The 72,089-nt window shown below is 44.3% G+C and overlaps 3 protein-coding genes across 3 annotated transcripts; 2 read left to right on the plus strand and 1 right to left on the minus strand.

The window, feature by feature from the left end:
* Positions 1-15,774: 15,774 nt before the first annotated feature.
* On the minus strand, positions 15,775-20,438 carry LOC125523384 (oxidoreductase, zinc-binding dehydrogenase family protein). Its single transcript, XM_048688425.2, has 11 exons — positions 20,243-20,438; positions 19,897-20,127; positions 19,495-19,593; positions 18,649-18,737; positions 18,270-18,386; positions 17,841-17,946; positions 17,628-17,712; positions 17,428-17,537; positions 16,726-16,856; positions 16,332-16,428; positions 15,775-16,235 (listed from the first exon to the last, which is right to left on the minus strand). Exons 1-11 carry the CDS (start codon positions 20,324-20,326, stop codon positions 15,939-15,941), a joined length of 1,446 nt encoding a protein of 481 aa, XP_048544382.2. The 5' UTR covers positions 20,327-20,438; the 3' UTR covers positions 15,775-15,938.
* Positions 20,439-20,535: 97 nt separating this feature from the next.
* LOC125523383 (choline transporter protein 1) lies at positions 20,536-24,858 on the plus strand. Its single transcript, XM_048688423.2, has 10 exons — positions 20,536-20,877; positions 21,590-21,948; positions 22,063-22,208; positions 22,569-22,752; positions 22,887-22,960; positions 23,045-23,164; positions 23,330-23,686; positions 23,804-24,064; positions 24,176-24,403; positions 24,527-24,858. The coding sequence occupies exons 1-10, from the start codon at positions 20,684-20,686 to the stop codon at positions 24,716-24,718; spliced, it is 2,115 nt and encodes a 704-aa protein (XP_048544380.2). The 5' UTR covers positions 20,536-20,683; the 3' UTR covers positions 24,719-24,858.
* Positions 24,859-25,008: 150 nt separating this feature from the next.
* On the plus strand, positions 25,009-27,173 carry LOC125523385 (cold-responsive protein kinase 1). Its single transcript, XM_048688426.2, has 2 exons — positions 25,009-25,899; positions 25,967-27,173. Exons 1-2 carry the CDS (start codon positions 25,818-25,820, stop codon positions 26,989-26,991), a joined length of 1,107 nt encoding a protein of 368 aa, XP_048544383.1. The 5' UTR covers positions 25,009-25,817; the 3' UTR covers positions 26,992-27,173.
* The last annotated feature ends 44,916 nt before the right edge of the window (positions 27,174-72,089 follow it).

Here is a 72,089-nt window from a genome sequence, read left to right on the forward strand (position 1 = left end):
CGCGAAGAGCTCGGGAATTGTCTTATCCATCCCTTGCATATTATAGTTCATAACGAAGCTTTTGTAGCTTGGTGGCACTGATTGAAGAACTCTGTCAATGACACTATCAACTGGAAGATTAACTCCCAGCTGAGTCAAGTGATTGTGGTACCCAGACATTCTGAGTATGTGCTCACTGACAAGACTATTCTCCTCCATTTTGCAACTATAGAACTTATTGGAGACTTCATATATCTCAATCCGGGCATTTGCTTGAAATATTAACTTCAACTCCTGGAACATCTCATATGCTCCATGACGTTCAATACGTCGTTGAAGTCCCGGTTCTAAGCCATAAATCATGGCACACTGAACTATCGAGTAGTCATCAGCTTTGCTCTGCCAGGTGTTCATAACATCTGGAGTTGCTCCTGCAGCGGGTTTAGCACCTAGCAGTGCTTCTAGGACGTAATTCTTCTGTGCAGCAATGAGGACAATCCTCAAGTTACGGACCGAGTCCGTGTAGTTTCTACCATCATCTTTCAACTTAGCCTTCTCTAGGAACGCATTAAAAATTTAACGGAACAACGGCACGGGCCATTAATCTACAACAACATACACATGCAAAATACTATCAGGTACTAAGTTCATGATAAATTAAAGTTCAATTAATCATATTACTTAAGAACTCCCACTTAGATAGACATCCCTCTAATCATCTAAATGATCACGTGATCCGTATCAACTAAACCATGTCCGATCATCACGTGAGATGGAGTAGTTTTCAATGGTGAACATCACTATGTTGATCATATCTACTATATGATTCACGCTCGACCTTTCAGTCTCAGTGTTCCGAGGCCATATCTGCATATGCTAGGCTCGTCAAGTTTAACCCGAGTATTCTGCTTGTGCAAAACTGGCTTGCACCCGTTGTATGTGGACGTAGAGCTTATCACACCCGATCATCACGTGGTGTCTCGGCGTGATGAACTGTAGCAACGGTGGATACTCAGGGAGAACACTTATACCTTGAAATCTAGTGAGAGATCATCTTATAATGATACTGCCGTACTAAGCGAAATAAGATGCATAAAGGATAAACATCACATGCAATCAATATAAGTGACATGATATGGTCATCATCATCTTGTGGCTTCGATCTCCATCTCCAAAGCACCGTCATGATCACCATCTTCACCGGATTGACACCTTGATCTCCATCGTAGCATCGTTGTCGTCTCGCCAACTATTGCTTCCACGACTATCACTGCCGCTTAGTGATAAAGTAAAGCAATTACATGGCGATTGCATTTCATACAATAAAGCGACAACCATATGGCTCCTGCCAGTTGCCGATAACCGTGTTACAAAACATGATCATCTCATACAAAATTTTATATAATCACGTCTTGACCATATCACATCACAACATGCCCTGCAAAAACAAGTTAGACGTGCTCTACTTTGTTGTTGCAAGTTTTACATGGCTGCTACGGGCTTAGCAAGAACCATTCTTACCTACGCATCAAAAACCACAATGCGTTATAGCGATTGCTTTTTGATCTTCAGAAAGAACCCTGTTCATTGAATCCGATTCAACCAAAGTTGGAGAAACTGACACCCGCCAGCCACCTGTGTGCAAAGCACGTCGGTAGAATCAGTCTCATGAACGCGGTCATGTAATGTCGGTCCGGGCCGCTTCATCCAACAATACTGCCAAATCAAGAAACAACTAGTGTCGACAAGCAATATGTATATACCCACGCCCACAACTCCTTTGTGTTCTACTCATGCATATAACATCTACGCATAGACATGGCTCGGAGGCCACTATTGGGGAACGCAGTATTTCAAAAAAATTCCTACGACCATGCAAGATCTATATAGGAGATGCATAGCAACAAGAGGGAAGAGTGTGTCTACGTACTCTCGTAGACCGAAAGCGGAAGCGTTTATCAACGCGGTTGATGTAGTCGTACACCTTCACGATCCATCCCGATCAAGTACCGAACGTACGACACCTCCGCGTTCAGCACACGTTCAGCTCGATGACGTCCTTGCCTTCTTGATCCAACAAGAGGGGCGAAGTAGTAGATGAGTTCCGGCAACACGACGACGTGATGACGGTGTTGGTGAAGAACAATCTCCGCAGGGCTTCGCCTAAGCACTATGAAAACTATGACGGAGGATAAACTAGAGGGGACGGGGTTGCCGGCATACGGCTTGATGTTTCTTGATGTGTCTTGGGTGCTAGCCCTACCCCTCTATTTATATGTTGAGCCTTGGGGTTGAAACTTGGAGTAAAAGCCTACACAAAGTCGGTTTCACCCGAAAGGCAAGAGTCCTTCTCGGATTCCAGGACCAGACGCCAGGGTTCCCGGCGTCTGGACCCAGATGCCAGGGACCCTGACGTCTGGCCCCTGGACTCCGCAAAACTTCCTTTTGCGCTTTCCAAAAACCTTGTGGGCTTTCCCCCTTTGGCCCAAATAAAGTGTTCTCGTACCCAAACATTTCAGGAAATATCCGGAACCCCTTCCAGTGAATTCCGGAACCCTTCCGGAGACCAAACACTATTCTCCCATATATCAATCTTTATATCCGGACAATTCCGGAGTTCCTCGTCATGTCCGTGATCTCATCCGGGACTCCGAACAACATTCAGTCACCAACATACATAAGTCATATAATAACTATATCGTCAACGAACGTTAAGCGTGCGGACCCTACGGGTTCGAGAACTATGTAGACATGACCGAGACATCTCTTTGGTCAATAACCAATATCGGAACCTGGATTCCCATATTGGCTCCTACATATTCTACGAAGATCTTTATCGGTCGAACCGCATAACAACATACGTTGTTCCCTTTGTCATCGGTATGTTACTTGCCCGACATTCGATCATCGGGATCATCATACATAGTTCAATCTTGTTACCAGCAAGTCTCTTTACTCGTTCCGTAACGCAACATCCCGCAACTAACTTATTAATCACATTGCTTGCAAGGCTTATAGTGATGTACATTACCGAGAGGGCCTAGAGATACCTCTCCGACAATCGGAGTGACAAATTGTAATCTCAATCTATGCCAACTCAACAAACACCATCGGATGATCGGAGACACCTGTAGAGCATCTTTATAATCACCCAGTTACGTTGTGAGTTTGATAGCACACTAAGTGTTCCTCCGGTATTCGGGAGTTGCATAATCTCATAGTCATAGGAACATGTATAAGTTATGAAGAAAGCAATAGCAATAAACTAAACGATCATAGTGCTAAGCTAACGGATGGGTCAAGTCAATCACATCATTCTCTAATGATGTGATCCCGTTCATCAAATGACAACTCATGTCTATGAAGGAAAGATGCCCTAGAGGCAATAATAAAGTTATTATTTATTTCCTTATATCATGATAAATGTTTATTATTCATGCTAGAATTGTATTAACCGGAAACATAATACTTGTGTGAATACATAGACAAACAAAGTGTCACTAGTATGCCTCTACTTGACTAGCTCGTTAATCAAAGATGGTTATGTTTCCTAACCATAAACAAAAGAGTTGTTATTTGATTAACGGGATCACATCATTAGGAGAATGATGTGATTGACATGACCCATTCCATTAGCTTAGCACCCGATCGTTTAGTATGTTGCTATTGCTTTCTTCATGACTTATACATGTTCCTATGACTATGAGATTATGCAACTCCCGTTTGCCGGAGGAACACTTTGTGTGCTACCAAACGTCACAACGTAAATGGGTGATTATAAAGGTGCTCTACAGGTGTCTCCAAAGGTACATGTTGGGTTGGCGTATTTCGAGATTAGGATTTGTCACTCCGATTGTCGGAGAGGTATCTCTGGGCCCTCTCGGTAATGCACATCACATAAGCCTTGCAAGCATTGCAACTAATGAGTTAGTTGCGAGATGATGTATTACGGAACGAGTAAAGAGACTTGCCGGTAACGAGATTGAACTAGGTATTGAGATAGCGACGATCGAATCTCGGGCAAGTAACATACCGATGACAAAGGGAACAACGTATGTTGTTATGCGGTCTGACCGATAAAGATCTTCGTAGAATATGTAGGAGCCAATATGAGCATCCAGGTTCCGCTATTGGTTATTGACCGGAGACGTGTCTCGGTCATGTCTACATTGTTCTCGAACCCGTAGGGTCCGCACGCTTAAGGTTTCGATGACAGTTATATTATGAGTTTATGAGTTTTGATGTACCGAAGTTAGTTCCGAGTCCCGGATGTGATCACGGACATGACGAGGAGTCTCTAAATGGTCGAGACATAAAGATTGATATATTGGACGGCTTTATTCGGACACCGGAAGTGTTCCGGGTGATTTCAGAGAAAACCGGAGAGCCGGAGGGTTACCGGAACCCCCCCGGGAGAAGTAATGGGCCATATGGGCCTTAGTGGAGAGAGAGAGGGGCAGCCAAAGGTGGGCCGCGCGCCTCCTCCCCCTCTGGTCTGAATTGGACTAGGAGAGGGGGTGCGGCGCCCCCCTTTCCCTCTCCCTCCCCACTTCTTTCCCCCTCCTAGTAGGAGTCCTACTCCTACTAGGAGGAGGACTCCTCCTTGGCGCGCCATAGAGGGCCGGCAGGCCTCCTCCCCTTGATCCTTTATATACGGGGGCAAGGGGGCACCCTAGAGACACAAGTTGATCCACGTGATCATATTCTTAGCCGTGTGCGGTGCCCCCTTCCACCATAGTCCTCGATAATATTGTAGCGGTGCTTAGGCGAAGCCCTGCGACGGTAGTGCATCAAGATCGTCACCACGCCGTCGTGCTGACGGAACTCTTCCCCGACACTTTGCTAGATCGGAGTTCAGGGATCGTCATCGAGCTGAACGTGTGCTAGAACTCGGAGGTGCCGTAGTTTCGGTGCTTGATCGGTCGGGCCGTGGAGACGTACGACTACATCAACCAAACGCTTCCGTTGTCGATCTACAATGGTACGTAGATCACACTCTCCCCTCTCGTTGCTATGCATCACCATGATCTTGCGTGTGCGTAGGAATTTTTTTGAAATTACTACGTTCCCCAACAGTGGCATCCGAGCCTAGGTTTTATATGTTGATGTTATATGCACGAGTAGAACACAAGTGAGTTGTGGGCGATATAAGTCATACTGCTTACCGGCATGTCATACTTTGGTTCGGCGGTATTGTTGGACGAAGCGGCCCGGACCGACATTACGCGTACACTTACGCGAGACCGGTTCTCCCAACGTGCTTTGCACAAAGGTGGCTAGCGGGTGACAGTTTCTCCAACTTTAGTTGAACCGAGTGTGGCTACGCCCGGTCCTTGCGAAGGTTAAAACAGCACCAACTTGACAAACTATCGTTGTGGTTTTGATGCGTAGGTAAGATTGGTTCTTGCTTAAGCCCGTAGCAGCCACGTAAAACTTGCAACAACAAAGTAGAGGACGTCTAACTTGTTTTTGCAGGGCATGTTGTGATGTGATATGGTCAAGACATGATGCTAAATTTTATTGTATGAGATGATCATGTTTTGTAACCGAGTTATCGGCAACTGGCAGGAGCCATATGGTTGTCGCTTTATTGTATGCAATGCAATCGCGCTGTAATGCTTTACTTTATCACTAAGCAGTAGCGATAGTCGTGGAAGCATAAGATTGGCGAGACGACAACGATGCTATGATGGAGATCAAGGTGTCGCGCCGGTGACGATGGTGATCATGACGGTGCTTCGAAGATGGAGATCACAAGCACAAGATGATGGTGGCCATATCATATCACTTATATTGATTGCATGTGATGTTTATCTTTTATTCATCTTATCTTGCTTTGATTGACGGTAGCATTATAAGATGATCTCTCACTAATTATCAAGAAGTGTTCTCCCTGAGTATGCACCGTTGCGAAAGTTCTTCGTGCTGAGACACCACGTGATGATCGGGTGTGATAGGCTCTACGTTCAAATACAACGGGTGCAAAACAGTTGCACACGCAGAATACTCAGGTTATACTTGACGAGCCAAGCATATACAGATATGGCCTCGGAACACGGAGACCGAAAGGTCGAGCGTGAATCATATAGCAGATATGATCAACATAGCGATGTTCACCAATGAAACTACTCCATCTCACGTGATGATCGGACATGGTTTAGTTGATCTGGATCACGTAATCACTTAGAGGATTAGAAGGATGTCTATCTAAGTGGGAGTTCTTAAGTAATATGATTAATTGAACTTAAATTTATCATGAACTTAGTCCTGGTAGTATTTTGCAAATTATGTTGTAGATCTATAGCTCACGTTGTTGCTTCCCTGTGTTTATTTTGATATGTTCCTAGAGAAAATTGTGTTGAAAGATGTTAGTAGCAATGATGCGGATTGGATCCGTGATCTGAGGTTTATCCTCATTGCTGCACAGAAGAATTATGTCCTTGATGCACCGCTAGGTGACGGACCTATTGCAGGAGCAGATGCAGACGTTATAAACGTTTGGCTAGCTCAATATGATGACTACTTGATAGTTTAGTGCACCATGCTTAATGGCTTAGAATCGGGACTTCAAAGACGTTTTGAACGTCATGGAGCATATGAGATGTTCCAGGAGTTGAAGTTAATATTTCAAGCAAATACCCGAGTTGAGAGATATGAAGTCTCCAACAAGTTCTATAGCTAAAAGATGGAGGAGAATCGCTCAACTAGTGAGCATGTGCTCAGATTGTCTGAGTACTACAATCGCTTGAATCAAGTGGGAGTTAATCTTCCAGATAAGATAGTGATTGACAGAATTCTCTAGTCACCATCACCAAGTTAGTAGAACTTCGTGATGAACTATGATATGCAAGGGATAACGGAAATGATTCCCAAGCTCTTCGTAATGCGGAAATTGACGAAGGTAGAAATCGAGAAAAACATCAAGTGTTGATGGTAGACAAGACCACTAGTTTCAAGAAAAGGGCAGAGGGAAGAAGGGGAACTTCAAGAAGAACAGCAAGCAAGTTGCTGCTCAAGTGAAGAAGCCCGAGTCTGGTCCTAAGCCTGAGACTAAGTGTTTCTACTGCAAAGGGACTGGTCACTGGAAGCGGAACTACCCCAAGTGATTGGCAGATAAGAAGGATGGCAAAGTGAACATAAGTATATTTGATATACATGTTGTTGATGTGTACTTTACTAGTGTTTATAGCAACCCCTCAGTATTTGATACTAGTTCAGTTGCTAAGATTAGTAACTCGAAACGGGAGTTGCAGAATAAACAGAGACTAGTTAAGGGTGAAGTGACGATGTGTGGTTCCAAGATTGATATGATCATCATCGCACACTCCCTATACTTTCGGGATTAGTGTTGAACCTGAATAAGTGTTATTTGGTGTTTGCGTTAAGCATGAATATGATTTGATCATGTTTATTGTAATACGGTTATTCATTTAAGTAAGAGAATAAATTGTTGTTCTGAATAAAACCTTATATGGTTACACACCCAATGAAAATAGTTCGTTGGATCTCGATCATAGTGATACACATAATCATAATATTGAAACCAAAAGATGCAAAGTTAATAATGATGGTGCAACTTATTTGTAGCACTGCCGTTTAGGTCATATTGGTGTAAAAGCGCATAAAGAAACTCCATGCTGATGGGATTTTGGAATCACTTGATTATGAATCACTTGATGCTTGCGAACCATGCCTCATGGGCAAGATGACTAAGACTCCGTTCTCCGGAGCGAGCAACTGACTTATTGGAAATAATACATACTGATGTATGCGGTCCGATGAGTGTTAAGGCTCACGGCAAGTATCGTTATTTTCTGAACTTCACAGATGATTTGAGCAGATATGGGTATATCTACTTGATGAAACATAAGTCTGAAACATTTGAAAAGTTCAAAGAATTTCAGAGTGAAGTGGAAAATCATCGTGACAAGAAAATAAAGTTTCTATGATCTGATCGCGGAGACAAATATTTGAGTTATGAGTTTGGTCTTCAATTAAAACAATGTGGAATAGTTTCACAAACTCATGCCACATGGAACACCACAGCATAATGGTGTGTCCGAACGTCATAACCGTACTTTATTGGATACAGTGCAATCTATGATGTCTCTTACCGATCTACCACTATCGTTTTGGGGTTATGCATTAGAGACAGCTGCATTCACGTTAAAAGGGCACCATCTAAATCTGTTGAGATGACACCGTATGAACTGTGGTTTGGCAAGAAACCAAAGTTGTCGTTTCTTAAAGTTTGGGGTTGCAATGCTTATATGAAAAAGTTTCATCTTGATAAGCTCAAACCCAAATCGGAGAAATATGTCTTCATAGGATACCCAAAGGAGACTGTTGGGTACACCTTCTATCACAAATCCGAAGGCAAGACTTTTGTTGCTAAATTCGGAGTTTTTCTAGAGAAGGAGTTTCTCTCGAAAGAAGTGAGTGGGAGGAAAGTAGAACTTGATGAGGTAACTGTACCTGCTCCCTTATTGGAAAGTAGTTCATCACAGAAATCTATTCCTGTGACTACTACACCAATTAGTGAGGAAGCTAATGATGATGATCATGTAACTTCAGATCAAGTTACTACCGAATCTCGTAGGTAAACCAGAGTGAGATCCGCACCAGAGTGGTACAGTAATCATGTTCTGGAAGTCATGTTACTAGACCATGACAAACTTGCGAACTATGAGGAAGCGATGATGAGCCCAGATTCCGTGAAATGGTTTGAGGCCATAAAATCTGAGATATGATCCATGTATGAGAACAAAGTATGGACTTTGATGGATTTGCCCGATGATCGGCAAGCCATAGAAAATAAATGGATCTTCAAGAGGAAGACGGACGCTGATAGTAGTGTTACTATCTACAAAGCTATAATTGTCGCAAAAGGTTTTTGACAAGTTCAAGGTGTTGACTACGATGAGATTTTCTCACTCGTATATATGCTTAAGTTTGTCCGAATCATGTTAGCAATTGCCGCATTTTATGAAATCTGGCAAATGGATAAACAAAACTGCATTCCTTAATGGATTTCTTAAAGAAGAGTTGTATATGATGCAACCAGAAGGTTTTGTCAATCCTAAAGGTGTTAACAAAATATGCAAGCTCCAACGATCCATCTATGGACTGGTGCAAGCATCTCGGAGTTGGAATATACACTTTGATAAGTTGATCAAAGCATATAGTTTTATACAGACTTACGGTGAAGCCTGTATTTACAAGAAAGTGAGTGGGAGCACTACAACATTTCTGATAAGTATATGTGAACAACATATTGTTGATCAGAAATAATGTATAATTTTCTGGAAAGCATAAAGGAATATTTGAAAGGAGTTTTTCAAAGAAAGACCTCGGTAAAGCTGCTTACATATTGAGCATCAAGATCTATAGAGATAGATCAAGACGCTTGATAAGTTTTTTCAATGAGTACATACCTTGACAAGATTTTGAAGTAGTTCAAAATGGAACAGTCAAAGAAAGAGTTCTTGCCTGTGTTGCAAGGTGTGAAATTGAGTAAGACTCAAAGCCCGACCACGACAGAAGATAGAAATAGAATGAAAGTCATTCCCTATGCCCCAGCCATAGGTTCTATAAAGTATGCCATGCTGTGTACCAGATCTATTGTATACCCTACACTGTGTTAAGCAAGGGAGTACAATAGTGATCTAAGAGTAGATCACTGGACAGCGGTCAAAATTATCCTTAGTGGAATAAGGAAATATTTCTCAATTATGGAGGTGACAAAAAGGTTCATCGTAAAAAGTTACGTCGATGCAAGTTTTGACACAGATCTGGATGACTCTAAGTCTCGATCTAGATACATATTGAAAGTGGGAGCAATAAGCTAGAGTAGCTCCGTGCAGAGCATTGTTGACATAGAAATTCGCAAAATACTTACGGATCTAAATGTGATAGACCCGTTGACTAAAATTATCTCACAAGCAAAACATGATCACACCTTAGTACTCTTTGGGTGTTAATCACATAGCGATGTGAACTAGATTACTGACTCTAGTAAACCCTTTGGGTGTTGATCACATATCGATGTGAACTATGGGTGTTAATCACATGGTGATGTGAACTATTGCTGTTAAATCACATGGCGATGTGAACTAGATTATTGACTCTAGTGCAAGTGGGAGACTGAAGGAAATATGCCCTAGAGGCAATAATAAAGTTATTATTTATTTCCTTATATCATGATAAATGTTTATTATTCATGCTAGAATTGTATTAACCGGAAACATAATACTTGTGTGAATACATAGACAAACAAAGTGTCACTAGTATGCCTCTACTTGACTAGCTCGTTAATCAAAGATGGTTATGTTTCCTAACCATAAACAAAAGAGTTGTTATTTGATTAACGGGATCACATCATTAGGAGAATGATGTGATTGACATGACCCATTCCATTAGCTTAGCACCCGATCATTTAGTATGTTGCTATTGCTTTCTTCATGACTTATACATGTTCCTATGACTATGAGATTATGCAACTCCCGTTTGCCGGAGGAACACTTTGTGTGCTACCAAACGTCACAACGTAAATGGGTGATTATAAAGGTGCTCTACAGGTGTCTCCAAAGGTACATGTTGGGTTGGCGTATTTCGAGATTAGGATTTGTCACTCCGATTGTCGGAGAGGTATCTCTGGGCCCTCTCGGTAATGCACATCACATAAGCCTTGCAAGCATTGCAACTAATGAGTTAGTTGCGAGATGATGTATTACAGAATGAGTAAAGAGACTTGCCGGTAACGAGATTGAACTAGGTATTCAGATACCGACGATCGAATCTCGGGCAAGTAACATACCGATGACAAAGGGAACAACGTATGTTGTTATGCGGTCTGACCGATAAAGATCTTCGTAGAATATGTAGGAGCCAATATGAGCATCCAGGTTCCGCTATTGGTTATTGACCGGAGATGTGTCTCGGTCATGTCTACATTGTTCTCGAACCCGTAGGGTCCGCACGCTTAAGGTTTCGATGACAGTTATATTATGAGTTTATGAGTTTTGATGTACCTAAGTTAGTTCGGAGTCCCGAATGTGATCACGGACATGACGAGGAGTCTCGAAATGGTCGAGATAGAAAGATTGATATATTGGACGGCTTTATTCAGACACCGGAAGTGTTCCGGGTGATTTCGGAGAAAACCGGAGAGCCAGAGGGTTACCGGAACCCCCCGGGAGAAGTAATGGGCCATATGGGCCTTAGTGGAGAGAGAGAGGGGCAGCCAAAGGTGGGCCGCGCGCCTCCTCCCCCTGGTCCGAATTGGACTAGGAGAGGGGGGGGGGCGGCGCCCCCCTTTCCCTCTCCCTCCCCACTTCTTTCCCCCTCCTAGTAGGAGTCCTACTCCTACTAGGAGGAGGACTCCTCCTTGGCGCGCCATAGAGGGCCGGCCGGCCTCCTCCCCTTGATCCTTTATATACGGGGGCAAGGGGGCACCCTAGAGACACAAGTTGATCCACGTGATCATATTCTTAGCCGTGTGCGGTGCCCCCTTCCACCATATTCCTCGATAATATTGTAGCGGTGCTTAGGCGAAGCCCTACGACGGTAGTGCATCAAGATCGTCACCACGTCATCGTGCTGACGGAACTCTTCCCCGACACTTTGCTGGATCGGAGTCCGGGGATCGTCATCGAGCTGAACGTGTGCTAGAACTCGGAGGTGCCGTAGTTTCGGTGCTTGATCGGTCGGGCCGTGGAGACGTATGACTACATCAACCAAACGCTTCCGTTGTCGATCTACAAGGGTACGTAGATCACACTCTCCCCTCTCGTTGCTATGCATCACCATGATCTTGCGTGTGCGTAGGAATTTTTTTGAAATTACTACGTTCCCCAACAGTCTATGGCTAGGAAACTTAACCATCTTTGATTAATGAGCTAGTCAAGTAGAGGCATACTAGTGACACTTTGTTTGTCTATGTATTCACACATGCACTAAGTTTCCGGTTAATACAATTCTAGCATGTAATAAACATTTATCATGATATAAGGAAATATAAATAAAAACTTTATTATTGCCTCTAGGGCATATTTCCTTCATTATGTATGAGTCATGTTTCTAAACTATGTCAGTGATGCCCCAAGAGATGAGGGGCAAGTTATGTATGTTTCGAAACAATTATTATTTTGGTTTGCAATGCTATCTGTTAGAGTACTCTTTCTGTTATTAGTCATGCTTCTAAACTATGTCAGTTATGCCCAAGAGATGAGGGGGTTATGTGTGTACTCTTTCTGTTATTTTGGTCTTTAGGGGTTGTCGATATCGACGGAAGCCAATATAGCCAAAGTGTAGTCTTCATGGGTTGTCGACATCGACGGAACCCAATATAGCCAAACTCGTAGTCTTTAGGGGTTGTCGACGTCGACAGAAGCCAATATAGCCGAAGTTTTAGTCTTTAGGGTTGTCGATGTTGATGGAACCCAAGGTAGCCAAAGTTCTAGTCTTTTAGGGGTTGTCGATGTCGACGGAACCCAACATAACCAAAATTTTAGTCCTTAGGGGTTGTCGACGTAGACGGAACCCAACATAGCCAAAGTTTTAGTATTTTAGGGGTTGTCGACGTCGACGGAACCCAACATAGCCAAAGTACTAGTCTTCAGGGGTTGTCGACATCGACGGAACCCAACATAGCCAAAGTACTAGTCTTTAGGGGTTGTCGACATCGACAGAAGCCAATATAGCCAAAGTGTAGTCTTTAGGAGTTGTCGACATCGATGGAACCCAAGATAGCCAAAGTTTTAGTCTTTAGGGGTTGTCGACATCGATGGAATCCAAGGTAGCCAAAGTTTTAGTCTTTTAGGGATTGTCGACGTCGACAGAACCCAACATAGCCAAAATTTTAGTCTTTAGGGGTTGCCGACGTCGATGGAACCCAACATAGCCAAACTTTTAGTCTTTAGGGGTTGTCGACATCGACGAAACCCAACATAGCCAAAGTACTAGTCTTTAGGGGTTGTCGACGGCGATGGAACCCAATATAACTTTTCCATTCTATCTATATATCTAACTACATCCATGAAACAAAGATGATAAAACTTCTTAACTTCACCATTCTATGAAGCATCTATGAAAGCAAGATAATTCCAACTAAAAGATCCACACAGAACATAACCATAATAGATTCTTACAACAACATACTGGAGTTCAACATAGTTCATAACTTCGAACAGACCCATAATTCAAACTGGAGTTCAACATACTTAATAGATTCTTACAGAACCATAATTCAAACTAAAAGATCCAACCACACATACAGAACAGATCCATGGATACTAGTTCACAAAAGGTCAGCTAAGCAGCCTCTTCATCTCGTTCATTCATCCAAGATGGCCTGGACCCCCTTCATCTTCTGCTTGTTCTTCTCCTCTGCCTTCAACAGATCAGCAATCTGAAGCTTGAGCTGAGCCCTATCTTTACTGACCTTGTCATGTCCCTTTTTCAGATCACCCATGTGACCCTTCAACTGGAGATTCTCTTGGATGAGCTTATCATGTCCCTTTTCAGATCACCAATGTGATCCTTCAGCTTCAGATTCTCTTGGGTGAGCTCTTCATGAGACTTAGTGAGTTCATCAACCTGCTTCAGCTTCAGATTCTCTTGGGTGAGCTTCTCCACAGACTTAGTTAGTTCTTCAACCTGGAACTTTAAGTTTCTCATGGCTGCACTATGCACTTCCTTCTCTTTTAAATGGTTGAACTTCATGTTCCTGATGACAGTGCCTTGGGCTTTTGTCAGGTTCATAAGGACTGCATACTTCTCTTGCAGCTTGAATATCTCTGCATCTTTCTTCTCCATCTTTGTCTTCATATCTTAGACAACTGAGTTGGTCACCTCAGCTTTCCTCCCCTCTGCACTCTCCATCTTAGACTGCAAATATCCGAAATCCAGCACCCTATCTTCTTGGGCATTCAGCAGTTGATGAACATCTTCAACTAATTTGTCATAGTTGGCCTCCAGTTTATTTTTTTCTTCTGTCAAATGGTGAATAGTGAGTGAACTCTCCAGGTTATCCTTCCTCCTATCACTCCTACTGTCTTGATACATTTCCCATAGCTCCAACAATGCATTCTGGATTGTAGGAGGCCACTCTGGGTCAACCCATTCAACAGAACCACAGTTCTGACCTTCCTGCAGTATATCCAGCACCTATATTTGTTAAAGGATATGATTGTAAAGAACATCACAACTACACTAAATATTACAATTAAAGAATATGGTCTTAAGTAAAGAACTAAAGAACAACAGAACTAACTAACTGAAGAACATCACAACATGTGCACTGCAACCAAATCACATAGCCACATTTTTTAATCATAACAAAAAGTACAGCAACTATAAAGCACTCATAAAGCACTAAACTATCAGGATCAAAGCTTAAACAATGCTGTGCACTGGAAACTAAGCTCTTGGCCACATATTAAATTAATAGATGCCTACTCCAATGACCAGCATCAGTGCATCAGTACTAGTAATTGGATAAAGAATGGCAATCACAGGAACATAATCTAACTTGGACCAAACTACTACCAAATAAAAATACTGCGGGGCTACTACCAACTCATTTTAACACACAGAACATAGAAAGTGCAGAATCTTACTTTCAGAGGACAGGCTAAGAACCTCCTGCCCATCTCAAATCCCTCAAAGGCTACACGCCTCTCACATGGCAGCCCATGGTGCTGGCAGGGAACAATGGTTCCAGTCTCAATGCCCATGTAGTCTTGGTCTTCAATGCTGACAGGGATCTACAGGAGCAAAATGAACCAAACCCTCCCAAATCAAAGATCAAATCCCCAAAGCAGGAACCCTAACCCTAACCCTAGCTACACCACTCACCCGGTACAACATGATGTCGTCGGAGGAGGAGTTCATGTACTGCAGGCTGGAGTAGTTGTCGCTGCTCTCATCCTCGTGAACCATGGCGCGGTGGCGGCGGGGGAATGCGCGGCGGTCGGCGGCAAATCAGCGGGCGAGAGCTCGAGCGAGGCGAGGGCTAGGGTTCGTGGCGAGTGAGTGAGTTGGGTTCGACCAGGTAGACCGACCGAGCCGGTTCGCCGGCTTGTCAACTGACTGGTGGGGCCGGGTTGTCAGATACAGCGTTAATACAACATTATACGCCACTTAGCCCGTATTGCAACGACTAGCCTCAAACTTGGTACTGACTTGCAAAAAATCTTAATAGTGATACTGACCCGTTACAACTGTCCCAAGTGTGATACTTCCCTGCAATTTACTCCTGCCAGAGTCAAACGTCTGGCTGCCTGCATGCATCTATAAGCAAGCTACCGGTTGATGTATCACAAAATACTGCTTGCTTGCTCTAGTTTAATGGCGTCTTCCTCATGGTAGCAAATGTATAAATTTGTATGCTGCGGACAGAGATATTTTGTGGTGTCAAAATCAAGCCCAACCTGAGAAACATAGTTGTCTGTTCTGGTTGACTTCTATTTATTCTCTTCAGTCAGATGCCTACTCCCCAAGGCCAACACTCACTTGTCTAGTAAAGCATCAGCACAAATGATTAATCCAACAGAGAAGACATCCGATGCCGAAACAGGAGAAAGATTGAGTACTAGCCGTCCATCTGGTCACAGGCCAGATGCCTTTTCTCATAATTTAGTGGGCGCAAACTGGAAAAGAGAGTGAGTTATTCGTCTCTGCACGATCATCAAATGCTGTGGGTGAGCCTAGCCTAGCATCACACATCTCAATGACCAAACAATGAAGACGACGGCAGGGCTTGCATCACTCAAAAATACTCCACACAATTATCCCTGTCATCGAAAAGGATGGATCATGTTCATGTATGTGCAGCACCTACAAACTGTTCACGACGAAAGAAACTCTACACTTTTCACATCCACAGCTGAGGTTTGGACAAAATATAAGATACACAAAACATGTCAACATCTTGGTTCGGCTGATGCAGCATGAATTACTCAGGTTTTCGAATTGGCAGGGAACGCAAACATAAATCCAACTAGAAGAGCAACCAGGAGCACAAACAAGGCAGCTAGGATGCTGAAACTGTTGCCTTGTGTTCTCCCCGAACCCGTCGCCTGTTCAGGGCGCTCATCTTTCGGACCAGGCCCTGCACGAGCACGTGATGAAGCTCCAGGCACCACATCCCAAAACGATTCTAGTGTGGCAGTAGATGCTGCGGTTTCTGGTTCTAGGATTGAGTTCTCTACTTCTGTTTCCAGTGATATCACTTCCTTGCAACGCTCCATTGCATCCTGCAGGTAACGTGCACATACAAGGGCACGTCAAGTCAAACATATTGTATTTTGGGCTTGCATCCAGACTATATAGCTAGGAGAGAACATAAGCACCTTTGTCGTTTCTGATTGTTGCAAGTAGTCACAAATATAGGAGCCAGCTAACCAAGGAATCAGAATCCTTCTAGGGAATGAGAAACTATAAGGTTCTCTGTTTGCAAAAAGAAAAGGATGTGATCAGTTGCGTAGACAAAAAAAAGCATCACAGACATGCTCCGAAGAAATAAAGAAATGTGACATATTTGTTTTCCCCTTACAATCAGAGGGTAAAAACTGTCTGCAGTTTAATACGATGTAGAAACATTAGCAAAGGAGGGTTTAGGGTTCTTTTATCAACAACAACAAAGCCTTTAGTCCCAAACAAGTTGGGGTAGGCTAGAGGTAAAATATGGTGGGTGTACTTATCATTCTATTCAAAACAAAAATATTCCTAGAAGATAAGAAATACCTCAGCTCATGAAAATTAACTTGGGTAACCTTCTGAGATGCTGAATTCTCCATATCATTAGTTGTAGAGTCATCATCTGCCTCATCAAGGATGATATCTAATCTGCTTCGTAGGCTCGCAATGATGTCCACCTTAATACGGAGTAGGATAGGTAGAAAGGCAGCATAAAATACTATTAGTTTGCTAACCATTAAAATATGCTTGCACAAATTTAACAACAAGTTAAAATGACTGCATTTATAAAAATGGCAATAAATAAACCATTCAGGATAGATTTATCATGTTTAACTCTTTGGAGAGTCAATTCAACTAATGAGGGGTAATAAGACGATAGTGCCAACTTGCTAATAAATTCAGTACAAATGAAAAGCACCATCACTAGAAAATCAAAACAAAAAAAATCTACAGTTCTACATTACAGACACCAGATAATCATGCTATATATAGTTAAACAAAGGGTTCAAAATTCCCAAGTCAGTACAGAAATGCCAACCAAAATGCCTGTTCACATTTTCAATATTGTAAGCTCTTTTTACTTCAATTGATATTTAGTATAAAATTGGTGGTTTAGCTCCAAGCTCGTGGCTTGCACAGTTGTATGTGAAGCTATTATAACAAAATGGAGACTACATAGGTAACAAGGAAAATAATACAAGGCACAGAGATAAGCCAATAACAGTGGAAATTTTATCTCATTAATACCTTCAGATCAGATATAGCTTCCGAAATAGATTCTTTTGGGCCTAAGTATGCCAACGCACTGACAGATCCAGCAAAGAGAAGCAACCCAGCAACCCCCTCTAAACTGCATTCTTTAGTGTAAGCACTAACTATTAGGCTCACATAGTTATATCAAGAGAAATCAACCATACAATACAACAGAAACAGCGTTAGCTGAGCACCTCCGGCAGGCAAATTGTTCTTGAAAGGTACAAGCAAATCGACTTCGTGTGGGCCCTCTGAAGTGATGGTCATATCATCCAAAAACTAGTTGAAAATATTAAGAGTAATAAGTGGGTGTTAAACACAAACAAGATTAGACATTACACCATGAAATAGCTTGGAATTCGTTGTGCTTATTCAACTGAAACAAAGGTTAAGTGGTTCTAATTTACCAGATCTCCATCAATTAAGGCTTTGGCATTCTGCACTTCCTTTGTGAGATGACTGATTGCCTTCGAAATAACTTTCTTAAAAGGCTCAGCTTGAACAACTGTCAATCTATGGAAGTACGTATTGTAAGTAATCAGTCCAGAATGCGGAACATGAAATTCATGGATTTGCTACAGCCTACAGCACATGCGACTATGACTGGTAACTGGTAAGCACAGTTGGTCGTTTCTGTATTTTATAATTTTAATAACAAAAAGGGGCAGCTTGGAGCACATAGCTCCTGCTTGCGCAGGGTCCGGGGAAGGCTTGTTTCTGTATTTTAATATATTTAATAAAAATCTAGTTAACTTAAAATGACACCCCTTCTGACTTTGAGACATAAATGACACAAGGATTGCTTAGCTACTAGTATCAGGCAGCATTGCAAGTACCTCGTCTCAAAATTGTATGTGCATCTGAAAGTTTGAAGCGAAGCTAATAATTTGCTATATTTGAAGTCACACGGCCTTAGACTTCCTGATGCCATCTCACATATGCGACAGGCCCACCTGTAACACATCAAAATTACGTTATAACCTATCAGTGTATTAACAGTATCTGAGCACGACAGATTTCCAAGGGCAATACCATTTATTGACATACAGAAATTAGGACAATCAATGTTAAACAAGCAAGAAAAAACAAATAAGAGTTGTCGAAATCCAAGTTCGGCAGGTCCAGCGTGATCAATGTGCTAAGAAGATTATGATACATTGATTTATCGGGGGAGGGGGAAGGAAACCAAAGTACTAGAGTAAAAATAATACGCACCTTCTTGGGCTGTAAGAGAGATGAAGGAGCAGCCTCTCATCAAAGTCACTGCCGTACCAGGGAACTGACTGAGAAACCACTCTGATAACCTGGGAAATAACATCAGTCGATAATCTGTACAATGAAAATGTCCTAGTAGGGTAGTACAGAGAAAAAAAATTCAACAGGTCATCACTAAAAGATCAGACAACAATGGCAAAAGATCCTAAAACAAATGCCAGCAGAATGTGCCCCCACCCCAGAATTCAACAAATGAATCAAAAAAGAAGTTGGTACTCAGTGTTCTAAATAATAAGGTCATTATGGCATTGTGAAAGGCAGTTTACAAGGTAAAGGTAGCCTTCCCGTTTGTTCAAGTTGATATTATGCCAAAATTCTTTAAGCAAAGACCACAAAACCTAGGCGGTAGAAGGGCCAGGTACAGAAAGATAACAGAAATAGGTCGGTAAATCAGGTTGGTTAATGGCCAAGCTTCATTTGAAAGATAAAAGTGATAGGCCAACATGAGGATATCTATTTTATTAAACAGGCGTTGATCATTTTCTAGCATTGTTTTCTATTTTTGTTCTCATCACAAAGTATATAACATGGAATGGAACATCTAATACGTAGCATTCACCAAGCCTAACTTGGTAAAATCCTCTCCATTCTATGGTGCTATGGACAAAAACTGGAACTTGAGTTCCATTATATCTTCTCAGAAACTTGTTTTGTTAACATATAAATTTGTATACATATCCTCAATTCCAAATAGCAAACCCGTGTATGAGCAAGTTTACAACACTAGTGCCACTATTCAGGACATTATTGGCACCTGTGATGAAACAGCAGGCCAAATGTTGGTACCTGTGATAAAACAGCAGAAGGAGTAGCTTTGAAGGAGCCTTCAGAAGACCATATATAGATACCCATGACACTCATTCCTCCAAGGAGCATCCTCGACACCTGCAGACCGTAAGAAGATTCACCAGTATTATCAAATATGTAGTTATTCCGAGTTGACATGACCAAATACAGTTGTGCTACCGTAGTATGATCTTGAGCAAAAGAATCAAATATGGCCGAATTTTCAATGTAATTGAGCAAGCAACTCGAACTGGACAGAAATTGTTGGGACTGCCACATTAAGGTTTGAAACCTACAGGAGAGTACTAATGATAAAAAAATGTTCAACTGTTATCTACAGCTGAAGATATTAGTATCGTCCGAGGTTTGTCGACTGTAACAAGTGAGGGCTGGACATTGGACCTGTCGGGCGTGTTCGGCGACCCAGTCGACATCGAACTGGAGCGTCGGCGGCGCGTCGTTAGAAGCCCCTGCACCACCTTTCCCGCCCTTGGGCTTGGCCTTGCCAGCTGAGGGGGCGGCGGCCCGGAGGGAGCAAGCGGGCTCGCCGGCATCGGTGGGCGGCGTGGGGAGCAGGGAGTAGACGAGTGCGCGGTCGGAGGAGGCGCTGAGCTTCCCGACCACCAGCCCCACCTGCACGCGGAAGAACCGATGAAACCAAATCAAACCAAACCTCCACGGCACGGCGACGGCGGCCTGCCCCTGCCTGAGATGCCATAGGACGAGCACGACGAGGAAGGGAAGCCACCTGCGATCGAAGGACGCCAGAGGAGGCGACGGCGTCCTCGAAGGCCTTGATGCGCGCCTCGTCGGCGACGACCGCCTTCACCATCGCTTCGCGGCGGAGGGCGATCTGGTCTGGACTGCAGAAGCGGCGGACGGCGGGGAGCCGTCACGACTTCACGTGACGCAGCGCACGGCCCCACCGCTTTCCCACCTCATTCACGTAAACCGTGATGCCACCGCTTTCCGCCGCGAGGTTACGTAAAACCCGAATCCGCTTTCGAGTTGCGATATCACTGGCAGTGGCACTGTGGCAGGCCAGTCGCAGTGAGGCGGAAGCTAGCAAGCGGCAGCAGCACTTTCCCCCCCTCGCTCCTTTCACCTGTGACCACCCGAGGAGGAAGGAGGAGGCGGCGAGCCGGCGACCTACTCCAATTCAGAAGAGCTGAGCTGCGGCAAGGGCATAATGCGGGGGCCCCTCGGCCGCGACGCCTCCGGTGCCGGCGCCGGGGGAGGAAAAGGAGGAGACGACGCCGCAGCCGGCATCATTCGCCACGACCGCAAGTGCCGGGACCTGCCGTTCCTCGCCCTCTTCGCCGCCTTCTGGGTCGCCATGATTGTCAACTCCAGCTTCGGGTTCAACCAGGGCAGCCCGCTCAGGTCGCTCCATTCCCCACCTTCCCTTTTTTCTTCTGCATTTATTTTTCCGCCGCTGTCGGTGCCCGCCTAGCTGCGATTAATTTTGCCTTTTTGGGTGGATTCCGTCGGTGAAGGTCTGCCACATTTGCCAATTTCTCGCATATTTAGATTAGATCTTTCGAGGATGGGTACAGCCTAGGGGCTAAAACTTGTCTCCTGCTCTTCCACTTTTTGCTCCTTAGTCACTTTTGATGTTTACTCCCTCCAACTAACAGTAGAAATAGCTTGTGGGAAATGCAAATGAAGTGCTTGTTGCCTATTGTGGAGCTTTCCTCCACTGGATGCAATGAACCCCTAGTCTCACTAACTGTAGGATTGTCGGTTTAGCCAAATAAGGTGATGAATCCTTGCTTACATTTTCTCCTCCAATTGTTGACACTCATCAAGTAATAAGTGATGCTTAAAATGGTCTGTTGCCTTCATTGCCCTCCTTCACAATTTATTTATCTTTGCAACCCATTTAAGGAGATGCAGAGATTTGTTGCTGTAGTTGGGTGCTCCTACGAACATGAGGTCCCCACAAAGGAAGGGGTGATTATACAGGGTGGAAGATGAATAGAACGTCGTTCGTTACAAACATTTCGTGTGCCGCTGTTCATTGTTTTTGGAATTTATAGTGGTCTTTGTTGGTGAAGACATCTATATTTGGTTTTTCTCTGCTCTGATCATGCAGGCTGACTTACGGACTGGACTACAAAGGGAACATATGTGGCAGCAAGCACGGTGACCCAGATTTGAGTGAGCTGGATGTTCGTTACTGGGTGAACCCCAACCAGGTGTACCAAAGTGGGCTCAAAAATAGCACAAATGATCTAGCTGATGCTAAGGCCATCTGCCTGATGGAATGCCCCTATCCTGCGGAAGATGGGCTGAACTTTGTTTGTGATTATCCGGAAGGCGACATACGGCTCTCTGTCGATGATTGGATCGACAGGGACTATGATTACTTCGAGTATCTCACACCAGATATGAGGAACAGTTCTCTTCAGTTGCAGGGTCCGTGTTACCCCATCATATTTCCGAGTATAAATGGTAAGTCTCGCATGAATAATTGAATATCAAGTCCTCTGATACTCAGCAAGATCCTGCCAATTTGTGAGAACGTGAAGTACATGCGCTAATTTTGATCTCTTTCTGTCACTGCAGTCTACTGGAGCTGCCAGTTTATTGCAAGGCCATCCAATGTTTCTCTGAAGCATTGGCAGCAGATGGGTGGTGTTAGCATTGATGAGAACATGCTAATAGACAAGACAATTCACAATAGCATCAACTATAAATCTTCTGTCTTAAAGGTTTGTCTCAGTACTACTTGCACTATCGGTCTATTTATCTGTTTCACAAGAAATATATTCTTCCTAAGTTCTTATCCAAAATGTCTGTCCATATATAGTTAAAGCATGCTTTTCTTCTATGGGTCAACATTATTTCACTGCAAGTTACACGACATTAAATGTTCCGTCAGTAAAGAAACACTATCAGCCGCATGTATTGCTAAAACAAAGTAGCAGCCTCATGCGATTGATATTACTCGGTTACATTTGTTAGATTCAATTTGACAGATATGCTCCTGCAAAAAACATTGAGAGCTATGTACATGCTTGCTTGTGTATATGTAGATTCTTGGAACTAATATTTTTTTTCTTATTTTGCAGAGATATGTTGCAGATATTGGGAAGTCTTGGCCTGTGTTAATCGTTTGTGGGGGATTACTCCCTCTTTTCCTATCTTTGATATGGTTAGCGATGATCCGATATTTTGTTGCTGGTATGCCATGGATAACAGTGATCCTTTTCAATGCCCTTGTAGTATCAGTCACGATGTTCTTCTATATAAAAGGTAGGATGCTTACCCAACTTCTAAATATAAGTACCACAAACTGTTATAGGTAGCAAAGTGGCGTCATGTGATATTTATCAGGAGACATCATCTTATACGTAATCTCATATGTTTGGAATATTTTATGTACTCAGCTGGCTGGATTGGCAATGATCCCTTAACTGTTGTGATTGGTCCAAGTGATCCATATGTCAGCATAGGTGGACGGGTATGCTTGTACCTCCTGTTGTTATTATTTTTAACACTATCTTTGCTACACTTTTCGTTATCCCATGATTCATCTCTTCACCAGGAAATAAACCACCTTCATGCTGCTGCTGTATTGATGACAGTGGTAATGATCATTGCTTTCCTGACTTCAATAGCTCTTGTTCGGCGTATACTGATAGCGACATCCACAACTGTCCTAAAGGTGCGTATGGTGCTGAATCCACTAGCTTCACATGCACACCGTTTCCCGCAATAAGCTGTGCGGGATTACAGCTCGCATTTTGCAAAAGCATGGGTGCTAGCTTATGTGTGTTGTCTATTTCTTGCTTGTATTTTCTGAGCGCTCATCAGGATGAACTGTATGTAGGTGGCTGCAAAGGTCATTGGTGAAGTCCATGCACTCATCATCTTTCCGGTCGTACCATACTTCGCCCTTGCTATCATCTATATGTTCTGGTTTGCGGCGACACTGTATCTTTTCAGCTCTGGTCAAGTTCTACAAAATGATTGCAATGCAGAGTGCTGCTCATTTGATCTCAAGCTGGGAAAAGTAAATTGTGACAGCTGTTGCGGGTACAGTGTCCATTACACCCCTCATATTGGAATTGCGATTCTTTTCCACCTGTTTGGCTGTTACTGGGCAACACAATTCTTCATCGCATGCTCTTCGACCGTAATTGCTGGATCAGTTGCTTCATACTACTGGGCGCGTGGTGAAATATCGGTAAGCACCGCACACGAACCTTAGACTGGCAAATAACTCCAGTTAATTGTCATGTTTTAACATTGGAAGGCAGTGTTTTCCATCCGACTGATTGTGTGGCACATTGTTGTTTTGCAGCATGACATACCATTTCATACCGTGGTGTCCTCCGTGAAGCGTTTGCTGCGCTACAGCCTTGGATCTGTGGCTCTAGGTTCACTGATCGTATCCAGCATGGAGTGGGTGCGGTGTATACTTAAATCGCTCCGCCGTAGGCTGAAGGGGGTTGATTCAACTGGTGAAAGCCGCTTGGGGAAGACAGTGTCATCCTCATCTCACTGCTGCTTGGGCTGCATAGACTGGACCATCAAGTCAGTGAACCGGAATGCTTATATCGTGGTAAGTACCAACAGTCCTCCTCGCTGTACTTGTTACAACTGTCTTGTGTGGCTTTGATGAGAATTGCGCCGATACAAATCGGTTTCTTGACACCGCGAACTGCCGGTGAAGATTGCCGTTACAGGGAAAGGGTTCTGCAAAGCCTCCGAGCTCGCGACCGGGCTGATAATGAACAACATACTGCGCATCGGTAAGGTGAACGTCATCGGGGACGTGATCCTCTACCTCGGAAAGCTGTGCGTGAGCCTGTCCAGCGCGCTGTTCGCGTTCCTCATGCTGGACACCCACAAGTACAGGTCTGCTCACAACAAGATATCGTCCCCGCTCTTCCCCGTGCTGGTAAGCAAGCGGTGTCCTTTCGAAATACGGCCGAAAACCGCACTCACCTATCCGTCCTAGATGCATTCATAACTGAACTTAACTTAGCTCCGGCATGACATATGTGTACATTTTGGTTGTCAGCTGTGCTGGGCGCTTGGGTACGTGGTGGCGCAGCTCTTCTTTGGGGTGGTGGAGACGTCGGTGGAGACGATAATCCTGTCCTTCTGCCAGGACGCGGAGGAGCACGACGGGGAGGCGCAGTACGCTCCCCCGCTGCTCATGGAGACGCTGGGCGACACGAGCCAGCTGCAGAGGCTCACGCAGGGCCCTTGATTCGACCCAGCTTCTCGGCATTGATCGACTTTAGTAGTGTAGGGTTACCAGAGGCAGCTGGTTGGGTGAATGGCTTTGACCATAATAATACGCACTATATACTACTACTATTAATTAACTGCGCTGTTAGGTGGAATGAAGGCATGCCTGGCTACGGTGGCAAAGACCTCTACTACTAGTAGTGTCGATGAAGTTTCTTTGTGATGGGGATGGGGATGGCAATCGGATACCAGATGGATGGTGGATGTTGCTCCATGACTGACGGTTCAACCTATATCCCGCAAAAAAAAAAAAAGAAACGGTTCAACCTATATCAATGCTAGGTAGTAGTACAACGGAAGTCTAGCAATGATGAAATGCGATCATCATGGTGATGTGAGCACTGGTGTAAAGCAACCGAATGGGGTTGGAAACCAAATACTAGGTGGTACAAGTAGTCGTGTCGTGTCTCGTGTGGCTGCTATGTGAGAAAACGTGCTGGTGGTCAACAGAGACTAGAACAAAATATCGTTAGTGAGACTACCCGAAGTAATAATTTAACTCTTTCAAACCCAAGGGATCTGGTGGGTTTAGATGGATGAGGGAGATTTTTTTGCTTTTGTTTTTTGTTTTTGCGGATGATGGATGAGGGAGATTGGAGTGGACCGGCCGTCTAATGATTCATCTGAAATCTACTCTACACTGCAAATTATCTACATGTGTGTGCAGGTCAACTGACTATATGTCGGCCATCTGAAATGGAAATTACCTGCGTGTCAACGTCGCGCGCCACCATTTAATCTAGTGCACACTAGTGCTATCAAAGCAAAATATGTCATAGCAGGCTGCTGAATGCTGCCCCCGTTCATACACAACGCCTCCTAAAAGCACGCCTAGTCCTAGCTAGGCGTCATTTTCTGTCACTCTCCGTCTCGGCCGGCCGGTCGTGGAAGAGAGCTTCATATTATTATTACATCCGACTTTTCCTGATGCGGCAATTCAACCAGCTTCTTCTTCTCCTCCGTGTCTGATCACTCGCCATCACCGGCTTCTTCTCCTCCATACAGGAGCTAGGAAGGAACTCTCTCTGGTGCTGTGTGTATTATATGATCGAGTCGCCATGCCTTGTTGCTCTTGCTGCTTCCGCGTCTCCAACAAGGAAGAGAAACACGCCTCCGATCTCTACTCCCGTTCCATGGGCAGTAAGCAACAGTTTCCCATTCCTCACGTTACTTGCCATTCATGGAATTGACTAACCTTTGGCTTCAGGACTGTCATCTGAGAAGAAGATCAAGCTCTTCTCCTACGCGGAGCTGCGGTCGGCGACCAACAACTTCCACCGGAGCAACCACATCGGGCGAGGCGGCTTCGGCGCCGTCTACAAGGGCGCGCTGCGGGACGGCAGCGGCGACGTGGCGGTCAAGGTGCTGTCCGCGCACTCCCGGCAGGGCACCAGGGAGTTCCTCACCGAGATCGACGTCATCGCCAACGTGAAGCACCCCAGCCTGGTGTCCCTGCTGGGCTGCTGCGTGGAGGGCCGCCACCGCATCCTCGTCTACGAGCTCCTCCCCAACGGCAGCCTCCATGGCGCCCTCCTCGCCTCCGCCGGCGACCCCTCCAGGCTCACCTGGGCGATCAGGCGCGGCGTCTGCGTCGGCGTCGCTAGGGGCCTGGCGTTCCTGCACGAGGAGATGGCATCCGGCCCCATCGTGCACAGGGACATCAAGGCCAGCAACGTCCTCCTCGACGCCGGCTACGGCGCCAAGATCGGCGACTTCGGCCTCGCCAAGCTCTTCCCGGACGCCGCCACGCACGTCAGCACCCGCGTCGCGGGGACCGCGGGGTACCTCGCGCCGGAGTACGCGCTGTACGGCCATCTCACCAAGAAGGCCGACGTCTACAGCTTCGGGGTGCTGCTGCTGGAGACCGTCACCGGCAAGAGCAGCTCCAGGAGCTTCCATTTATCCGACGAGGGGGACAAGGTGCTGGTGGAGAGGGTGTGGGAGCTCTACGAGGCGGCCAACCTCAGGGACATGATCGACCCGGCGATGGAAGACGGCTGCAATGAGGAGGAGGCTGTGAGGTACATGAAGGTGGCGCTGCTGTGCACGCAGGCGACGCCGCTGCGGCGGCCGTCGATGCCGCGGGTGCTGGAGATGCTGGAGAGGGAGGATGTCCGGTTGAGGGAGAAAGAGATCACGCCGCCGGGCTACGTCCTCCGGGACAACAAGGACATCCACTCCACGTCCATGGTCGTTGCTTCGCACACCGTGACGGAGGTAGCGCCAAGGTAAAGAAGTGTTAAACGAGTCTATAGCCTAGCCCTAGGTTGTTAGGATCAGCTCGTGTGCTGTATAAATAATGATCAAGTTAGGTTGTTGTAGATAAATCCTAATTGGATTGTATCTTGTACCCTGCCTGAGTATAAATGGAATGCAAGGCCTGCACATAAATCAGGGCAATTCATTCCTTCTGACTAGAAGGTTCGACCGTTCGAGTAACTAGCTAGCTAGTAGTAGTAGAATTGAACTGACAAGCTGAGACAAGCTGAGAGGGTCTAGCAGTCCTTGCCATGAATGATGTCATCATTGTTTTCTCTTTGATAAGAGCCAAAAATGCATTTGGCCTTTGCATCGATGTATGCATGCAACCATGTTTAGTGTTGTTCCACAACTTTGTAAGGCAGATTGTCTTTTGATTTAATCCTTTCAAGGAGCAACCGTCAGGAGCGTTGTCTTTTCATTAAAAAGGAGAAAATTACCTCTATAAAGGATGCTGCGGGCGAAAAATGAACGATCCCGATAAAAGTAATTCTCCGCAGGGAAATTACTTCTATTAAGAGTCTAGCAGTCCTTGCCATGAATGATACCATCACTGTTTTTTTTTTCCGAAGGGCCACAAATGCCTCTAGCCTTTGCATCGATGTATGGCATGCAACCATTTTAATGGCAATTGTTTTAATCTTTATAAGTAAATGAAACTAAAAGAAACTTGAAGGGAATCGAGCACAACCCATTCTGTCCGTGAACGTGAAGTAATTTTTACCGGTAAAAAAGTGCGTACCGATAAGAAATCTATCATTGTTGAATGCTTGAAGATCGGCGCATGGGCCACATGTTTCTCCTCATTCTTTTCCTATACGAAACGAATATCAAACCAAACACGGTGGAGGTCCCACCCACGTCACTGTCCTTCACATGCACGCATGTAGTAATGTACCGACCCAATCTCTCTTTTCTCATACAAGATCTCTTAGGGGAACTACTATTTATTGAGCTTGCATTGGTTTTTCCTTAAAGAGAAAATGGTGATGCAGCAAAGTAAAAATAAGTATTTCTTGCGGTTGAGAACCAAGGTATCAATCGAGTAGGAGAAACACACAAGTCACCAATGATTGCACCTACACAAACAAACAAATACTTGCGCCCAACGCGATAAAGAGGTTGTCAATCCCTTCACGGTTACTTGCAAGGAAAATATCACCTGATCATCCTACTGTAAAAATATCACTTGATCATCCCATCGATCCACGACGATCACCCAGCAGGCTCTCAATGAAAACACCAATGTCGGTTCTATATCCGGCGTATCTCGTACACTAGTGCAGAACCGGGTTGTATCACCGGTTCGTAAGGCCCTTTATTATCGGTTCTGTAACCGACACTAAAGGATGGGGACTAAAGGTCCCCCCTTTAATACCGGTTCAACACGAACTGCCACTAAAGGGCCACCACGTGGCACGAGCCAGCACCGAGGGCGGGGAGACCTTTAGTACCGGTTGGTAACACCAACCGGTACTAAAAGGTTTGGGGGGTTTTGAGTTCATGATTTCTTTTTCCTTTAATTTTGTGTTTTTCATTTAATTCTTTTTCATTTGCTGGTATTATATTGTACACATTATGCATATATATAAATAGAATTTCTCGTAGAACCGATCATATATATTATCGAATGTCTCGCACCACCATTCACACATACACATGTATATATATATATTGGTATATATATAATTTCTCCTACATGGAGGCATTACTGCGGTAACGGGTAATGGTATTCTTGTGACGCCCCCGATTTGACCGTACACTAATCATGCACGCAAACGTGTACGATCAAGATCAGGGACTCACGGGAAGATATCACAACACAACTCTAAAACATAAATACGTCATACAAGCATCATATTACAAGCCAGGGGCCTCGAGGGCTCGAATACAAGAACTCGATCATAGACGAGTCAGCGGAAGCAACAATATCTGAGTACAGACATAAGTTAAACAAGGTTGCCTTAAGAAGGCTAGCACAAACTGGGATACGGATCGAAAGAGGCGCAGGCCTCCTGCCTGGGATCCTCCTAAACTACTCCTGGTCGTCGTCAGCGGGCAGCACGTAGTAGTAGGCACCTCCGGTGTAGTAGGAGTCGTCGTCGACGGTGGCGTCTGGCTCCTGGACTCCAGCATCTGGTTGCGACAACCAGAATGAAAGGAAAGGGGGAAAAGGGGGATAAAGCAACCGTGAGTACTCATCCAAAGTACTCGCAAGCAAGGAGCTACACTACATATGCATGTGTATCAAATGGAGTAAGGGTATCATATGTGTACTGGACTGCAGAATGCTGGAATAAGAGGGGGATAGCTAGTCCTATCGAAGACTACGCTTCTGGCAGCCTCCGTCTTGCAGCATGTAGAAGAGAGTAGACTGAAGTCCTCCAAGTAGCATCGCATAGCATAACCCTAACCGATGATCCTCCCCTCGTCGCCCTGTGAGAGAGCGACCACCGGTTGTATCTGGCACTTGGAAGGGTGTGTTTTATTAAGTATCCGGTTCTAGTTGTCATAAGGTCAAGGTACAACTCCAAGTCGTCCTGTTACCGAAGATCACGGCTATTCGAATAGATTAACTTCCCTGCAGGGGTGCACCACATACCCCAACACGCTCGATCCCATTTGGCCGGACACACTTTCCTGGGTCATGCCCGGCCTCGGAAGATCAACACGTCGCAGCCCCACCTAGACCAACAGAGAGGTCAGCACGCCGGTCTAAACCTAAGCGCCCAGGGGTCTGGGCCCATCGCCCTTAGCACACCTGCACGTTGCGTGGGCGGCCGGAAGCAGACCTAGCCTAGTGGCGTTCCAGTCCAATCCAGCGCGCGCCGCTCCGTCGCTGACGTCAAGAAGGCTTCGGCTGATACCACGACGCCGGGATACCCATAACTACTCCCGCGTAGATGGTTAGTGCGTATAGACCAAATGGCCAGACTCAGATCAAATACCCAGATCTCGTTAAGCGTGTTAAGTATCCGCGAACGCCGACCAGGGCCAGGCCCACCTCTCTCCTAGGTGGTCGGAACCTGCCCTGTCGCTCCGCCTCAAAGATCCACACAGAGGGCTGTTGGGACAAGGGTCCTTTCAGCCCCCAATCCGTGAATCACTCACGGGTGCTCCACAAGCCGACCCGTCTTTAGTCACCACATGTATCATGTATAAAGCATATAGTATATACCCGTGATCAACTCCCGAGTGATCACGGCCCGATAGTATAGCATGGCAGACGGACAAGGATGTAGGGCCACTGATGAAAATACTAGCATCCTATACTAAGCATTAGGATTGCAGGTAAAGGTAACAACAGTAGTAGCAAGGACAGGCTATGCATCAGTATAGGATTAACGGGAAGCAGTAACATGCTACACTACTCTAATGCAAGCAGTATAGAGAAGAGTAGGCGCTATCTGGTGATCAAAGGGGGGGCTTGCCTGGTTGCTCTGGCAAGAGAGAGGGGTCGTCAACTCCGTAGTCGTACTGGGTAGCAGCGGCGTCGGTCTCGGTGTCTATCGAGAGAAGAGGGGGGGAGAAACAATAAATATTTAAGCAAGCATATGCATAGTGATGCATGACATGACAAGTAACGGCGTTAGAGGTGCCCTATCGCGGTATGAGGTGATACCGGTGAAGGGGGAAAACATCCGGGAAAGTATCCCCGGTGTTTCGCGTTTTCGCACAGATGAAACAGAGGGGGAAAGTGGCGTGTTCGCTATGCTAGGGATGCGTGGCGGATAAACGGGCTGCGTATTCAAATTCGTCTCGTCGTTCTGAGCAACTTTCATGTACAAAGCTTTTCCATCCGAGCTACGGTTTATTTTATATAAATTTTAAAAGATTTAAATCATTTTTAGGATTTATTTATTTAATTTAATCAACATTATCCAGAATAGTGTCTGCTGACGTCATCATGACGTCAGCATGACGTCAGCAGTTGACCAGGTCAACCTGACGCATGGGTCCCACCTGTCAGTGTCATATTTGATTAACCAATTTTAATTAACCTAAACATGATTAATTAGGGGGTGGGCCCCACTGTCATTGACTATTTAATTAACTAACAGCTGTTAGTTTAATTAGTTATTTGGTTAATCTAATTGTGATTAATTAGTTTAATTAATTGTTTGGTTTAATTAACCCAAGTTTAGTTAAGTTAATTAATTCTTTAATTAATTAATTATTAATTCTGTTTATTTAATTATTATTTTTCTTTGTTTTTAACATTTATATTTTTTTGTAAACGTTTTGGGGCCGCGGGGCCCGGCTGTCATAGGCCCATGGCCATTGCGGGCACGAGCGCTAGGGCGCTGCGGGGCGCCCGATCTGGTCGTAGCCAGTCGGGGCCACGGCGAGCGGAGACGAGGCACGGCGAGGCACGGGCCATGGGGCGTCGGCCGGGGAGCGGACTAGGCGGCGCGACGGAGCCGTGGCAGAAGACGGGGCTACCACGGGGAAGGGCGGCAGCGGCTGCGACTGGCGCAAGCGCACGGTCGAGCCCACAGCGGGCAGCAGCGGCGAGCGGGGGGGGGGGGGGGGGAGGGAGGCGGACATGGGCAGTGGTAGCGGGCGCGCATGCGGTGGCGAACGACGGCGGCCTGAGGCAGCAGGAGGAGGAGGAGGCCAAGGGCGGAGCGCGGTGAGGGGAAGGAGGTGGGGGTCGTCGGAGAGGCTCACAGCGGAGCTCGTGGAGGGCTCGGTGAAGCCGGGGGAGGTCGAGGCCGTCCGGCGAGGTGGGGATGAGGACGACGGTTCCAGGCGGTGGCGGTTGGCGTCGGTGCGACGAGCACGACGTCCTGCGGAGCTCGGGGAGGAGGACGAGGACGCGAGGCCGTCGCGGCAACGGGCGACGGAATCGGGGGTGCGAGGCGACGCGGGATCGGGCCCCTCCCCGATCCAGAACCAGCCGAGCGTGGGGGGCGCTGGGATGGAGGGTTGAGGAGGAGGGAGCTGGGCGGCGATGGCGATGGTGAACGGCGGCGGGGCGACGGGGATCGAGGCGGAGAGGCTCCGGCGAGGTGGCTCCGGCAGGCGGCATCGGACGGCGTTGAGGTCGAGCCCTGATCCATTTCTGGATCGGGAAGGGGGCGAGGACGGGGAGGCGCGCGACGGGGTCAAGGCGACGATGGCGGGGCGGCGCCTGAGACGACGAGAGGCGACGGGGAGCGCCGTCAGCAAAGTGGGCAGCGGGGGAGTGCGAGGAGCGAGGGGAGTGGGGGGGTTTGCCCCGATCCGATCGGGGAAGGGGAGAGCGGCGTGGGGGGGGGGGGGGGAAGTGGGGATCGTGCTAGGGTTCGGTGCCCCCACGGGGTTATAGGCCAGGGGAGGGAGTGGGCCGGCCTGGCAGGCCACTGGCTGGGCCGAGGCCCAGTTAGCCTGGGGGGTTTCTTTTTTTTTGTTATGTATTTTCTTTTCTTTTATTTATTTCCTTTTCTGTTTTGGCTAATTGTTTGGGCACCATATGAGTTTTGTAAAATATGAGAGTTGGCCCACAATTCACATCACAATATATCCTACCACCAAAAACTAGTTTGGGGTAATTATCATTTCATATTTATTTTTTTATTATTAAAAAGGTTAGTAAATAATGTTTTCAGCCACTGTTTGAGGTCGTTTAAGTCACTTATCACATTTCAATAATGTTGTATACAATTTTATCATAGCCTCTGATTTATCTACTATTTATTGAACATTTTAGTTTTAATATTTGAAAATCTTTTATTGTTTGCTTGATTTTGATTTTGAACTTGAATCGGTTTCGAACTAACTCGAGATTAGCAACTATAAACGAGGTGACGTGGCATCATTAGCGTGGGATCACTGTAGCTTAATTATCCGGGCGTCACAATTCTCCTCCACTACAAGAAATCTCGTCCCGAGATTTAAGAGGTGTGTAAGGGGGAAGAATAGGTTACGAAATCCTAGTGATTCTTCTTGATCGTTGTTGCTCTTCTCGAAGAGGTCGATCCATAACATTGATGTCTTCATCCCTATGCTTCAGTCATCATGATGAAGTCGGCTTCCTTTCTTCGAGAACTCAATCGTACTTACGAAAGAATAAAGGGTGGGTATATTCCGGGAGAACAGACCTCTGCAAGGTTGACTATCTGGTAGTTAACATCAGGGAAGGCGGCGGAAAGTAACTCTCGAACTAATACTTAAGAAAATATCGAGAGTAAAGTAAGGAGGTACCATGAGAAGTTTCAAGCGGGTAGGCAATCGTTCGTTGCCTGAAACAGAGTGTGAAAGGGGTTCAAAGAAACGGAAACAAGTATTGTGTTTAATACCAGGATTGAGGATCACATGGAAGGTGGCTCGTGAATTACATACGAGGCCAGGTGCGAGGAACAACCTTAAAAACAGGGGTGTGTATAGGAGAGTCAGGTTTCGATCCTGAGGAACTGTGGGTTATGGGCCCACCATGTGGGTTAAAAGCAGGAAGGGCGGTGACGTATTGCACGATCATGAAAGCAAGGCATGTTAGAGGATAGTCTGTCGGTTATGTCGGCAACAACATCGGTACCAAGGGCGAGGGACGAAGAGAACCATTTTCCTGCTCGTTGAACGAGGCGGACCAATAGGTAGAGTTCTCGTCTATCGGCGGTTACCAGAAAGTTTTCAACAATAGTAACAGGGTCTTGCTGACAGAATGGTACACCGAGGGGTTTACATAAGCAATGAATTATTACTGCTTAGATTATATAGATCACAAGAAAGGTCAACAAACCAATGGAGAGCAAAATGTGATCATCAGGTTAAACAGAACAATGGAAAGGAAAATGCGTTTAAACACATATTTCAGGGGTATATCCTTCCCAAGGTGAAGCAGAGCATGATATCCATGATAGGATATAATGTAGAAAACTCATTAGGTAAGGGGAGAGAAAATTTCATGACATTACCCATACAACAGTGTTTGAATAGTTGATAAAGGAAATTTAGCATGGTGCTTCAAAATGTGCAGAGTACCATAGACATGCTTCGAGATAGCATTGACAAGGTCATCAAGTAAGGTTCAGAATTTGGATGCACGAAGGATCCATCAGGAACAACTTGTAGAATAAGTTTTACAATTTCCGCATGGAAAAAAATCGCTAACCTTGCTTAAGATGGGAGCTATGACAATAGGTCCTCCGGCCAGGTGTACTAGGCATGACACCACCTTACCAGGTTATATAAAGACCAATGTTATGACTCTTGGAAAAGGTTCCAACCATCATATCTGACCGAGATTCAGATCTGATTGGTGTCAGGATAACTCAGACTCGGGATGCCTGAGAAGAAAGGTGTAACACACATTGTCGAGATGACATTGTAAGATTCTCGGGAATTGAACTATGGAAGCGAGTTCCGAAACAAGAGTTCTCCACTAATCCAAGGAGAGATGAGGAGGTGCCTGATGGATTCAGCAACATTTTGTCAAGATTTCCAAAAAATGAATTTCCACAATTCAGGTGAACAAAGAGATATCATTTGTCGGATCAAATGATATAATGATGTATGCTTGAGGAAAAGATACACAGTTAAAGGTGCACCCGAAATATGGGCTTACGTAGAATGATCAATGTTAGAATGGTGGTTCAACAACCAGTAGTCTAAGAATGAACGGCCGACCATTAACTTCAAAGCAATAGGGTTGCTAGAAGGAAAGAATCCAAACAACACCGTTCACTTGTTGGAATCAACACGGGGACCAAGAAAGAATGGTGATGGTGAGAAGTATCACTATACCAAGAATTCTTAAGATGTGGAGTAATCCTCGTGACATTCTTGTCATAAAAGATGGTAATACTCCAAGGTAAAGAAGAACAAATGCTGGATAGCAATGAACTCAAGGTACAACACAGAACACGGACAAGTTTGTGTTGGAGGGAAGGCAATAAAGTGGTCGATGACAAAACAACTCATCGAGGGCAAGGATGGTATTTCTCATCATGAATTCAATTGATATCCTGGAAGAACTCGGAATGCTGATGATGATCACGACACATTTGTCGGGAGATTTCATGAGGATGTAATCGATCAGCGATGACATCAAGTCAAAGGAATGATGAAGCAAGAGGTCAATGGAAGCACAGATACGACACAACTCGAAATCAAGCTTGCTTTTCAAGGTGAATTGATATGACAAGGAAAATCGACGTAAGCTTAGCTCATCGTCGAAGTGGTGCTCCGAGAATAAGGTCCAGGTAGCACAGTTAAAATTTGGCATGATAATGATATAGACGAGTAGGCTCGGAATGACGTGATCGAGTTCAGACTTGTAAGTAATGAAGGTTACCAAGAGTTGTTGAATCATAGTGCGGACTCAATTCAGTTGTCGGTGTCCTTGAGGGGTTCTAACAACTGAGAACCCGTTGGAAAAATGGAATCGGCAAGAATATTAGTTGATGAAGAACTCATAAGAAGTTATGTATCCCGTGGTATCCTCGAGATACCAGGGGGTAATACTCGATGATAGATCAAAGTAGAGGTTGGACTGGGGTATTGCTCTGCAGAAGACAAGTGCTTAAACTTGCACGAGAAACGGTACCTAAAAGAGAACATGGTCGAAACCACGATTGCAAAAGGCCAGATCCCAGATATAATATGAACTTATATCAAGGGAGTAATTAATTAAAGAGAAGCTTTAACGATAAGATCTACATCGTGTCCATGGGCATGAACACAAAGTTCAAGGTCGACTCCTACTTCTTCAATGCATAACCTTACATTTACCTTCCCTTTTCGAAGTTGTAGTGTTGAAAAGTTATCTGATGAAGCGTCAGCAGGGTATAACCCGCATAAATTTCGAGGTCACACAAATTAAGGAAGGCATAGGTTCAACCCGTCAAGGTATCGTGGAAACATATACCACAAGCCTTGAGAGTAAATATTACCAGCTCGAAAGAAGAGCATGGTTGGCAAAAGGAGAGGATACAAATTACCAAAGGCATTATGTATCGGAGAAATAACTCACAAGGTGATTAATTATGAAGGACATTGTCGGATAATAATCCAACAGTGGATATGGTGATCCACAATGGAGCTGATGTGAGTATCGATACCCAATCAGAGGAAGAAAGAATGCAAATGCATCGTTTTACAAAACATCTGAATAATTCAACGTTTAAATAACAAAGGATTTATGATTTTCAAAACAAGGGATCAGGAGCAAACGCTCTGATCAAGGACGGACAAGTTGAATAGACTTAGGGGTACAATCGATGGCAATCTGATTGGCCGAGGACCAGCTCACATTTTAAATGACATCTGAGCTGGAAGGATGAATTCTATGTTCTGAGTGAGGATTGCGAGCTTCGCAACATATTGAGTCAATGGACTCAAAATGATATTGACAAGGTTGCCAATAAGACTATTATACTTATGGGATTAACCATAATGCAAGCAAGCAAGAATTTCAGGAGCAATAGGTTGCTCAGGATTTTCGGAAGACCGAATGGTATTTCGAAGAATTTTGTGAACTGCATGAATATCTGGGGATGAGCGGATACTCGATGAGTGCGAGAATTATCCGTAGGGGTATTCAGGTGACAAAGAACAGCAAGGCAGTAAGCTCGAAGGATTCTCGAAAATACGACGAGTATTTCGGGGTATCTTGTAATAACAAGACCAACTAGGGAGGTATGCAAGCATAACAACTGCAAGTATTTATCCATAAGGGTTGATCGGTGGTCGGGAATTGCAAAAGCAACGGGCACAAGGTCTCGAGAGAAAATCGGAGAGTATCTTCGAAATCTTCTGGTGCAGCCGGCGATCACCTGGACTGAAGGGGCTCTCCGGGAGAAAGTATTTACCAGAACCTAAGTTAGATTTTTAGTAAATTCATTTAACCCGAATAGAAGAGAGATCAGAGTCCCAGAGTATAGGTCGAGGAATAAAAGATCGTAATACCACCCAAATGGCTATGTGGGCCCGTAAGCCACACAACCATGTTAGTAAACAGTTTTCACTGACTAGACTCGACTTCGGCCAAGGAGTTTGGAAGGGGGATTCCTACAGGCAGTCGGCTCTGATACCAACTTGTGACGCCCCCGATTTGACCGTACACTAATCATGCACGCAAACGTGTACGATCAAGATCAGGGACTCACGGGAAGATATCACAACACAACTCTAAAACATAAATACGTCATACAAGCATCATATTACAAGCCAGGGGCCTCGAGGGCTCGAATACAAGAACTCGATCATAGACGAGTCAGCGGAAGCAACAATATCTGAGTACAGACATAAGTTAAACAAGGTTGCCTTAAGAAGGCTAGCACAAACTGGGATACGGATCGAAAGAGGCGCAGGCCTCCTGCCTGGGATCCTCCTAAACTACTCCTGGTCGTCGTCAGCGGGCAGCACGTAGTAGTAGGCACCTCCGGTGTAGTAGGAGTCGTCGTCGACGGTGGCGTCTGGCTCCTGGACTCCAGCATCTGGTTGCGACAACCAGAATGAAAGGAAAGGGGGAAAAGGGGGATAAAGCAACCGTGAGTACTCATCCAAAGTACTCGCAAGCAAGGAGCTACACTACATATGCATGGGTATCAAATGGAGTAAGGGTATCATATGTGTACTGGACTGCAGAATGCTGGAATAAGAGGGGGATAGCTAGTCCTATCGAAGACTACGCTTCTGGCAGCCTCCGTCTTGCAGCATGTAGAAGAGAGTAGACTGAAGTCCTCCAAGTAGCATCGCATAGCATAACCCTAACCGATGATCCTCCCCTCGTCGCCCTGTGAGAGAGCGACCACCGGTTGTATCTGGCACTTGGAAGGGTGTGTTTTATTAAGTATCCGGTTCTAGTTGTCATAAGGTCAAGGTACAACTCCAAGTCGTCCTGTTACCGAAGATCACGGCTATTCGAATAGATTAACTTCCCTGCAGGGGTGCACCACATACCCCAACACGCTCGATCCCATTTGGCCGGACACACTTTCCTGGGTCATGCCCGGCCTCGGAAGATCAACACGTCGCAGCCCCACCTAGACCAACAGAGAGGTCAGCACGCCGGTCTAAACCTAAGCGCCCAGGGGTCTGGGCCCATCGCCCTTAGCACACCTGCACGTTGCGTGGGCGGCCGGAAGCAGACCTAGCCTAGTGGCGTTCCAGTCCAATCCAGCGCGCGCCGCTCCGTCGCTGACGTCAAGAAGGCTTCGGCTGATACCACGACGTCGGGATACCCATAACTACTCCCGCGTAGATGGTTAGTGCGTATAGACCAAATGGCCAGACTCAGATCAAATACCCAGATCTCGTTAAGCATGTTAAGTATCCGCGAACGCCGACCAGGGCCAGGCCCACCTCTCTCCTAGGTGGTCGGAACCTGCCCTGTCGCTCCGCCTCAAAGATCCACACAGAGGGCTGTTGGGACAAGGGTCCTTTCAGCCCCCAATCCGTGAATCACTCGCGAGTGCTCCACAAGCCGACCCGTCTTTAGTCACCACATGTATCATGTATAAAGCATATAGTATATACCCGTGATCAACTCCCGAGTGATCACGGCCCGATAGTATAGCATGGCAGACGGACAAGGATGTAGGGCCACTGATGAAAATACTAGCATCCTATACTAAGCATTAGGATTGCAGGTAAAGGTAACAACAGTAGTAGCAAGGACAGGCTATGCATCAGTATAGGATTAACGGGAAGCAGTAACATGCTACACTACTCTAATGCAAGCAGTATAGAGAAGAGTAGGCGCTATCTGGTGATCAAAGGGGGGGCTTGCCTGGTTGCTCTGGCAAGAGAGAGGGGTCGTCAACTCCGTAGTCGTACTGGGTAGCAGCGGCGTCGGTCTCGGTGTCTATCGAGAGAAGAGGGGGGAGAAACAATAAATATTTAAGCAAGCATATGCATAGTGATGCATGACATGACAAGTAACGGCGTTAGAGGTGCCCTATCGCGGTATGAGGTGATACCGGTGAAGGGGGAAAACATCCGGGAAAGTATCCCCGGTGTTTCGCGTTTTCGCACAGATGAAACAGAGGGGGAAAGTGGCGTGTTCGCTATGCTAGGGATGCGTGGCGGATAAACGGGCTGCGTATTCAAATTCGTCTCGTCGTTCTGAGCAACTTTCATGTACAAAGCTTTTCCATCCGAGCTACGGTTTATTTTATATAAATTTTAAAAGATTTAAATCATTTTTAGGATTTATTTATTTAATTTAATCAACATTATCCAGAATAGTGTCTGCTGACGTCATCATGACGTCAGCATGACGTCAGCAGTTGACCAGGTCAACCTGACGCATGGGTCCCACCTGTCAGTGTCATATTTGATTAACCAATTTTAATTAACCTAAACATGATTAATTAGGGGGTGGGCCCCACTGTCATTGACTATTTAATTAACTAACAGCTGTTAGTTTAATTAGTTATTTGGTTAATCTAATTGTGATTAATTAGTTTAATTAATTGTTTGGTTTAATTAACCCAAGTTTAGTTAAGTTAATTAATTCTTTAATTAATTAATTATTAATTCTGTTTATTTAATTATTATTTTTCTTTGTTTTTAACATTTATATTTTTTTGTAAACGTTTTGGGGCCGCGGGGCCCGGCTGTCATAGGCCCATGGCCATTGCGGGCACGAGCGCTAGGGCGCTGCGGGGCGCCCGATCTGGTCATAGCCAGTCGGGGCCACGGCGAGCGGAGACGAGGCACGGCGAGGCACGGGCCATGGGGCGTCGGCCGGGGAGCGGACTAGGCGGCGCGACGGAGCCGTGGCAGAAGACGGGGCTACCACGGGGAAGGGCGGCAGCGGCTGCGACTGGCGCAAGCGCACAGTCGAGCCCACAGTGGGCAGCAGCGGCGAGCGGGGGGGGGGAGGGAGGCGGACATGGGCAGTGGTAGCGGGCGCGCACGCGGTGGCGAACGACGGCGGCCTGAGGCAGCAGGAGGAGGAGGAGGCCAAGGGCGGAGCGCGGTGAGGGGAAGGAGGTGGGGGTCGTCGGAGAGGCTCACAGCGGAGCTCGTGGAGGGCTCGGTGAAGCCGGGGGAGGTCGAGGCCGTCCGGCGAGGTGGGGATGAGGACGACGGTTCCAGGCGGTGGCGGTTGGCGTCGGTGCGACGAGCACGACGTCCTGCGGAGCTCGGGGAGGAGGACGAGGACGCGAGGCCGTCGCGGCAACGGGCGACGGAATCGGGGGTGCGAGGCGACGCGGGATCGGGCCCCTCCCCGATCCAGAACCAGCCGAGCGTGGGGGGCGCTGGGATGGAGGGTTGAGGAGGAGGGAGCTGGGCGGCGATGGCGATGGTGAACGGCGGCGGGGCGACGGGGATCGAGGCGGAGAGGCTCCGGCGAGGTGGCTCCGGCAGGCGGCATCGGACGGCGTTGAGGTCGAGCCCTGATCCATTTCTGGATCGGGAAGGGGGCGAGGACGGGGAGGCGTGCGACGGGGTCAAGGCGACGATGGCGGGGCGGCGCCTGAGACGACGAGAGGCGACGGGGAGCGCCGTCGGCAAAGTGGGCAGCGGGGGAGTGCGAGGAGCGAGGGGAGTGGGGGGGTTTGCCCCGATCCGATCGGGGAAGGGGAGAGCGGCGTGGGGGGGGGGGGAAGTGGGGATCGTGCTAGGATTCGGTGCCCCCACGGGGTTATAGGCCAGGGGAGGGAGTGGGCCGGCCTGGCAGGCCACTGGCTGGGCCGAGGCCCAGTTAGCCTGGGGGGTTTCTTTTTTTTTGTTATGTATTTTCTTTTCTTTTATTTATTTCCTTTTCTGTTTTGGCTAATTGTTTGGGCACCATATGAGTTTTGTAAAATATGAGAGTTGGCCCACAATTCACATCACAATATATCCTACCACCAAAAACTAGTTTGGGGTAATTATCATTTCATATTTATTTTTTTATTATTAAAAAGGTTAGTAAATAATGTTTTCAGCCACTATTTGAGGTCGTTTAAGTCACTTATCACATTTCAATAATGTTGTATACAATTTTATCATAGCCTCTGATTTATCTACTATTTATTGAACATTTTAGTTTTAATATTTGAAAATCTTTTATTGTTTGCTTGATTTTGATTTTGAACTTGAATCGGTTTCGAACTAACTCGAGATTAGCAACTATAAACGAGGTGACGTGGCATCATTAGCGTGGGATCACTGTAGCTTAATTATCCGGGCGTCACAATTCTCCTTTGGGATTTATGACCTGGTCGAGCAAAAATCCCGCTATTTCCTCTTGAATTACTCCTACGCGATCCGTTGGTAGGAGCTTATCCCTCACCTCATTGAACTTTTAAGAAGGAGATCAATATCCATGTTTTAGTTGTGTGATTAGATATCGATAATGATGTAAAAATTGTGAGTAGTGTTCTGGCAAACGTACCCACAGTTGTCTATCAGATTTGATCTTTTTGGACGCCATCATACGAATGTTCTCGCAAACATAGTATGCACATAAATCAGTCCCCGACGCCTACTTCATGGCCTTTATGAGAATATAAATCAATCAGATAATAATTAATCAAGCATGATAATTAATGATATTGAAACTAGAGTTAAAGATATGGTAGCTAGTTGGTACCATACTTAATTACTTACCCTGGGTCGAAACAAATGCAACTTTTATTTCCATTCGCGTGGAACCGTATTGATGAACTTTTGCCAAATCCTACCCGTCGGCAAAGAAAATGAATAAAGGAGTAATTAATTAGTTGATATCAGGAAATGACGAACTAAAGAGGCCGACACTGTTGGGGAACGTAGTAATTTCAAAAAAATTCCTACGCACATGCAAGATCATGGTGATGCATAGCAACGAGAGTGGAGAGTGTTGTCTACGTACCCTCGTAGACCGGCAATGGAAGCGTTGACACAACGTATAGGAAGTAGTCGTACGTCTTCCCGATCCGACCGATCCAAGTACCGAACGTACGGCACCTTCGAGTTCTGCACACGTTCAACTCGGTGACGTCCCTCGAGCTCCGATCCAGCAAAACGTTGAGGGAGAGTTTCGTCAGCACGACGACGTGATGACGGTGATGATGTTCTACCGACGCAGGGCTTCGCCTAAGCACCACTATGATATGACCGAGGTGGAATATGGTGGAAGGGGGCACCACACACGGCTAAGGAACGATCACGAGGATCAACTTGTGTGTCATGGGGTGCCCCCTTGCCTCAGTATATAAAGGAGGGAGAGGGGGAGGTGCGGCCGGCCCTATGGGTGCGCCTGGAGGAGTCCTACTCCAACCGGGAGTAGGACTCCCCCCTCTTGCCTTGTTGGAAAAGGAAGGAGGAAGGGAGAAAGAGGAAAGGGGGGCGCCACCCCCCCTTCGTTGTCCTATTCGGACTAGGGGGGGGGGGGAGGGGGCGTGTGGCCTACCCTGGCCGGCCCTCCTCTTCTCCCTTATGGCCCATGTAGGCCCAATAACCCACGGGGGGGTTCCGGTAACCCCCCGGTACTCCGGTAAAATCCCGATTTCACCCGGAACGTTTCTGATATCCAAATATAGGCTTCCAATATATCAATCTTTATGTCTCGACCATTTCGAGACTCCTCGTCATGTCTGTGATCACATCCAGGACTCCGAACAACCTTCGGTACAACAAAACACAAAAACCCTAATTACGATCGTCACCGAACTTTAAGCGTGCGGACCCTACGGGTTCGAGAACTATGTAGACATGACCGAGACACGTCTCCGGTTAATAACCAATAGCAGAACCTGGATGCTCATATTGGCTCCTACATATTCTACGAAGATCTTTATCGGTCAGACCGCATAACAACATACGTTGTTCCCTTTGTCATCGGTATGTTACTTGCCCGAGATTCGATCGTCGGTATCTCAATACCTAGTTCAATCTCGTTACCGGCAAGTCTCTTTACTCGTTCCGTAATACATCATCCTGCAACTAACTTATTAGTTGCAATGCTTGCAAGGCTTGAGTGATGTGCATTACCGAGAGGGCCCAGAGATACCTCTCCGACAATCAGAGTGACAAATCCTAATCTCGAAATATGCCAACCCAACAAGTACCTTCGGAGACACCTGTAGAGCACCTTTATAATCACCCAATTACGTTGTGACGTTTGGTAGCACACAAAGTGTTCCTCCGGTAAACAGGAGTTTCATAATCTCATAGTCATAGGAACATGTATAAGTTATGAAGAAAGCAATAGCAACAAACTAAACGATCAAGTGCTAAGCTAACGGAATGGGTCAAGTCAATCACATCATTCTCCTAACGATGTGATCCCGTTAATCAAATGACAACTCATGTCTATGGTTAGGAAACATAACCATCTTTGATCAACGAGCTAGTCAAGTAGAGGCATACAAGTGACACTTTGTTTGTCTATGTATTCACACATGTATTATGTTTCTGGTTAATACAATTCTAGCATGAATAATAAACATTTATCATGATATAAGGAAATAAATAATAACTTTATTATTGCCTCTAGGGCATATTTCCTTCAGTCTCCCACTTGCACTAGAGTCAATAATCTAGATTACACAGTAATGATTCTAACACCCATGGAGCCTTGGTGCTGATCATGTTTTGCTCGTGGAAGAGGCTTAGTCAGTGGGTCTGCAACATTCAGATCCGTATGTATCTTGCAAATTTCTATGTCTCCCACTTGGACTAAATCCCGAATGGAATTGAAGCGTCTCTTGATGTGCTTGGTTCTCTTGTGAAATTTGGATTCCTTCACCAAGGCAATTGCACCAGTATTGTCACAAAAGATTTTCATTGGACCCGATGCACTAGGTATGACACCTAGATCGGATATGAACTCCTTCATCCAGACTCCTTCATTTGCTGCTTCCGAAGCAGCTATGTACTCCGCTTCACATGTAGATCCCGCCATGACGCTTTGTTTAGAACTGCACCAACTGACAGCTCCACCGTTCAGTAAAAACACGTATCCGGTTTGTGATTTAGAATTGTCCGGATCAGTGTCAAAGCTTGCATGAACGTAACCATTTACGATGAGCTCTTTGTCACCTCCATATACGAGAAACATATCCTTAGTCCTTTTCAGGTATTTTAGGATGTTCTTGACCGCTGTCCAGTGATCCACTCCTGGATTACTTTGGTACCTCCCTGCTAGACTTATAGCAAGGCACACATCAGGTCTGGTACACAACATTGCATACATGATAGAGCCTATGGCTGAAGCATAGGGAACATCTTTCATTTTCTCTCTATCTTCTGCGGTGGTCGGACATTGAGTCTTACTCAACTTCACACCTTGTAACACAGGCAAGAACCCTTTCTTTCCTTGATCCATTTTGAACTTGTTCAGAACTTTGTCAAGGTATGTGCTTTGTGAAAGTCCAATTAAGCGTCTTGATCTATCTCTATAGATCTTAATGCCCAATATGTAAGCAGCTTCACCGTGGTCTTTCATTGAAAAACTCTTATTCAAGTATCCATTTATGCTATCCAGAAATTCTATATCATTTCCAATCAATAATATGTCATCCACATATAATATCAGAAATGCTACAGAGCTCCCACTCACTTTCTTGTAAATACAGGCTTCTCCAAAAGTCTGTACAAAACCAAATGCTTTGATCACACTATCAAAGCGTTTATTCCAACTCCAAGAGGCTTGCACCAGTCCATAAATGGATCGCTGGAGCTTGCACACTTTGTTAGCTCCCTTTGGATCGACAAAACCTTCTGGTTGCATCATATACAACTCTTCTTCCAGAAATCCATTCAGGAATGCAGTTTTGACATCCATTTGCCAAATTTCATAATCATAAAATGCGGCAATTGCTAACATGATTCGGATAGACTTAAGCATCGCTACGGGTGAGAAGGTCTCATCGTAGTCAATCCCTTGAACTTGTCGAAAACCTTTTGCAACAAGTCGAGCTTTGTAGACAGTAACATTACCGTCAGCGTCAGTCTTCTTCTTGAAGATCCATTTATTCTCAATTGCTTGCCGATCAACGGGCAAGTCAACCAAAGTCCACACTTTGTTCTCATACATGGATCCCATCTCAGATTTCATGGCTTCTAGCCATTTTGCGGAATCTGGGCTCACCATCGCTTCTTCATAGTTCGTAGGTTCATCATGATCTAGTAGCATGACTTCCAGAACAGGATTACCGTACCACTCTGGTGCGGATCTTACTCTGGTTGATCTACGAGGTTCGGTAGTAACTTGATCTGAAGTTTCATGATCATTATCATTAGCTTCCTCACTAATTGGTGTAGGTGTCACAGAAACTGGTTTCTGTGATGTACTACTTTCCAATAAGGGAGCAGGTACAGTTACCTCATCAAGTTCTACTTTTCTCCTACTCACTTCTTTCGAGAGAAACTCCTTCTCTAGAAAAACTCCGAATTTAGCAACAAAAGTCTTGCCTTCGGATCTGTGATAGAAGATGTACCCAACAGTCTCCTTTGGGTATCCTATGAAGACACATTTCTCTGATTTGGGTTCGAGCTTATCAGGTTGAAGCTTTTTCACATAAGCATCGCAGCCCCAAACTTTCAAAAACGACAACTTTGGTTTCTTGCCAAACCACAGTTCATAAGGCGTCGTCTCAACGGATTTCGATGGTGTCTTATTTAACGTGAATGCAGCCGTCTCTAAAGCATAACCCCAAAACAATAATGGTAAATCAGTAAGAGATATCATAGATCGCACCATATCTAATAAAGTACAATTTCGACGTTCGGACACACCATTACGCTGTGGTGTTCCGGGTGGCGTGAGTTGCGAAACTATTCCGCATTGTTTCAAATGTAGACCAAACTCGTAACTCAAATATTCTCCTCCACGATCAGATCGTAGAAACTTTATTTTCTTGTTACGATGATTTTCAACTTCACTCTTAAATTCTTTGAACTTTTTAAATGTTTCAGACTTATGTTTCATTAAGTAGATATACCCATATCTGCTTAAATCATCTGTGAAGGTGAGAAAATAACGATATCCGCCACGAGCCTCAACATTCATTGGACCACATATATCTGTATGTATGATTTCCAACAAATCTGTTGCTCTCTCCATAGTACCGGAGAACGCCGTTTTAGTCATCTTACCCATGAGGCACGGTTCGCAAGTACCAAGTGATTCATAATCAAGTGGTTCCAAAAGTCCATCAGTATGGAGTTTCTTCATGCGCTTTACACCGACATGACCTAAACGACAGTGCCACAAATAAGTTGCACTATCATTATCAACTCTGCATCTTTTGATTTCAACATTATGAATATGTGTATCACTACTATCGAGATTCATCAAAAATAGACCACTCTTCAAGGGTGCATGACCATAAAAGATATTACTCATATAAATAGAACAACCATTATTCTCTGATTTAAATGAATAACCGTCTCACATCAAACAAGATCCAGATATAATGTTCATGCTCAACGCTGGCACCAAATAACAATTATTTAGGTCTAATATTAATCCCGAAGGTAGATGTAGAGGTAGCGTGCCGACCGCGATCACATCGACTTTGGAACCATTTCCCACACGCATCGTCACCTCGTCCTTAGCCAATCTTCGCTTAATCCGTAGCCCCTGTTTCTAGTTGCAAATGTTAGCAACAGAACCAATATCAAATACCCCAGTGCTACTGCGAGCATTAGTAAGGTACACATCAGTAACATGTATATCACATATACCTTTATTCACTTTGGCATCCTTCTTATCCGCCAAATACTTGGGGTAGTTCCGCTTCCAGTGACCAGTCTGCTTGCAGTAGAAGCACTCTGTCTCAGGCTTAGGTCCAGACTTGGGTTTCTTCTCCTGAGCAGCAACTTGTTTGCTATTCTTCTTGAAGTTCCCTTTCTTCTTCCCTTTGCCCTTTTTCTTGAAACTGGTGGTCTTATTGACCATCAACACTTGATGCTCCTTCTTGATTTCTACCTCCGCGGCTTTTAGCATCGCGAAGAGCTCAGGAATAGTCTTATTCATCCCTTGCATATTATAGTTCATCACGAAGCTTCTGTAGCTTGGTGGCAGTGATTGAAGAAGTCTGTCAATGACACTATCAACAGGAAGATTAACCCCTAGTTGAGTCAAGTGCTTATGATACCCAGACATTTTGAGTATATGTTCACTGACAGAACTATTCTCCTCCATCTTGTAGCTATAGAACTTATTGGAGACTTCATATCTCTCAATCCGGGCATTTGCTTGAAATATTAACTTCAACTCCTGGAACTTCTCATATGCTCCATGACGTTCAAAACGTCGTTGAAGACCCGGTTCTAAGCCGTAAAGCATGGCACACTGAACTATCGAGTAGTCATCAGCTTTGCTCTGCCAGACGTTCATAACATCTGGTGTTGCTCCTGCAGCAGGCTTGGCACTTAGCGGTGCTTCCAGGACGTAATTCTTCTGTGCAGCAATGAGGATAATCCTCAAGTTACGGACCCAGTCCGTGTAATTGCTACCATCATCTTTCAACTTTGCTTTCTCAAGGAACGCATTAAAATTCAACGGAACAACAGCACGAGCCATCTATCTACAATTAAACACAGACAAGCAAGATACTATCAGGTACTAAGTTCATGATAAATTTAAGTTCAACTAATCATATTACTTAAGAACTCCCACTTAGAAAGATATCCCTCTAATCCTCTAAGTGATCACGTGATCCAAATCAACTAAACCATGTCCGATCATCACGTGAGATGGAGTAGTATCAATGGTGAACATCAATATGTTGATCATATCTACTATATGATTCACGCTCGACCTTTTGGTCTCCATGTTCCGAGGCCATATCTGTTATATGCTAGGCTCGTCAAGTTAAACCTGAGTATTCCGCGTGTGCAACTGTTTTGCACCCGTTGTATTTGAACATAGAGCCTATCACACCCGATCATCATGTGGTGTCTCAGGACGAAGAACTTTCACAATGGTGCATAGTCAGGGAGAACACTTATACTTTGATAATTTAGTGAGGGATCATCTTATAATGCTACCGTCAATCAAAGCAAGATAAGATGCATAAAAGATAAACATCACATGCAATCAATATAAGTGATATGATATGGCCATCATCATCTTGTGCTTGTGATCTCCATCTCTGAAGCACCATCATGATCACCATCGTCACCGGCGCGACACCTTGATCATCATCGTAGCATCATTGTCGTCTCGTCAATCTTATGCTTCCACGACTATCACTACCGCTTAGTGATAAAGTAAAGCATTACAACGCAATTGCATTGCATACAATAAAGCGACAACTATATGGCTCCTGTCAGTTGCCGATAACTCGGTTACAAAACATGATCATCTTATACAATAAAATTTAGCATCATGTCTTGACCATATCACATCACAACATGCCCTGCAAAAACAAGTTAGACGTCCTCTACTTTGTTGTTGCAAGTTTTACGTGGCTGCTACGGGCTTAGCAAGAACCGTTCTTACCTACACATCAAAACCACAACGATAGTTTGTCAACTTCGTGCTGTTTTAACCTTCGCAAGGACCGGGCGTAGCCACACTTGGTTCAACTAAAGTTGGAGAAACTAACACCCGCCAGCCACCTGTGTGCAAAGCACGTCGGTAGAAGCAGTCTCGCGTAAGCGTACGCGTAATGTCGGTCTGGGCCGCTTCATCCAACAATACCGCCGAACCAAAGTATGACATGCTGGTAAGCAGTATGACTTATATCGCCCACAACTCACTTGTGTTCTACGCGTGCATAACATCAACGCATAAAACCTGGCTCGGATGCCACTGTTGGGGAACGTAGTAATTTCAAAAAAATTCCTACGCACACGCAAGATCATGGTGATGCATAGCAACGAGAGTGGAGAGTGGTCTACGTACCTTCGTAGACCGGCAACGGAAGCGTTGACACAATGTAGAGGAATTAGTCGTACGTCTTCCCGATCAGACCGATCCAAGTACCGAACGTATGGCACCTCCGAGTTCTGCACACGTTCAACTCGGTGACGTCCCTCGAGCTCCGATCCAGCAAAATGTTGAGGGAGAGTTTCATCAGCACGACGGCGTGATGACGGTGATGATGTTCTACCGACGCAGGGCTTCGCCTAAGCACCGCTACGATATGACCGAGGTGGAATATGGTCAAAGGGGGCACCACACACGGCTAAGGAACGATCACGAGGATCAACTTGTGTGTCATGGGGTGCCCCCTTGCCTCAGTATATAAAGGAGGGAGAGAGGGAGGTGCGGCCGACCCTATGGGTGCGCCTGGAGTAGTCCTACTCCAACCGGGAGTAGGACTCCCCCCTCTTGCCTTGTTGGAAAAGGAGGAAGGGAGAAAGAGGAAAGGGGGGCGCCACCCCCCTTTCCTTGTCCTATTCGGACTAGGGGGGAGGGGGCATGCGGCCTGCCCTGGCTGGCCCTCCTCTTCTCCCTTATGGCCCATGTAGGCCCAATAACCCCCGGGGGGTTCCGGTAACCCCCCGGTACTCCAGTAAAATCCTGATTTCACCCGGAATGTTTCTGATATCCAAATATAGGCTTCCAATATATCAATCTTTATGTCTCGACCATTTTGAGACTCCTCGTCATGTCCGTGATCACATCCGGGACTCCGAACAACCTTCGGTACATCAAAACACAAAAACCCTAATTACAATCGTCACTGAACTTTAAGCGTGCGGACCCTACGGGTTCGAGAACTATGTAGACATGACCGAGACACGTCTCCGGTCAATAACCAATAGCGGAACCTGGATGCTCATATTGGCTCCTACATATTCTATGAAGATCTTTATCGGTCAGACCGCATAACAACACGTTGTTCCCTTTGTCATCGGTATGTTACTTGCCTGAGATTCGATCGTCGGTATCTCAATACCTAGTTCAATCTCGTTACTGGTAAGTCTCTTTACTCGTTCCGTAATACAACATCCCGCAACTAACTTATTAGTTGCAATGCTTGCAAGGCTTGAGTGATGTGCATTACCGAGAGGGCCCAGAGATACCTCTCCGACAATCAGAGTGACAAATCCTAATCTCGAAATATGCCAACCCAACAAGTACCTTCGGAGACACCTGTAGAGCACCTTTATAATCACCCAGTTACGTTGTGACGTTTGGTAGCACACAAAGTGTTCCTCCGGTAAACAGGAGTTGCATAATCTCATAGTCATAGGAACATATATAAGTTATGAAGAAAGCAATAGCAACAAACTAAACAATCAAGTGCTAAGCTAACGGAATGGGTCAAGTCAATCACATCATTCTCCTAATGATGTGATCCCGTTAATCAAATGACAACTCATGTCTATGGTTAGGAAACATAACCATCTTTGATCAACGAGCTAGTCAAGTAGAGGCATACTAGTGACACTTTGTTTGTCTATGTATTCACACATGTATCATGTTTTCAGTTAATACAATTCTAGCATGAATAATAAACATTTATCATGATATAAGGAAATAAATAATAACTTTATTATTGCCTCTAGGGCATATTTCCTTCAGACACATAGTTCAAGAATGATTGAAATTAGCTGTCGACTATCCCCTTCAGGATTGTGTAGTCAGTAGGTTTTTTAGGTAGTGAGTCCAGTAGTTCAACTGTTCCTTCTTCAACTTCAATGACTAACAAGATTTAGTGGAAACTGCATGCGCATACGTTTGCATATGTATAAATTAAGCGGGCATGTGCATGATGTCTACTACACAACCTTCTTCTTGTATACGTTGTTGGGCCTCCAAGTGCAGAGGTTTGTAGGATAGTAGCAAATTTCCCCCAAGTGGATGACCTAAGGTTTATCAATCAGTGGGAGGCGTAGGATGAAGATGGTCTCTCTCAAACAATCCTGCAACCAAATAACAAAGAGTCTCTTGTGTCCCCAACACACCCAATACAATGGTAAATTGTATAAGTGCACTAGTTTGGCGAAGAGATGGTGATACAAGTGCAATATGGATGGTAGATATAGGTTTTTGTAATCTGAAAAATATAAAAACAGGAAGGTATTTAATGATAAAAGTGAGCACAAACGGTATTGCAATGCTTCGAAACAAGGCCTAGGGTTCATACTTTCACTAGTGCAAATTCTCTCAACAACAATAACATAATTAGATAATATAACTATCCCTCAACATGCAACAAAGAGTCACTCCAAAGTCAATAATAGCGGAGAACAAACGAAGAGATTATTGTAGAGTACGAAACCACCTCAAAGTTATTCTTTCCGATCAATCCATTGGGCTATTCCTATAAGTGTCACAAATAGCCCTAGAGTTCGTAGTAAAATAACACCTTAAGACACAAATCAACCAAAACACTAATGTCACCTAGATACTCCAATGTCACCTCAAGTATCCGCGGGTATGATTATATGATATGCATCACACAATCTCATATTCATCTATTCAACCAACACAAAGAACTTCAAAGAGTGCCCCAAAGTTTCTACCGGAGAGTCAAGACGAAAACGTGTGCCAACCCCTATGCATAGATTCCCAAGGTCATGGAACCCGCAAGTTGAACACCAAAACATACATCAAGTGAATAAATAGAATACCCCATTGTCACCACAGGTATCACACGCAAGACATACATCAAGTGTTCTCAAATCCTTAAAGACTCAATCCGTTAAGATAACTTCAAAGGGAAAACTCAATTCATCACAAGGAGATAGAGGGGGAGAAACATAATAAGATCCAACTATAGTAGCAAAGCTCGCGATACATCAAGATCGTGCCAAATCAAGAACATGAGAGAGAGAGAGAGATCAAACACATAGATACTGGTACATACCCTCATCCCCGAGGGTGAACTACTCCCTCCTCGTCATGGAGAGCGCCGGGATGATGAAGATGGACACCGGTGATGATTCCCCCCTCCGGCAGGGTGCCGGAACAGGGTCCCAATTGGTTTTTGGTGGCTATAGAGGCTTGCCACGGCGGAACTCCCGATCTAGGTTTCTTTTCGGGGGTTTCTGTATTTATAGGAATTTTTGGCGTCGGTCTCATGTCAGGGGGGGGGTCTCCGAGTCGTCCACGAGGCAGGAAGGCATGCCCAGGGGGTAGGGCGCGCCCTCCACTTGTGGATGGCTCGGGGCTCTTCTGGCCCAACTCTTTTACTCCGGGGGCTTCTTTTGGTCGATAAAACGTCAATGGGACTCCGTTTGGTATTCCTTTTCTGTAAAACTCAAAAACAAGGAAAAAAACAGAAACTGGCACTGGGCTCTAGGTTAATAGGTTAGTTCCAAAAATCATATAAAATATCGTATAAATGCATATAAAACATCCTAGATTGATAATATAATAGCATGGAACAATAAAAAATTATAGATACGTTGGAGACGTATCAAGCATCCCCAAGCTTAATTCATGCTCGTCCTCGAGTAGGTAAATGATAAAAATAGAATTTTTGATGTGGAATGCTACCTAACATATTTATCCATGTAATTCTCTTCATCGTGGCAAGAATATTCAGATCCACAAGATTCAAAACAAAAGTTTAATATTGACATAAAAATAACAATACTTCAAGCATACTAACAAGGTAATTATGTCTTCTCAGAATAACATGGCCAAAGAAAGCTTATCCCTACAAAATCATATAGTCTGGCTATGCTCCATCTTCATCACACAAAATATTCAAATCATGCACAACCCCGATGACAAGCCAAGCAATTGCTTCATACTTTTGATGTTCTCAAACTTTTTCAACTTTCACGCAATACATGAGCGTGAGCCATGGACATAGCACTATAGGTGGAATAGATGGTGGTTGTGGAGAAGACAAAAAGAAGGAGATAGTCTCACATCAACTAGGCGTATCAACGGGCCATGGAGATGCCCATCAATAGATATCAATGTGAGTGAGTAGGGATTGCCATGCAACGGATGCACTAGAGCTATAAGTGTATGAAAGCTCAAAAAGAAACTAAGTGGGTGTGCATCCAACTTGCTTGATCATGAAGACCTAGGGCATTTGAGGAAGCCCATTGTTGGAATATACAAGCCAATTTCTATAATGAAAAATTCCCACTAGTATATGAAAGTGACAACATAGGAGACTCTCTATCATGAAGATCATGGTGCTACTTGGAAGCACAAGTGTGGTAAAAGGATAGTAGCATTGCCCCTTCTCTCTTTTTCTATCATTTTTTTGTTTTTTTTGTTTTTTGGGCATTCTCTTTTTTTGTCCTTTCTTTGTTTCCTCACATGGGACAATGCTCTAATAATGAAGATCATCACACTTTTATTTACTTACAACTCAAGAATTACAACTCGATACTTAGAATAAAATATGACTCTATATGAATGCCTCTGGTGGTGTACCGGGATGTGCAATGAATCAAGAGTGACATGTATGAAAGAATTATGATCAGTGGCTTTGCCACAAATACAATGTCAACTACATGATCATGCAAAGAAATATGACAATGATGAAGCGTGTCATAATAAACGAAACGGTGGAAAGTTTCATGACAATATATCTCGGAATGGCTATGGAAATGCCATAATAGGTAGGTATGGTGGCTGTTTTGAGGAAGGTATATGGTGGGTTTATGGTACCGGCGAAAGTTGCGCGGTACTAGAGAGGCTAGCAATGGTGGAAGGATGAGAGTGCATATAATTCATGGACTCAACATTAGTCATAAAGAACTCGCATACTTATTGCAAAAGTCTATTAGCTATCGAAATAAAGTACTACACGCATGCTCCCAGGGGGATAGATTGGTAGGAAAAGACCATCACTCATCCCCGACCGCCACTCATAAGGAAGACAATCAAAAATATCTCATACTTCAACTTCATTACATAACGGTTCACCATACATGCATGCTACGGGACTCACAAACCTCAACACAAGTATTTCTCAAATTCACAACTACCCACTAGCATGACTCTAATATCACCATCTTCATATCTCAAAACAATCGTAAGGAATCAAACTTCTCCTAGTATTCAATGCACTCTATATGAAAGTTTTTATTATATCCCTCTTGGATGCCCATCATATTAGGACTAAATTCATAACCAAAGAAAATTACCATGCTGTTTAGAGACTCTCAAAATAATATAAGTGAAGCATGAGAGTTCATCAATTTCTTCAAAATAAAACTACCGCCGTGCTCTAAAAAGATATAAGTGAAGCACTAGAGCAAATGACAAACTACTCCAAAAGATATAAGTGAAGCACAATGACTAGTTGAATAATTATGTAACTATGTGAAGACTCCTTCTCACAATTTTTTTTCCAGACCTTAAGTACTTTATTCAAACAACAAGCAAAACAAAATAAAATGACATTGCAAGGATACCACATATCATGTAAAGAAGCAAAAACTTAGGCTCAACCAAAACTGACCGATAGTTGTTGAAGAAGAAAGGTGGGATGCCAACCGGGGCATCCCCAAACTTAGATGCTTGAGACTTCTTGAAATATTAATTAGGGATGCCTTGGGCATCCCCAAACTTGAGCTTTTGTGTCTCCTTAATTCCTTTCATATCGCGATTTTCCTAAATCTTAAAAACTTCATCCATACAAAACTCAACAAGAACTCGTGAGATAAGTTAGTATAAATCCATGCTAAACCTTATCATTCTCTACTGTAGAAAATCACTAAAATTATTATTCGACATTGCATACTAAATGCCTCTGCATATTTAATACTCCTATCATCAAATAGAATCATTAAACAAGCAAACATATGCAAACAATGCAATCATAATAGCAATCTGTCTAAACAGGATTGTCTGTAAAGAATGCAAGAAGAGTCATACTTCTTTAACTCCAAAAATTATGAAAAATTACCACACTGCAGATAATTTGTTGTTACTCATTGTGTGAAAATTTCAAGATTTTATCATATTCTGACTATTCACAAATATCTATTATACTATTAAAACGATAGAAACGAACAGTAAAGATTTAGTACTCCAAAGTTATGATGTTTAAACAGTGGATATTCAATCGACATATTAGATTTTTTGGATGTGCTAGATTCAATCTAACATGTCAAGCAAGTTTTGGAACAAAGATACGTAAAGCAAGCTGGCTTCATGGGCTGTACGGACTCAAACGAGTCTGACTTCCAATAGTACAATTGATTGCCTTCCCAAAGAGGGACACTTGCAATCCGTTTGGGGGAGAGTCATAAATAAGACCGACACTTGCACATATTTCTACGTACCGTATAACTTAATTTGCTTTCCATGGTCATGATTATTCTCTAGCAAGAGAAGCACACGGACACACGTCCATGACCAGAATCATACAAGAACTCAGCAAATGCCCTGGACTGATGTCTCTGATGACCTGAACGTGGCGACAAATATTGTTCCAAAACTAAGGTAGTATACATCTAGCACAATCAAGTTGAATAGTTTTCATCGAATCCAGCACGAACACTTATAATCAGAGGACTTCCACATGCCATGGGGGCCTGCACAGCCGGATGATCCCACAAACACAGTGGCACCTAGCCTGGCACGCACGAGTGGCGCTCGCACTGGCAGGACTCATAGGCTATCTGAGGCTTCGAACGGCAAGAGATTCAGCACATCATGGCATCATGCCATGCTGGCCGAAGGACGATCGTTATGGTTACAAGCCAATCAGTTGGCTCTCGGAACAAGAACAAACCAATCTTTTTCAGCTGAAGAATAGACAAGGTTAGCATGCCTATTAGACCATCTATGACTATTTCTTTCTCAAACCATGTAGCTAGGAGGATTGCATGTATTGTAATATAATAATCTACAACTAATTTGCAACTTCCCGCAATAAATTCTTAATCTGGAACTAGCCATCGCTACTATGATGTATTGATGTCCAGCGATAAATAGTACAAGAAGCAAAATAACCAAGTATCAGTACGAAGAGTACGTTATGCACACGCTATACTTTTCCTCATAGATGAAACTATATTCCAAATAAAATTGATGGGATTACCTAATGTAAATCTTGGAGGAAAATAAAAGGACCGCTCAAGAGAAGCACATACATGTCAGTATAAAACAAGAAAAAGAGACAATTATTTAAAAATAGAGCACCATGCAACTACATATATCATTTATTTCATTCGTCAAATACATAGGTATGCTGAGGCTTAAAGGGAGTATTTGTTTTAGCACTTCTTTTATTATTACATAGGAATACTTTTATATTGTCCTACATAATTAGAACAATACTATATTATTATGTGTAGGAGCATATATGGACATGATATTACACAATGCAACTGCAGTAATAACAAGGTAGTTGTAATAGGCAATAATGTTAGATTAATATATTTTATTATGATTCTTTAAAAAAACATCAGTAAAAGACAAACATATATTGACTAGAAGAAGAGGAAAGGAAACACTGCCTACAAAAATCAGCCAAACCCTATATAGATTGGCCTGACATGTGGGTCAGGCAATTCTATGGTTTTCTATTGTCACGTACTAAATCCATGACCAATAAATTTATATACTAAAACAAATTCAATAGACTCGGTTGGTATTTCCTCATGATATAGATTTTGGCTACAATACTTTTTATTTTGAATGATATATTAGGGATAATCATCACATCAATTTTCTAAATGAAATACAATACAAAATATTTTGCATGTGCCCCGGTAACTCACTAAATGATGAAAAGTAAGTGTTTGTACGGTGTACTTTGGCTATATGTCTATCTCCAATCAGCATCTCACTGCTAATATGGATATTAGGACACTCTAGCTGCGCAAATGCGCGGGTAACCCCGCTAGTTCAAAACATAACAACAAACTTTCCGTTTTTAAAACAACAACATATAGACTGGAAAAATAAGCATGGTAAATGCTATACTTGACCTTTTTATTGAATTAAAAGATGAAAAAATTACTCTAAATAACAGAAAGCAAATTCTAATAAAAGAAAATGACGCTCCAAGAAAAACACATATCATGTGGTGAATAAAAACAGCCCCAAGTAAAGTTACCGATGAACAAAGACGAAAGAGGGGATGCCATCCGGGGCATCCCCAAGCTTAGGCGCTTGCTTGTCCTTGAATATTACCTTGGGGTGCCTTGGGCATACCCAAGCTTAGGCTCTTGCCACTCCTTATTCTGTAGTCCATCGAATCTTTACCCAAAACTTGAAAACTTCACAACACAAAACTTAACAGAAAACTCGCAAGCTCCGTTAGTATAAGAAAGCAAATCACCACTTAGGTACTGTCAAGACAAGATTCATAATTTTTCTCACATGATTCCTACTGTGCCCTATCATTTCTACAATTTATATTAAGCAATATAAGCCATAGAAACTAGAAAACAAGCAAACTATGCATCGAAAACAGAATCTGTCAAAAACAGGACAATCTGTAGTAATCTGTAGCTCTCGAATACTTATATAACTCCAAAAATTCAGAGAAGTCAGGAAAACCTGAGAAATTTGTTTATTAATCTTCTGCAAAAATAATCAGTATTTTACCACCCTTCTGTTAAAAATGAGAACTAATCTCCTGGGCGTAAAAGTTTCTGTTTTTCAGCAAGATCAAGTCAACTATCACCGTAAGCCATCCCAAAGGTCTTACTTGGCTCTTTATTGAAACAAAAGCTACAAAACATGATTACTACAGTAGCTTAATCATGTGGACACACAAAAACAGTAGGGGTAAATATTGGGTTGTCTCCCAACAAGCACTTTTCTTTAATGCCTTTTTAGCTAGGCATGACGATTTCAATGATGCTCACATAAAAGATAAGAATTGAAACATAAAGAGAGCATCATGAAGAATATGACTAACACATTTAAGCCTAACCCACTTCCCGTGCATAGGGATTTTGTGAGCAAACAACTTATGGGAACAATAATCAACTTGCATAGGAAGGTAAAACAAGCATAACTTCAAGATTTTCAACACATAGAGAGGAAACTTGATATTATTGCAACTCCTACAAGCATATATTCCTCCCTCATAATAACTTTCAGTAGCACCATGAATGAATTCAACAATATAACCATCACATAAAGAATTATTTTCATGATGCACAAGCATAGAAATTTTATTACTCTCCACATAAGCAAATTTATTCTCATTCATAGTAGTGGGGGCAAACTCAAAAAAATAACTATCATGTGAGGCATAATCCAATTGAAAGTTAAAATCATAATGACAAGTTTCATGGATATCATTATTCTGTATAGCATACATGTCATCACAATAATCATCATAAATAGGGGGCATGCTATCATCATAATAAATTTTCTCATCAAAACTTGGGGGACTAAAAATATCATCTTCATCAAACATAGCATCCCCAAGCTTGTGGCTTTGCATATCATTAGCATCATGGATATTCAAAGAATTCATACTAACAACATTGCAATCATGCTAATCATTCAAATATTTAGTGCCAAACATTTTAATGCATTCTTCTTCTAACACTTGAGCACAATTTTCCTTTCCATCATTTTCACGAAAGATATTAAAAAGATGAAGCATATGAGGCATCCTCAATTCTATTTTTTGTAGTTTTCTTTTATAGACTAAACTAGTGATAAAACAAGAAACAAAAAGATTCGATTGCAAGATCTAAAGATATACCTTCAAGCGCCAACCTCCCCAGCAACGGCTCCAGAAAAGAGCTTGATGTCTACTACACAACCTTCTTCTTGTAGACGTTGTTGGGCCTCCAAGTGCAGAGGTTTGTAGGACGGTAGCAAATTTCCTCAAGTGGATGACCTAAGGTTTATCAATCCGTGGGAGGCATAGGATGAAGATGGTCTCTCTTAAACAACCCTGCAACCAAATAACAAAGAGTCTCTTGTGTCCCCAACACACCCAATACAATGGTAAATTGTATAGGTGCACTAGTTCGGCGAAGAGATGGTGATACAAGTGCAGTATGGATGGTAGATATAGGTTTTTGTAATCTGAAAATATAAAATCAGGAAGGTAACTAATGATAAAACTGAGCACAAACGGTATTGCAATGCTTCGAAACAAGGCCTAGGGTTCATACTTTCACTAGTGCAAGTTCTCTCAACAATAATAACATAATTAGATCATATAACTATCCCTCAAAATGCAACAAAGAGTCACTCCAAAGTCACTAATAGCGGAGAACAAACGAAGAGATTATTGTAGGGTACGAAACCACCTCAAAGTTATTCTTTCCGATCAATCCATTGGGCTATTCCTATAAGTGTCACAATCAGCCCTAGAGTTTGTAGTAAAATAACACCTTAAGACACAAATCAACCAAAACCTTAATGTCACCTAGATACTCCAATGTCACCTCAAGTATCCACGGGTATGATTATATGATATGCATCACACAATCTCAGATTCATCTATTCAACCAACACAAAGAACTTCGAAGAGTGCCCCAAAGTTTCTACCGGAGAGCCAAGACGAAAACGTGTGCCAAACCCTATGCATAGATTCCCAAGGTCACGGAACCCACAAGTTGATCACCAAAACATACATCAAGTGAATCAATATAATACCCCATTGTCACCACGGGTATCCCACGCAAGATATCCATCAAGTGTTCTCAAATCCTTAAAGACTCAATCCAATAAGATAACTTCAAAGGGAAAACTCAATTCATCACAAGGAGATAGAGGGGGAGAAACATCATAAGATCCAACTATAGTAGCAAAGCTCGCGATACATCAAGATTGTGCCAAATCAAGAACATGAGAGAGAGAGATCAAACACATAGTTACTGGTACATACCCTCAGCCCCGAGGGTGAACTACTCCCTCCTCGTCATGGAGAGCGCCGGGATGATGAAGATGGCCATAGGTGATGATTCCCCCCTCCGGTAGGGTGCCGAAATAGGGTCCCGATTGGTTTTTGGTGGCTATAGAGGCTTGCGGCGGCGGAACTCCCGATCTAGGTTTCTTTTCAGGGGTTTCTGTATTTATAGGAATTTTTGGCGTCGGTCTCATGTCAGGGGGGTCTCCGAGTCGTCCACGAGGAAGGGGGCATGCCCAGGGGGGTAGGGCGCGCCCTCCACCCTTGTGGATGGCTCAGGGCTCTTCTGGCCCAACTCTTTTACTCCGGGGGCTTCTTTTGGTCGATAAAAAATCATCAAAAATTGGCACGTCAATGGGACTCCGTTTGGTATTCCTTTTCTGTAAAACTCAAAAACAAGGAAAAAAAGAAACTGGCACTGGGCTCTAGGTTAATAGGTTAGTCCCAAAAATCATATAAAATAGCATATAAATGCATATAAAACATCCTAGATGGATAATATAATAGCATGAAACAATCGAAAATTATAGATACGTTGGAGACGTATCAGTGCATAACACTCATCAACTACCCTAAGCCCTATACACTTATTAACATCTAGCTAGTACGCAAAAACAGAATTTGTAGTACAAGACAAGGAAGTTGTAAGGAAGTAGTATATCTGGATTGGTATTGAGGCGCTTCAAGAACTCTAGCATGTTTTTCTCTACTTCTGCTTTATACCATTCATATGTCCATGTCTCTTCATTAATGGTATTTGGGTCAATGAACCCAATGCCATAGCGTCCAGCTTTTTTCATATCATACATCTTCATCCTGCATAATACCATAGAAAAGAATATAGTGAGGATAATTACAGGTAATGATCAACGAGAGCACTACAGCTAGCTTGAGACTTAAATTATAGAAAGAAATCACTTACAGACAATAGCAACTGACGATAGATTTGTCGAGTGCGTCTTGATTGAATAACTAAAATAGTTCTGTATACTCAACATACAGAGCTAGCTGATGGAAGTAATGCTCTTCCTTGACTTTCACCATGAGGGACTCTCGATTGGTAGTCTTGGTAATTTCCATGTACCATTGATGGAATTCATACATTCTCGTTGAGAGCTTCTTGACCTCCTCAGGCTTGACAAAAGGTTCACCGCGGACATATTTCCGTTTTATGTCCTCCTCTCTAAGCGTATCCATGGGCTCGATATCTAGGAGTTGATAAACAGTGATACCGAGCTCTGCAGGCTGCCTTATATGCTCGTCGGTTATTACCAGCTGATCGGTGCCGGTACTCGCATGTGTTGGTACAATGAGCCAGGGGATTGATTGCACCGCTTGTTCTCCCAGCTGGGGAACGGTTTTCCTGCTTTTTTGGGCAGCTTCTTGGCTTGAGCTCAAGCTTGACTCCTTCTTTCGTTGTGCTCGATGTGCCTTTATGATTTGGCGCTCATAGTCTGAGTCAACAGGCTTGGGAGATGGTGCTTCAGCCATACGAATAAAGTGGTCAACGACATGCTCAGGCACTTTCTCCTTTGGCGGCGGTGCCGGTTTTGGTCCAAAATGGGCCCTCACTTGGGCTTGGCATTCGGCTTCGTTTTCCTCCGGAGTCAGGTCGTAAGGCCTCTTCGGAAGTGGCACGAGGCTTGGACCAAATTGAAATCTCTTGCCTTATGTACCTGATCCTGTACCTCGATTTGTACCGCTACGCATCATAGCTGCGGCGGCTCTCTTCTGATGTTGCTGAGGCGGCAGAGATGACTGACATGGCTGACTTGGAGGAGGAGGAGTGGGCTGACATGATGCCAGACTTAAAGCAGGAGGAGTGGCCTAACGCGGGGACGGACTTGGAGGAGGATGAGTGGCCTGACGCGTTGGTGGACTTGAAGGAGCAGGACTGTGCTGAGGCGGTGGCTGATGACTTAGAGGAGCGGGAGTTTGCTGACGCAGTGGCGGACTTCGAGGAGGAGTCGGCCGACGCGGTGTCGGTGGCCTTGGAAAGATGATGCAATACTTTCTCCATAGGATGATACGATGTTTGGCCTCTCCCAGTGTGTGCTCCTCGTCACCTCCAGGAATGTCAAGCTCTAGCCCTGAATATTGGTCCACCACTTCATCAACCATGACACGAGCATAGCCACCTGGAATCGGGTTGCAATGGAAGGTTGCTTCGGGGGATTTGTAAAAGCAACGGCGTCCGCCACCTTCATGGATATGTTCTTCATTTTGAAGTGTAGCTCACAATTAGTGTTCTCCATGATGTCATCCACAGGGTATCTATCCAACAGTGCCTCGCCCGGGGCGGAACCCACGCTGCTTCTCGGCATGGATGGGACGGTGCTATCCAATGCTGGATCATCCGCTAGCTGATGCCGCTGCTGAAACCCCCTTTCTTGGCTAAGTGAGTCGATCTGCTGCTGCTGCCGCTGGAATTGGAGTGCCAACTCCGCGTGCTTTGATTCTAGGCCTTTAAGGCGTTCTGCTTCCTGCTTCCTCTGCTCCTCCTCCAGCTTCCTCTTCTCCTCCTCCTCCATCTTCCTTCTCGCATGGCTTCTATAGTCGGTGTTCCAGTCCGCAAACCCCTCATACCACGGAACAACGCCTTTGCCTCGTGTTCTTCCCGGGTGTTCAGGATTTCCCAGGGTGCGCGTAAGCTCGTCGTTCTCTCTGTTGGGCGTGAACAACCCCATTCGAGCCTCTTCTATTGCAACAAGTAACTTGTCCTCAGCTCCTTTAAGACTTATCTTCTTCAAAACCTTGCCTGTCTTCGGGTCCAACGCCCCCATGCACATAGAACCAAGTCCCGCACCTGGGGGCCAGCTCAATGTAACTGGAATGACCGTTGCATCCACCATCTCTTGCTCAGACTTATCCCACTTAGGCATTGCCACCGCGTAGCCACTTGGCCCCAGCTTATGGAACTGCTAATTTTTTGCGGCATTGGCCTTGTTTATTCTCGACCGTTCCTTAGATAATTCCAGTTCCTTGAATTTCACGAAAGCGGGCCAGTGATCTCTTTGCTTCTCTAGTGTTCCCATGAATTCTGGAGTCTTCTTTCCTACTGCAACATACTTGGCCCACATAGTTTCTTGTGGTTGTTGAATGCAACTACCATCTTCCTAAGAGCAGTGGCCTTCACTTTCTGCACATCTGCATCTATGAAATGATCTGGTAGGGTGAAATGTTCCATGAGAGATTCCCAAAGCAGATCTTTTGCTCTGTCGTCGACCCAAGTAAGATCTGGACGTTCCTTTGCTAGCCTTTTCCATTCTTGCGTGGAGATCGGGAGTTGGTCCTTCACAAGAACTCCGCACTGAACAATGAACTTGTTCGCATTCTTCTTAGGCGCGATTGGTTCGCCATCAGTTTTGATGGCATCGATGTTGTACTTTAAGGCCTCCTTCAACTTTTTGGCTGGGCCTCGCACTGTCCTGCTGCCTATAGAAGATTTTCTCGACCCGGAGGGCTGAAAGAAGAAAGATCGATTCATTAATATATCTTCAAATCATTTAAAACATGTGATGATCACCAGATGCCTGCTTATATAAATATACCTCGCCGGTCTCTGTTATTTCAAGATCAACATTTTCTTCGTCGTCATAATCATAGTTCTGGACTTCATTAATTCGGTCGTCACGATCGAATATCATATCACCATTCCCGGTATTGTTCAGATATTGGGAGCCGTCATCTTCTGCATTCTGATCATCTGGCCGGCCAGGGGAGCGTATGATCTCGAACAGGGCCTCTTCTCCTTCTCTGCCGGTATTGTCTGCCATAACTTTTATTTAACTAATCCAGAAGAAATATAAAACAATTTAGTATTGAAATTACAATGCATGCATGCAATCAATACTGAAAATATGAATCATAGTACATAATATGCATCATCAAATATAATCTCGAATACATCGTCTCGAATATTATCGAATAATATATATATAATCTTGAATACATCATCTCAAATAATATATATAATCTCAGATACATCGTCTCGAATATTATATATCGAATATATCACTAGCTAGCTAGCTAATAAAGATCGAATACTACAGAATAATCTAGTTCACTCGCGGTTCCTAAGGCGCGAGCGGTGGACACCCAAAGAGAAGGAACCATGACAGGATCATAGCTCGGGTGAGATCCCCGAAGAACCTGCCAGGTATTGGAGAACCTAACGTCCATAGCAGCCATGTAGCGACTGATGTGCTCGTCCTCCTCCCTGACACAGTGACGTACCACCTCCGGCGGGGCCGGCTCCCTCTGCACCAAAAGTGGCCCACGCGAACGCCACCAAAGGAGCTCAAAGTCGATGACGGGACCCGGGGTCAGGTTCCTCACCAAGCAGCGCGCCCCTGAAGGTAGCACCTCCCAGTGCCAGCCTGGCGTAGCCCAGCCCCGGACATGGGTCCTATGAAGCAGGACGTCGTCGCGAATGGGTCAACGGCGAGGATGCGGGCCAGGCATCGCCGAGAACAAATTCTATATGCAAATGTAACATTTTTTAAATTATTGGATTGTGATTTCTTATATACAAATTTAAAAAATGATATCATTGCATATGTCAAAATTCTATATGCAAATATAACATTTTTTAAATTCTATATGCAAACTCTAGCTAATTCATCTAACATTAATATATATATATATATCTAGCTAATTATATATGCAAATTCTAGCTAGCTAATTCATCAAACTAAAACTATAAAAAAATAATTAATTCATCTAAAACCTTTGACATTTGACATTAATCAAATCTAATTAATTAATTCATCTAAAACCTTTGTATAAAAACAGAAAAATAGAAAAAACTAAAAACTAAAAACAGAAAAACACATCTAAGTGTGTGTGTAAGTGTGTGTGTGTGCGGGATTGGGGGCGGCCGACCATATGCATGGCGGCCGGGGTTCTTACAGCGGGGCGATGGGCCGCGGCGAGGCGAGGTGACGGGGGCGGCGACGGGGTCGGCAACGGCGACGGGGCGGCGGCGAGACGGCAACGACACGGGCCGGGGCATCGACGGGGATGTTGGGGAATGCAGTAATTTCAAAAAAAAATCCTATGCACGCACAAGATCATGGTGATGTATAGCAACGAGAGGGGAGAGTATCGTCTACGTACCCTCGTAGACCGTAAACGGAAGAGTTATGACAACGTGGTTGATGTAGTCATACGTATTCACGGTCGACCGATCTAGCACCGAAGGTACGACACCTCCGCGATCTGCACACGTTCGGCTCGGTGACGTCTAGCAAACTCACGATCCAGTATAGCTTAGTGGGAGAGCTTCATCAAGATGACGGTGTGATAACGGTGATGATGTTGCTACCGAAACAGGGCTTCGCCTAAGCATAGCTACAATATTACCGAGGTGGATTATGGCGGAGGGGGGCACCGCACATGACTAAAGATCAATGATCAACTTGTGTGTCTATGGGGTGCCCCCTCCCCCGTATATAAAGGAATGGAGGAGGGGGAGGGGGCCGGCCTCCTAGGCGCGCCCCAAGGGGAGTCCTACTCCCACCGGGAGTAGGATCCCCCTTGCCTTGTTGGATTTAGAAGAGAAGGAAGGAGGAGGGAGGAGGAAGGAAGGGGCCCCCCTCCCAATTCGGATTGGGCTTGGGGGAGGGGGGCGCCCCCTCCTTTGCTCCTTTCCCCTCTCTCCCACCAAGGCCCAATAAGGGCCATATACCTCCCGGGGGGTTCCGGTAACCTCCCGGTGCTCCGGTATACTCCCATTTCACCCAAAACCATTCTGATGTCTAAACATAGTCTTCCAATATATCAATATTTATGTCTCGACCATTTCGAGACTCCTCGTTATGTCCGTGATCAAATCCGGGACTCCGAACTACCTTCGGTACATCAAAACACATAAACTCATAATACCGATCGTCACCAAACGTTAAGCGTGCGGACCCTACGGGTTCGAGAACTATGTAGACATGACCGAGACATGTCTCCGATCAATAACCAATAGCGGAACATGGATTCTCATATTGGTTCCTACATATTCTACGAAGATCTTTATCGGTCAAACCGCATAACGGTATACGTTGTTCCCTTTGTCATCGGTATGTTACTTGCCCGAGATTCGATCGTCGGTATCTCAATACCTAGTTCAATCTCGTTACCGGCAAGTCTCTTTACTCATTCCGTAATGATACATCCCGTAACTAACTCATTAGCTACATTGCTTGCAAGTCTTATTGTGATGTACATTACCAAGAGGGCCCAGAGATACCTCTCCGACAATCGGAGTCACAAATCCTAATCTTGATCCATGCCAACTCAACAAACACCATCGGAGACACCTGTAGAGCACCTTTATAATCACCCAGTTATGTTGTGAAGTTTGGTAGCACACAAAGTGTTCCTCCGGTATTCGGGAGTTGCATGATCTCATAGTCGTAGGAACATGTATAGTTATGGAGAAAGCAAATAGCAACAAACTAAACGATCATCGTGCTAAGCTAATGGATGGGTCAAGTCAATCACATCATGCTCTAATGATGTGATCCCGTTAATCAAATGACAACTCATGTCTATGGTTAGGAAACATAGCCATCATTGATTCAATGAGCTAGTCAAGTAGAGGCAAACTAGTGACACTTCTGGTTAATACAATTCTAGCATGAATAATAAACATTTAGAATGATATAAGGAAATATAAATAACAACTTTATTATTGCCTCTAGGGCATATTTCCTTCAGTCTCCCACTTGCACTAGAGTCAATAATCTGGATTATATTGTAATGATTCTAACACCCATGGAGTCTTCGTGCTGATCATGTTTTGCTCGTGAGAGAGGCTTAGTCAACGGGTCTGCAACATTTAGATCCGTATGTATCTTGCAAATCTCTATGTCTCTCTCCTTGACTTGACCACGGATGGAATTGAAGCGTCTCTTGATGTGCTTGGTTCTCTTGTGAAATCTGGATTCCTTTGCCAAGGCAATTGCTCCAGTATTGTCACAAAATATTTTCATTGGACCCGATGCACTAGGTATGACACCTAGATCGGATATGAACTCCTTCATTTGCTGCTTCCGAAGTAGCTATGTATTCCGCTTCACACGTAGATCCCGCCACGACGCTCTGCTTGGAACTACACCAACTGACAGCTTCGCCATTTAATAAAAACACATATCCGGCTTGTGACTTAGAGTCATCCAGATCAGTGTCAAAGCTTGCATCGACATAACCGTTTACGACGAGCTCTTTGTCACCTCCATATACGAGAAACATATCCTTAGTCCTTTTCAGGTATTTCAGGATGTTCTTGACCGCTGTCCAGTGATCCACTCCTGGATTACTTTGGTACCTCCCTGCTAAACTTATAGCAAGGCACACATCAGGTCTGGTACATAGCATTGCATACATGATAGAGCCTATGGCTGAAGCATAGGGAACACCTTTCATTTTCTCTCTATCTTCTGCAGTGGTCGGGCATTGAGTCTGACTCAACTTCACACCTTGTAATACAGGCAAGAACCCTTTCTTTGCCTGATCCATTTTGAACTTTGATACGTCTCCAACGTATCTATAATTTATGAAGTATTCATGCTATTATATTATCCATATTAGATGTTTTATATGCATTTATATGCTATTTTATATGATTTTTGGGACAACCTATTAACCTAGAGCCCAGTGCCAATTTCTGTTTTCCCCTTGTTTTTGAGTATTGCAGAAAAGGAATACCAAACGGAGTAAAATTGACGTGCCAATTTTTGATGATTTTTTATGGACCAAAAGAAGCCCCCGGAGTAAAAGAGTTGGGCCAGAAGAGTCCCGAGCCGTCCACGAGGGTGGGGGGTGCGCCCCACCCCCCTGGGCGTGGGCCCCTATCTCGTGAACGACTCGGAGACCCCCCTTGACGTGAAAGCGACGCCAAAAATTCCTATAAATACAGAAACCCCTAGAAAATAACCTAGATCGAAAGTTCCGCTGCTGCAAGCCTCTATAGCCACGAGAAATCAATCTAGGCCCTCTCTGGAACCCTGCCGGAGGGGGCCATCATCACTGGAGGGCATGGAGGAGGATTCTAGAGGGGCCATCATCACCATGAAGGCCAAGGACCAGAGGGGGAACCTGTCCCCATCCATGGGGAGGCCATAGAGGAGGAAGCACAAGGGGGAGAACCCCTCCTCCTCTCTCTCGGTGGCGCTGGAGTGCCATCGGGAGGGGAATCATCGTCGCGGTGATCGTCTTCATCAACATCACCATCATCATCACCATCCTCATCTCTTTTACGCGGTCCACTCTCCCGCACCCCGTTGTAATCCCTACTTGAACATGGTGCTTTATGCCACATATTATGATCCAATGATGTGTTGCCATCCTATGATGTTTTAAGTAGATATCCTTTGTCTTTGGGTTGATTGATGTTCTAGATTGGTACGAGTTGTATGTTTTATTTTGGTGCTGTCCTATTGTGCCCTCCGTGTCACGCAAGCGTGAGGGATTCCCGCTATAGGGTGTTGCAATATGTTCATGATTCGCTTATAGTGGGTTGCTTGAGTGACAGAAGCATAAACCCGAGTAAGGGGGTTGTTGCGTATGGGATAAAGGGGACTTGATGCTTTAATGCTATGATTGGGTTTTACCTTAATGATCTTTAGTAGTTGCGGATGCTTGCTAGAGTTCCAATCATAAGTGTATATGATCCAAGAAGAGAAAGTATGTTAGCTTATGCCTCTCCCTCATATGAAATTGCAATGATGACTATCGGTCTTGTTAACAATTGCCTAGGACAATTTCGCACACCGACCCATCATTATTCCACACTCGCTATTTATAATATTTATTAATATATTCTAACTTTATGATAACAACACCTACTTTCATATTTTAGCTCTCCGATACCATGCAAAGTTATCATCTTCATACCCACAACGTAGTTTTATTTCTCGTTTCTAGTTGGAAGCAAACGTTCGGTGTATGTAGAGTCGTATCAGTGGTAGATAGGACTTGAGAGAATATTGATCTTACCTTTAGCTCCTTGTGGGTTCGACACTCCATACTTATCACTTCCACCTTTGGGAATTGCTACGATGATTCCCTGCACTTGGGGATTATCAAACTTCTTCAAAACTTTATCAAGGTATGTGTTTTGTGAAAGTCCAATCAAGCGTCTTGATCTATCTCTATAGATCTTGATGCCCAATATATAAGCAGCTTCACCGAGGTCTTTCATTGAAAATTTCTTATTCAAGTATCCTTTTATGCTATTCAGAAATTCAGTATCATTTCCGATCAACAATATGTCATCTACATATAATATCAGAAATGCTACGGAGCTCCCACTCACTTTCTTGTAAATACATGCTTCTCCAAAAGTCTGTACAAAACCATATGCTTTGATCACACTATCAAAGCATATATTCCAACTCCGAGAGGCTTGCACCAGTCCATAAATGGATCGCTGGAGCTTGCATACTTTGTTAGCACCTTTTGGATCGACAAAACCTTCTGGTTGCATCATATAAAACTCTTCTATAAGGTATCCATTAAGGAATGCAGTTTTGACATCCATTTGCCAAATTTCATAATCATAAAATGCGACAATTGCTAACATGATTCAGACGGACTTTAGCATCGCTACGGGTGAGAAGGTCTCATCGTAGTCAACTCCTTGAACTTGTCGAAAACCTTTTGCAACAAGTCGAGCTTTGTAGATAGTAACATTACCGTCAGCGTCAGTCTTCTTCTTGAAGATCCATTTATTCTCTATGACATGCCGATCATCGGGCAAGTCAACCAAAGTCCATACTTTGTTCTCATACATGGATCCCATATCAGATTTCATGGCCTCAAGCCATTTTGCGGAATCTGGGCTCATCATTGCTTCCTCATAGTTCGTAGGTTCATCATGGTCAAGTAACATGACTTCCAGAACACGATTACCATACCACTCTGGTGCGGATCTTACTCTGGTTGACCTACGAGGTTCGGTAGTAACTTGATCAGAAGTTTCATGTTCATCATCATTAGCTTCCTCACTTACTGGTGTAGGAATCAATGGAACTGATTTCAGTGATGAACAGTTTCCAATAAGGGAGAAGGTACAATTACCTTATCAAGTTCTACTTTCCTTCCACTCACTTCTTTCGAGAGAAACTCCTTCTCTAGAAAGGAACCATTCTTAGCAACGAATATCTTGCTTCGGATCTGTGATAGAAGGTGTACCCAACAGTCTCCTTTGGGTATCCTATGAAGACACATTTCTCTGATTTGGGTTCGAGCTTATCAGGTTGAAGCTTTTTCACATAAGCATCGCAGCCCCAAACTTTAAGAAACTACAACTTGGGTTTCTTGCCAAACCATAGTTCATAAGGTGTCGTCTCGACGGATTTAGATGGTGGCCTATTTAACATGAATGCAGCTGTCTCTAAAGCGTAACCCCAAAATGATAGCGATAAATCAGTGAGAGACATCATAGATCGCACCATATCTAGTAAAGTACGATTACGACGTTTGGACACACCTTTACGCTGTGGTGTTCCAGGTGGCGTTAGTTGCGAAACTATTCCGCAATTTTTCAAATGAAGTCCAAACTCATAACTCAAATATTCGCCTCCATGATCAGATCGTAGAAACTTGATTTTCTTATTACGATGATTTTCCACTTCACTCTGAAATTCTTTGAATTTTTCAAATGTTTCAGACTTATGTTTCATTAAGTAGATATACCCGTATCTGCTCAAATTATCTGTGAGGTGAGAAAATAACAATATCCGCCGCGAGCTTCAGTGTTCATTGGACCGCATACATCAGTATGTATGATTTCCAATAACTCTGTTGCTTGCTCCATTGTTCCAGAGAACGAAGTTTTAGTCATCTTGCCCATGAGGCATGGTTCGCAAGTACCAAGTGATTCATAATCAAGTGATTCCAAAAGTCCATCAAAATGGAGTTTCTTCATGCACTTTATACCAATATGACCTAAACGGCAGTGCCCCAAATAAGTTGCACTATCATTATCAACTCTGCATCTTTTGGCTTCAATACTATGAATATGTGTATCACTACTATCAAGATTTAGTAAAAATAGACCACTCATCAGGGGTGCATGACCATAAAAGATATTACTCATATAAATAGAACAACCATTATTCTCTGATTTAAATGAATAACCGTCTCGCATCAAACAAGATCCAGATATAATAATGTTCATGCTCAATGTTGGCACCAAATAACAATTATTTAGGTCTAAAACTAATCCTGAAGGTAGATGTAGAGGTAGCGTGCCAACGGCGATCACATCGACTTTGGAACCATTTCCCACGCGCATCGTCACCTCGTCCTTAGCCAATATCCGCTTAATCCGTTGCCCCTGTTTCGAGTTGCAAATGTTAGCAACTGAACCAGTATCAAATACCCAGGCACTACTGCGAGCATTAGTAAGGTACACATCAATAACATGTATATGAAATATACCTTTCACGTTGCCATCCTTCTTCTACGCCAAATACTTGGGGCAGTTCCGCTTCCAGTGACCAGTTCCTTTGCAGTAGAAGCACTCAGTCTCAGGCTTAGGTCCAGACTTGGGTTTCTTCACTCGAGTAGCAATTGGCTTGCTGTTCTTCTTGAAGTTCCCCTTCTTCCCTTTACCCTTTTTCTTGAAACTGGTGGTCTTGTTGACCATCAACACTTGATGCTCCTTCTTGATTTCTACCTCCGCAGCCTTTAGCATTGCGAAGAGCTCAGGAATCGTCTTATCCATCCCTTGCATATTATAGTTCATCACGAAGCTCTTGTAGCTTGGTGGCAGTGATTGAACAAATCTGTCAATGACACTGTCATCAGGAAGATTAACTCCCCGTTGAGTCAAGTGGCTGTGGTACCCAGACATTCAGAATATATGTTCACTGATAGAACTACTCTCCTCCATCTTGCAGCTGTAGAACTTATTGGAGACTTCATATCTCTCAATCCGGGCATTTTCTTGAAATATTAACTTCAACTCCTGGAACATCTCATATGCTCCATGACGTTCAAAACATTGTTGAAGTCCCGGTTCTAAGCCGTAAAGCATGGCACACTGAACTATCAAGTAGTCATCAACTTTGCTCTGCCAGGTGTTCATAACATCTGGCGTTGCCCCAGCAGCGGGTTTGTCACCTAGCGGTGCTTCCAGGACGTAATTCTTCTGTGCAGCAATGAGGATAATCCTTGATACGTCTCCAACGTATCTATAATTTTTGATTGCTCCATGCTATATTATTTACCATTTTGAATGTTTATGGGCTTTATTATACACTTTTATATCATTTTTGGGACTAACCTATTAACCCAGAGCCCAGTGCCAGTTTCTGTTTTTACCCTGTTTTAGGGTTTCGAAGAAAAGGAAAACCAAACGGAGTCCAATTGACCTGAAACTTCACGGAACTCATTATTGGAAGGAAAGAAGCCCAAAAGACTTGGAGTGCATGTCGGGGGATCTGCGAGGAGGTC

The sequence above is a fragment of the Triticum urartu genome, chromosome 7A, assembly GCF_056163025.1.
Source record: "Triticum urartu cultivar PI428250 chromosome 7A, HENAU_Tu73, whole genome shotgun sequence".
NCBI lineage: Eukaryota > Viridiplantae > Streptophyta > Magnoliopsida > Poales > Poaceae > Triticum > Triticum urartu.

What these genes read in the sequence shown, in the direction of transcription:
- LOC125523384 (XM_048688425.2), bottom strand. Translation starts at nt 20,326, where the DNA reads ATGGTGAAGGCGGTCGTCGCCGACGAGGCGCGCATCAAGGCCTTCGAG. An exon ending in CTCTCTTACAGCCCAAGAAG is followed by an intron (nt 18,387 to 18,648) that starts GTGCGTATTATT and finishes GATGTGTTACAG; the next exon opens with GTGGGCCTGTCGCATATGTG. An exon ending in ACATACAATTTTGAGACGAG is followed by an intron (nt 17,947 to 18,269) that starts GTACTTGCAATG and finishes GTACTTCCATAG; the next exon opens with ATTGACAGTTGTTCAAGCTG.
- LOC125523383 (XM_048688423.2), top strand. Translation starts at nt 20,684, where the DNA reads ATGCGGGGGCCCCTCGGCCGCGACGCCTCCGGTGCCGGCGCCGGGGGA. An exon ending in CATCCACAACTGTCCTAAAG is followed by an intron (nt 23,165 to 23,329) that starts GTGCGTATGGTG and finishes AACTGTATGTAG; the next exon opens with GTGGCTGCAAAGGTCATTGG. An exon ending in CCCCGCTCTTCCCCGTGCTG is followed by an intron (nt 24,404 to 24,526) that starts GTAAGCAAGCGG and finishes TTTGGTTGTCAG; the next exon opens with CTGTGCTGGGCGCTTGGGTA.
- LOC125523385 (XM_048688426.2), top strand. Translation starts at nt 25,818, where the DNA reads ATGCCTTGTTGCTCTTGCTGCTTCCGCGTCTCCAACAAGGAAGAGAAA. An exon ending in CTACTCCCGTTCCATGGGCA is followed by an intron (nt 25,900 to 25,966) that starts GTAAGCAACAGT and finishes CTTTGGCTTCAG; the next exon opens with GACTGTCATCTGAGAAGAAG.